The sequence below is a fragment of the Ascaphus truei genome, chromosome 5 (assembly GCF_040206685.1).
Source record: "Ascaphus truei isolate aAscTru1 chromosome 5, aAscTru1.hap1, whole genome shotgun sequence".
Lineage (NCBI taxonomy): Eukaryota > Metazoa > Chordata > Amphibia > Anura > Ascaphidae > Ascaphus > Ascaphus truei.
Genome location: NC_134487.1, coordinates 124,669,997 through 124,742,085, shown reverse-complemented (window position 1 = coordinate 124,742,085; position 72,089 = coordinate 124,669,997). Strand labels below are relative to the sequence as shown.

Here is a 72,089-nt window from a genome sequence, read left to right as displayed (position 1 = left end):
GTTGTGAATGCACATAGCACTTAACTAGAAGGTAACTACTTATACACAAAGAAAAGAAGTACCATGAATTCCAAACCAGTGTAATTTACACACAACTGCATTCTGCCCTTTTTCCAGTCAGTATAATGTGTGAATCCTATGGAAACAAGCCAAAAAATATTATGAATTGAGCCTTTCAGGGTGGATGTGTGTGTCACGTGATGGGGGCATTCTTATGGAAATGACGGAGTGTTCTTGAATGGCAAGATAATTATTCTGGCAAAATCCTGTCTAAAAGCTCTTTGCACAAATTAGCTTTGCCTCATGTTAGCCTTACATGCACTCTTTCACAAAACTTTCACATTTATTCACACCTCTGTCTTGGCTCAAAAACTCAGTGGGACCTTTAACCCAACTCACATTACTGCAAGGTGGTCATTAGTGTGCAAAAGGAAAGATTGAAAAATGTGTGACTTGTATGTAGTTCACGCCAATGATTTGACTATTTCGGTCAGAAAAAATATATACATTTTTTTTTCTATATGTGCCATAGGGATTATCAAACACTGATAATACATAGGAACACTACTGAACATATAGCACCCCATACCTTGTTTTTAAAGCATTACAAGAACAGGTAACTTTATTATCCACCGCCAAAAAAATTACTTATTTTCCTTTTCTCACGTAGTTTATGAAATCTTTCAACAGTTTTCTAAACTGTACAAAATATGATGACCTTTCTAAAGTGACAATTAAAATGGGCCATTGTTGTTAATTTTATAAAACCTCACCCATGACTTAATCAACCCTGGAGTCGCTTACTCTTCCCTGTGTTTAATAGTATCCCAAAAGAGTCCTTAAAGAAAGCAGGGTGCAGCATAAAGTGATTTTCTCTTCATGCTAAATTTGAAAGCATACCTGCAATAATGAAAACAACCATTGCACAATACTCAGCATGATAGGGTATGTCAATTATTTTCAATGAAACGTGAGCATGTAAATGCACATTTATTAACAGGTGCTAGATACAGTATTAGCACACTAAAGACCCATTAACATGAATGGTCCCTGAGATTTGCAAAGGCGTAGCACTTTATAATAAATGTGGGCAATAGTGATTTAGAGGCAATCTTAAAATTGCATACCTCTACGGTAGGGCTGTGCAACTGGCGTCTCGAAGCGCTTTGCTGTGGCCCTTGGACTCTGCTCCTGCTAATTTCATACGAGTTGTTTAGATGGCCAAGTGCAATTCTACACACTGAAACATACTTCTAAGTTGAGGTAATGTAAATATATATGGTATAGAACAAAAACAAAAACAATGAAGTAGCGCCTCTATTATACCCTGAATTAAAGCTAATAATAATAAAGAACTATTAGACTAAAAGTGAATATGCCTAGTGGGGCAGTGTGATGGTCGCTATTACACAATGATAAGAACTTGTAGTCTCAAAAAGGAAACAAATAAATTATATTAAAAAAAAAAAAAAATTATATATATAGTGTGTAGAATTGCACTTGGCCATCTAAACAACTAGTATGAAATTAGCAGGAGCAGAGTATATATATATAATACAAAACCATTTAATTAAAAAAAAAAAATATGAAAAAATGAAAAAATATGAAAAAAGTAAATAAAAACCTTAAAAACCTTTGAAAAAAACGAAGTCCTGTTCCAATGTCAATTGCTCCCAGGTGATTGCAGCCCGTTTCAAAGGGATCCCCAATCCCTGACCAAATCTGTGAAAAAAGAAGAAAGAAAAAAAAACAGGCGCACACCTAGCGCATTAACGTAATAAAATATATATTAAAGGAACATAAAATCAAACAAATGCCCACCACTCACAAGAGTACTGCAAATATAAGCATTTATGAGATTGGCTCTCATGTGGCAGCAACGCGGTCCTCTCGGTCCGGCTCGAGGCAGCAGCGTCCTCCCGTGACACTCCATCGTATAGCCGGAAGTAGAATCCCTCCTATTGAGTGCTCGGCGAAAAGAGTCCCTCCGGGAACCAGCAACTGGAAATCCTCTGTGCCGGTAGCAGGATCGTGGGAGACACAGGAGCTTACGTCTCACATCCAATAGCAGCAATGTTCATGGGCAAATGACTGCCACAATCAGACCACGCCCTACGCGTTTCGTCATCGATGATGACTTCATCAGGGAATACCCACTAGACACCCCTTCACAGTATTTATAGGGAGGCATTTGCATTAATTAATTAAACACATAAATCGAAATTAATACTAATACAATTCATATAGTGTTATGAGGACCCGGCTGAGTTAACTAGAGATCGAGTTTGGAATGGGAAAAAATGTGGCGGTCATCTATCGCCCACCTTCCTCTACTCATCCCCCTTCTGCCTTTCTCTCTCACTTTGAATCCTGGCTCTCTTTCTTTCTCTCCTCAGACTCCCCTGTTCTTCTCCTTGGGGACTTCAACTGCCACATTGATGACCCCTCTCTCCCTTGGGCTTCCCGCTTTCTTTCTCTAACCTCTTCTTTTGGCCTTCAACAGTGGACTGCAGCCAGCACCCACAAGGATGGCCACTACTTAGACCTGGTTTTCACTAAAAACTTCTCTCTCTCTCTGATTTCTCCATTTCCCCTTTTCCTCTCTCTGACCATCACCTCATCTCATTTTCTCTCTCTCGCTTCTCTCCATCTCCATCTCGCCCTCGTTTTTGCAGAAACCTGCGCTCTATTAACCTCCCAGCTCTTGATTCCACTTTACGCTCCTCCCTCTCCTCTCTCAGTTCTGCTTCAGACCCTGACAACCTGGTCAGGAACTACAACTCTGCCTTATCTTCCTCTCTTGATATTCATGCCCCACTTTCTCTCTGCCGTCCTCGCCCTTCTAACCCCTGGCTAAACTCCCACACACGCATGCTGCGTTCCTCCACTCGTTCCTCTGAACGCCTCTGGAGGAAATCTCATACGCTCGCAGACTTCATTCACTACAAATTTATGCTATCCTGTTTCAACTCTGCCCTCTTTCAGGCTAAACAAACCTACTTTTCATCACTAATCAACACACACAAGTCTAACCCACGCCGTCTCTTTTCTGTCTTTGACTCTCTACTCAGACCACCCTCAGCTGCCTCCATCTCACCTCAGGACTTTGCTGACTTTTTTAAGAAAAAGGTGGAGTCCATACGGCAGAACATCCCATCTGTTGCCTCCTCCCATCCCACAATGCTTCCCAACTCTCCTCCTGTCTTTCTTGACTCTTTTTCTGCTATCTCGGAGGAGGATGTATCACTGCTGATCTCCTCTTCTCCCTATACCACTTGCCCTCTTGATCCCATTCCCTCCCATCTCCTAAAACCTCTTGCTCCTTCTATAATCCCTATGCTCACACAGATCTTTAACTCTTCCCTCTACTCTGGTACCTTTCCTTCATCCTTCAAGCATGCAACCGTTATACCATTACTCAAAAACAGCAAGCTTGACCCTACCTGTCCTTCTAACTATCGACCTGTCTCCCTCCTGCCTTTTGCCTCCAAACTCCTTGAACGTCTTGTATTCTCTCGATTGCTACACTTTCTCAACACCTATTCTGTACTAGACCCTCTACAATCTGGCTTCCGCACTGCTCACTCTACTGAAACAGCCCTCACTAAAATAACTGACGACCTCCACGCTGCCAAAGACAGAGGTCATTACACTCTGCTCATATTACTCGACCTCTCTGCAGCATTCGACACCATGGACCACCCTCTTCTCCTTCACATTCTCCATACTCTTGGTATTCGGAACAAAGCTTTATCCTGGATCTCCTCTTACCTCTCCCATCGTACCTCCAGTGTCTCTTTTGCTAACACCTCCTCCTCCTCTATTGATCTCTCTGTGGGGGTACCCCAGGGCTCTGTCCTGGGACCCCTTCTCTTTTCTCTCTACACACTCTCTCTAGGTGACCTAATCACATCTTTTGGGTTTAAATATCACCTCTATGCTGACGACACACAAATTTACCTTTCAACCCCTGACCTTACACCTGCTATACAGACCAAAGTTTCTGAATGCCTCTCTGGAATATCATCCTGGATGGCCATCCGCCGACTGAAACTTAACATGGCAAAAACAGAGCTCCTTATGCTACCTCCCAAACCTGGCCCTACTACATCCTTCCACATTGCTATTGGAAATACGATCATTCACCCAGTAGCCCAAGCACGCTGCCTAGGGGTCACACTTGATTCCTCTCTCTCATTCTCCTCTCATATTCAAAACGTTTCTAAAACTTGTCGCTTTTTCCTCCGCAATATCACAAAGATACGCCCTTTCCTCTGTTACTCAACTGCTAAAACTCAGGCCCTCATTCTCTCACGTCTCGATTACTGCAACCTCCTGCTGTCCGGCCTTCCTACCTCTCACCTGTCTCCCCTACAATCTATCCTAAACACTGCTGCCAGAATCACTCTACTCTTTCCTAAATCTGTCTCAGCGTCTCCCCTGCTGAAATCCCTCTCCTGGCTTCCGATTAAATCGCGTATCTCACACTCAATTCTACTGCTCACTTTTAAAGCTTTACATTCTTCTGCCCCTCATTACATCTCAGCCCTAATTTCTCGCTATGCACCATCACGACTCTTGCGTTCTTCTCAAGGATGTCTTCTTTCTACCCCCTTTGTATCTAAAGCTCTCTCCCGCCTTAAACCTTTCTCACTTTCTGCCCCACACCTCTGGAATGCCCTTCCCCTCAATACCCGACTAGCCCCCTCGCTATCCACCTTTAAGACTCACCTTAAGACACATCTGCTTAAAGAAGCATATGAGTAGCACTGGATAATCATGGACACATGACACAAAGCTTGGCCCCCTGCAGACACACTTACTAGTATTCCCTCCTACTGTTTCTGTATGTTCTCCCTACCTACCAATTAGATTGTAAGCTCCTCGGAGCAGGGACTCCTTCCTTAATGTTACTTTTACAGTATGTCTGAAGTACTTATTCCCATGATCTGTTATTTATATTTGTTATTTATATGACATGTATTACTACTGTGAAGCGCTATGTACATTTTATGGCGCTATACAAATAAAGACATACAATACAATACAATACAGGTCGGGAAACTTACAACGATTTTCTGTAACATGGATCAATTTGCATTACACACTATACAATAAGCCGTTAACAGATAAAAAAAAAGACAGTCAGCATTATTTCTACACCTATTTCTACTAAATATGCTGATGCTGTAATAAAAAAAAGATAACCTGCACTATTTATCACTTTCTAACAAGAGAGATACTGTATACTTCAGACACAGGCCTTGTACAGTTATCACATAGTATGGTGATTAAGTTCTGAGACTTGAACATCATTTTTTTTTTTTTTTAAGTCAGCAACTGAGATGGCAATTATTTTCTATTGAGATGAGAAACAAATACCCATGACCTCGGCCACCTTAGCCAAGCAGGATTTTGCAGCAGCTTCCTCTGTTCAAATAAAATTAAGTCTGTCAGCAGTCAATCCTGCCATCCCACACTGAGCCATCACTGGGTGTTCTGTTATTTACCCCTCCTATTAATCTGTCAGAGTTCTAATCAAACATGGAAAACAATATGGTCAGTGCATATCTCGGTTGGCCATGGTCAGGGAAAGGCAGACAAGCTAAAGATTACCCCGCAATACATATTTAATATAAAAACTCCATTGAACAAAGCAGTAGCGCTAAATATTAAACCTTTTTGAAGAATAGAGTCCCTAATACACAAAGGGAGAGAGAATACAAAGTGGGAAGGTGCTCAGGTAAACATACAATTTAAAAATACACATATATATATAAAAAATGAATAGACAATACCGTTCTGTGGCTAACGAAATGCTTTTATTTGTGCGATCTTTCAAGATACACTGATCTCTTCTTCCGGCGATGTTACACTGAATAAAGCAGGCAAGGGTTTTACTTAAAAACAATGCATCTTGGAATGTTATCTGTGACTGAAACCTATCCCCCCCTCCCCCTGTGTAGTATGCGATTTATGACTTGGTGTTAAATAGTCCCTGAATGTTAGTGATGTAAGAGTGTGTGTGTGTGTGTGTGTGTGTATGTAAATATAAATTTAAGCCCACAGTGTATACAGCGCTTTACAAAAGGTGTGTGTAGAGTGGGAGTGTATATCAATGGTGTGGGTAGGTGTGGAAATGTAAGAGGGTGTTGCTTTACTAAAATTGTGTGTAGATACTATGTGGTGCCTATTGGTATATAGGGATGGAATTACATGGAGTATTTGTAGGTGTAAGAAACAGCTGTGTGTGCATGCAGTATGTATAGACATGGCCTTTAGCACTCATGGGAAGAGAGTTCTCTGGTGTCAGTAGTGACTCATGAAACTGCGGTCTCGGTTTAGGCCACCGCTAAGTGTCCTGAACAATTGCATAAATGTGTATTCATGCAACTGTCTCTCTTTCGGTGTTCTAAGATTACCTTGGAGTATGGCCACCTTCAGATCATTCATATTATGGTCAGTCAGAGAAATGTTCGCTGACAGGACTGTCTCTTATTCCGGGTGTGATGCTGTGGCAATGCAGATTCATTCTCTTGTTTAGCCCCTCACCCGTTTCCCCATTGTAGTAACAGCTCCCTGGGCATTTCATGCACATGATGAGGTACACGACATTGCTGGAGGAACAGGTGAAACTTCCTCTTTTTTTGTACTCCAGACTCCTGTGTGGTATTTGTATTGTGCCTGCTGTGTGGAGCATTGCATATATATATATACACACACACACACACACACACACACACACACACATATATATGTACACATACACACACACATACATATATATATATATATACATATACACACACACACATATATATATACACACACACATATACACACACATATACACACACATATACACACACACACACACATATATATTACAGTGGTTTGAAAAAGAAAGTACACCCTCTTTGAAATCTATGGTTTTACATAAAAGGGACATAATAGCAATCAACTGTTCCTTAGCAGGTCTTAAAATTAGGTAAATACAACCTCAGATGAACAACACATGACATATTACACCGTGTCATGATTTAACACAAATAAAGCCAAAATGGAGAAGCCATGTGTGAAAAACTAAGTATACAGCAGGGCCCCACTTCTCGGCGTTTCGCTTCTCGGCGATCCGCTGATACGGCGGCACCGAGAAGGGAGACGCCATGTTGGTTTGTAAATCGCGCATGCACAGACCGCAGTTTGCGCATGCATACCATAGGTTGCGCGAGCATACAATAGGTTGCACATGCGCAGAATGGCAAAAATGCCGGTTTGCGCATGCGCTGAAGTGAAAATGGCCGGATCCGCTTTACGGCGATTTTCACTATACGGCGGGCCTCTTGAACAGAACCCACCGTATACCCGGGGCCCTGCTGTACCTTATGATTCAATAGCTTGTAGAACCACTTTTAGCAGCAATAACTTGAAGTAATCGTTTTCTGTATGACTATCAGTCTCTCACATCGTTGTGGAGGAATTTTGGCCCACTCTTCTTTACAACGTTGCTTCAGTTCATTGAGGTTTGTCGGCATTTGTATATGCACAGCTCTCTTAAGGTCCTGCCACAGCATTTCAATCGGGTTGAGATCTCGATTTTGACTGGGTGTGACGGTGAAGTAGTAACAGACCAATAATAAAGGTATTATGCTGGCTGGTTGCCCCTAAGCCCAGTTGGGGATGAAGGGGTTAACTGTATGGTCACTGTAATGCCATGTTTTCCCTGTATATCACCTGTGATGTCCCCTGGGTCATAAGGTAGAAATGGAGTGTCAGTTCTGCAGCTCAGAACCTAGTTGCAGTCCTAATATATACTGTATTGTGTAAAATGTACCGCTAAGCAGAGGGGGCCCCATAGCATTGTGGAAAGAGTTAATTGAATAAGCGTGCCTGCGGTGAGCGGCTGCATTGTAGCTCTGAATCACTTCCTAAACCGCAAACCGCTCAGGGAAAGACTTAACCACAAACTCAAGTGGATAAGTGGCCTGCGGTCTAGTTGAAGTGGCGGAGTGCAACAATGTATCCGGCGGTCTCGTTAAGCAATTAAGGTCAATTGGTAAAGTGCTTCTGTGGTTATTGATCCCGACAAGCAATGCTACATTGAGTGCCGGCTTCTTACCGCAGAACGATTATAAGTCAAACCACAGACCACATCACAGAGCCCATTCAATTAAGGGGCTAACTTGCGTTAGGAGTGAGCTGGCACTCTAATTTTTGAAATGCAGATGACTAGGGACTAATCATACACATACATGTTGTCATAATGACCAAAGCAAGGGCTCCAGCACACACTGATTAATAGAGAAAACGAAAGAGTCACAGAATAAGGCAAAAATTTAATAGCGGTAATAATAGAACAATAGGTATCACACAAATATGGAAATGCTACACGACTATAAATGTAGAATATATGGATCTTAACACTAAACACTAAAGGAGAGAGAGAGAGAGAGAGAGAGAGAGAGAGAGAGAGAGAGAGAGAGAGAGAGAGAGAGAGAGAGAGAGAGAGAGAGAGAGAGAGAGAGAGAGAGAGAGAGAGAGAGAGAGAGAGAATAATCCCACTTAAAGGACGGTTTGAGTTTGTATACACTCTTGCATATACTGTGGACTTTTGACCAGGGCTTGATTCTGAGCTATCCTTATTTGGCTACTTTGTGTCTTGTAGGGGGGATAGGGTTAAGGGAAGTACCTTGTGGTTCCGTTGGACCAAAGGCAACGGGTCTGAGGAAAGGGTTGTTACCCTGAAACGTTGCCCCTCTTACCCTCCCCCATTGTCTTATTCTATGTTTATTTGTTTGCAGTTTTTCCTTTAGTGTTTTTCCCCCACTCCCCTTCCCTGTGTCTCTCCCCCCTACTCTTGTGCTTTTTAAGATCCATATATTCTGCATTTATAGTCGTGTAGCATTTCCATATTTGTGTGATACCTATTGTTCTATTATTACCGCTATTACATTTTTGGCTTATTCCGTGACTCCTTCGTTTTCTCTATTAATCAGTGTGTGCTGGAGCCCTTGTTTTGGTTTATATGATCTTCAGTGGGGTTGTTTGGGCCCACTTTGTTCTGTTTGCACCCTGTACGTCATGATTCTTTTATTCATTATTTAGAGTGCTGTCTATTATTGTTCATACAATGTTGTCATAATGCCACCAACTCACATATGAAAATAAGCCTTGTTTTAGGTACTTTAAAATATGAAGACAGGAACCCTTTCCTGTCGGCCCGGCAGTGAATCCATTAACATGCGCATATGTTTGAAATAAATGAGCTGAGGGATTTCCAACTCCGTACTTCAAAGGGCACCCTGCTGGGCTGGTGCCCCGATGTCTAGAGAAGTCCGGAATCAAAATCCTCAGAGACCCTGAAGTGTCAGGGAGGGCGGGATACAGTAAAGTACCCTGTCCCGGTGTAAAATCCTGGCTAGCAACAAATGGTAGCCGAAGCCCAGACTTACTGTCGACAGGTAAGTGTTGGGTCCCGTATGCTAAGCGGCATAGGTGTTACATTAGCGCATGCCCTTAGCAGACTGGGAAGCCACCTCTGCCAGGGTTATGAGCTACTGGCAAGTCTGGAATAGGTGGAAAAAGTTATTCCCACGGGAGGGGGATTGGCCGTACAGGTTAAAGATAGGAGTCTTAAGCCTATAAGAATGCCTGCAGCCCAGTTATGAGGAGATTCACCTAAGATTCAGCTAAGAAACATCTTAAGCTTCAACCAAGGTCCGTTTCAGCGTCAGCGGAGTTCCGGAGTGTGAGGGGTTAAAACATCGTAATCAAGGATTGCACCCCTCTTCCAGAATTCGTTTGAACTAAGGATTGCCGAACGAATTCTATAAGGACACAACGAAAAGTTTTCCTTCGACTGAGATACAGGGGTTGCATTCCGCACCCCTAGCCGAGGACTGTCGCACGGCTCTATTCGCGCACCACCCCACTCCCATGCAGTGGTGCCTAGAGACTTTGTTTTCCAGTTATTCATTCCGTGGACATTATATTTCATTTCTCCATCCCAGTAAGTGTATATTGAGTGTAATTGTGAAGAATTGTGTGTTTGTCTTAAAAGGAAATAAATTACAACTTATTTTACCCTCCTTTTGTGCTCGATCCAGAATCCCGGTATTAAGGTGTTAATAAGACTTGGTCTCCCGTCACACTGGGCCTTTGTAACACCTTGATTATTTTCTTTTTTAGCCATTCTGTTGTAGATTTGCTGGTGTGCTTGGGATCATTGTCCTATTGCATGACTCAATTTCGGCCAAGCTTTAGCTGTCGGACAGATGGCCTCACATTTGACTCTAGAATACTTTGGTATACGGAGGAGTTCATGGTCGACTCAATGACTGCAAGGTTCCCAGGTCCTGTGGCTGCAAAACAAGCCCAATCATCACCTCTCCACCACCATGCTTGACAGTTGGTATAAGGTGTTTGTGCTGATATGCTGTGTTTGGTTTTCGCCAAACGTGGCGCTGTGCATTATGGCCAAATATCTCCACTTTGGTCACGTCTGTCCAAAGGACATTGTTCTAGAAGTCTTGTGGTTTGTTCAGATGCAACTTTGCCATGTTCTTTTTAGAGAGAAGAGGCTTTCTCCTGGCAACCCATCCAAACAAACCATACTTGTTCAGTCTTTTTCTAATTGTACTGTCATGAACTTTAACATTTAACATGCTGAGGCCTGTAGAGTCTGAGATGTAACACTTGGTTTTTTTGCAATTTCTCTGAGCATTGCACGGTCTGACCTTGGGGTGAATTTGTTGGGACGTCCACTCCTGGGAAGATTGGCACCTGTCTTGAATGTTTTCCACTTTTGAATAATATTTCTCACTGTAGAATGATGGACTTTAAATTGTTTGGAAATGGCCTTATAACCCTTCCCAGATTGATGGGCAGCAACAATTGCTTCTCTAAGATCATTGCTGATGCCTTTCCTCCTTGGCATTGTGTTAACACACACCTGAATGCTCCAGACCAGCAAACTGATAAAACTTCAGCTTTTATAGGAGGTGGTCACACTTGCTGATGATCAATTAATCAAGGGCATTTGATTAGCAGCACCTGTCTGCTACTTACTGTAGCATCTTAATTCCTATGGAAGCAGTAAGGGTGTACTTAGTTTTTCACAAATAACTTCTCCATTTTGGCTTTATTTTTGTTAAATAAATCATGACAGTGTAATATGTCATGTGTTGTTCATCTGAGGTTGGATTTACCTAAAGAGTTGTATTAGTATAAATCAATACTTGCCCATATCAACGACGTTTTGATCCCGGAACGGTATCCTTATCAAGGATCGAAACGTCGTTGATATGTGCAAGTATTGATTAATACTAATACAACTCTTTTTTTTAAATTGCTGAGTGCTGTTGTCTCTTTACCACTTCAACACTTGTACTGTACTGTATGTCGTTTATTTATATGGCACTAGCACCAGCTGCTACTACTTTGATCACTGGAGTGCTGGAATAAATATATATATACATACACGTGTGTGTGTGTGTGTGTGTATATATACAGTGTTCGACAAACCTATACATCTGCACGCCCCGGGCGAATGGATTTAACATTGTGGCGAGCTCCTATTGGCCCAAACAGCACACGTTTATTTTTTTTTAAATTTCCCTGCTCGCGCTGAAAGAAAAAAAAAAAAACTCCCCCTACCTGACTGCTGATTGGCGTGTGCTCCCAGGCTTTGTGTGCGTGCGGTCAGGCTCTATATGAGCCCGCCCCTAACGAGCGGCCATTCTTTTTGCCCGGAGATCTGTTGGAGAGTAAGTACTCTCTGTGCCTCCATCCCCCTGCCTCCAGTGCGCGATCCCCCTGGTCCCCACATGGCTCCTGAAATCACCCAAGCGGCCCCTCTGCTCCTTCCTGCTGCCTCCTGCAAGCCCACCTGCGCGATCCCCCTGGTCCCCACATCGCTCCGGTACTCACCCCCGCGGCCCCTCTGCTCCTTCCCGCTGCCGCCTGTACGCCCTCCCACAGGCGCGTTGGCACTCCCCTCCCTCTTCCCCTCGATCGCTGCACGGGGCGGGAGGTCCCCACGGCTGCTGCACAGGAATGGAGGAGCCAGGGACAGAGAAGCTGCAGCAGGAAGAGGAAGCCAACCCCCCCCCCCCCCCCTCGCCTCACTCCGGTGCCTGCTGGAGAGGAAGAGGAAGCTTCCCACCCCCTCAGCTGCAGGGAGAGAGAGAAGCCAGCCGGCTCCAGCTACTGCCGTGAAGGTGAGAGAGACCTCGGCTGCAGGGATCCCCTCCCTCACCACTCCACCCAGGAGCCATAGCCCCCCACAGCCTTCTGAGACCCCCGTCCCTGGCTGCCCACATACCACCACCCCCAGGGTGCCCAGGTACCGATCACCACCCCCTCCCCCCACGGCTGCACAGAGCCTCCCTGCAGCAGCACCCTTTCCCCTCCACTCCTCTGCTGCAGTTCCCCTGCACTTTACGCCCCTCATGCGTGTGTATATGAGAGTGTGTGTGTGTGTGTATGGGAGAGGTGTGTGTATATGAGTGTGTGTATGGGAGAGAAAGTGAGTGTGTGTGTGCAGGACACCAGAAGTACCCCCCCAATCAGTCACCCCCGTCACCCCACCCAGTATCCCCAACCCCCCCGTCACCCCACCCCCCACCAGTATCAGTCTCCCTCTCTCTCACACTCTGTCTCGCTCTCTCTGTCTGTCTCACGCTCTCTCTGTCTCTCGCACGCTGTCTCACTCTCTGGATATCTTATTTACCCTATATATCTTAACTGCCCTATACCTACACCGAAATAACCTATACTGCTTTCTTCCAGATCTGACTCAAGCTTCACATGAGACAGGTGACTGACTGAGAGACATCGGAATCCCCCCTAACCCAGAAAACAGGTAGGGAACACCTCCCCTCCAACTTATAACATTGCGGGAATGAGGGTACCTGGACATTGAGGGACTGCGGATCAGGTATGATCCCAGGTGGGATTGCTGCTTTAGTTATTGTTAAGCGGGGGCATCCAGACACTGGTTAAAGGGTGCAGGAAACTAGTCATTCACATCTGGCTTTGTTTTCTAAATCTGACATTTACACACACACACACACACACACACACACACACACACACACACACACACACACACACACACACACACACACACACACACACACACACACACACGTAACAAGGACTAATTGTAGTATAATGTAATATAATAAATAAAATGATGTCAAAAACGAATGTTATTCAATTTTTTTTAAAGCGGGCCTGGGGGGCGGGACTAGGTGCCGAGTAGATTTTTTTTGTTCGGCGAGTAGATTTTGGGGTTATTTGTCGACCACTGTATATATATATATATATATATAAAAATAATATATAATCCAATGCACAGCCGGCACACCATTTGCAAGTAAATAAGTTTTGGTGCTTATCCCATAAAGCAATAACAGACCATACGATACCGGTTGCAACACGACATCAAGGGACAGCACGCAGGTAAGTAAATCATAAATTTTCTATATTTGATTGAAAACACAAAAAACGACGTTTCGGTCCCCCAGTGGGACCTTTCTCAAGCACCACGACCGAAACGTCGTTTTTTGTGTCTTCTATCAAATATTGAAAATGTATGATTTACTTACCTGTGTGCTGTTGCAGACATATGGACGGTATGCACCCGGAATTAATTCCACCTCTTGTGTAGGGAGTGCTCTGTTTCTGAACTGTGTGTGTGAGATATAGATATAATATATTGAGCAGAACAGATTACTGCTTTAAAGATTAGCTATATGGACATGCCAGAATAGTGACATGCAAAGCCGGCATCTGAAACGTGTCATATTTATTTTGTGTGCAGGGTTGAACTTGTGTCAAAAATGTGGAGACACCAGCCAATGCCTTTTTTGGCTGCTCGAGTCTCAAGTAGGAGGTTCCCAAAATGTCATTAGAAACCTGCTAATGTCACTGAACAGGTGCAGCACAAGGGAAGTACCAAGCACAGGCTTGCTTAAATTAGTTGTGCAGAAAGGGTAATAACATTGCTTAGACCATGCTCTATGTTCAAGAAACACTGGAAATTAATATTCTACTAGTCAGCCCGCTTTCTGTTAAGTTCCCTTAGTTATTTGTTTATCTTTTCATAGTAAATATTTTTTTATAAATACTGCAATGCCAACCATGACTAAAATTATGTATGATGTTGACATGCGACAGTCGTCTTTAGTAGGCTATATACAACCGAAAAATACATTGCTGTAAACAAAAAACATTTTCTTTACAACAAAGCTACAAAGTGAAATAAAATATTGATAACATTGTGAACAATAAAGCACATGCTGCATCATTTATTAACTAAAGTAGAATCATCATTTACCAAGCAACCCATTTTCACACAATGGCTTTATCAGGATGTTGATATATTATGGACTACAGCAGATAACACCATGTTACTCAAACTCACCCTGTGTTTAGGATTGTTTTTCAAAAATGTTGTACAGCATGCTCTACTCTAATTTAAATGGAAATGGAAACGTATTGTTTGACAAACATATATCGCCTCGTACTGTATGCACAGATCATTTCCTATGGTCTTTACAATCCCGAAGAACAATAAAGCGAACTTAATCTTCAAAAGTTGTCAACTACACTTGCTGTTGAAATGTAAGCAAATACACAAACTGAAAAAAGCTCCTATGGTTATTATTTACAGTTTACCTAAAACTTGGAATTAAAGCCTTCCTGATTTATCACTTCAGTTTACAGCAGATGTTCAATTACCTAATGTTTAAAATGTGATTATATAGCAAAAAAAAGACACTGCAAATATACATCAAAGACCAGCTAGAAAGTTCTTCACTTTGTTGCTGAGACTCTTATTTCCAACAGGATTGTTTTCAAAATCATCATTGACATCCAACACCAAAACTGGAATGTTCTTGAGATTCTCAAAATGGATATCTGTTGTCTTCTTTACCAGCCAATTTTCATGTTGATCATGCAGCTTCTCTAGATATTTTAGCTGAACCGTCAACTCCTCCAACCTGGCCCTTCGTTGAAGTCTTTCAAAGCATTTCTCCGGAGTTGCCTGCAGATATATTATTCCATCCAAAGCAACTTTTTCGGCAAACTCATAAAGAAGAAAAGAGTGCCATTCTTGATACATCGTCCATTCCATTTCATTCAAATGACCAAGTTCAAAAAGTGTTTGAGCAAACACATACCTGTCACTATAAACAGATCTCTCAAATATCTGCACAGGCTCTCGGAGATTCAGGAACTGCTCTGAAAATGGCTCTATCTGGGTTTTTAGTCGACCCATACATGAAAATGTCTGAAATGTGTAAGACCATCGAGAAGGATCCTCATAGATCAACTGTAGTAGATTTCCCATATCCTGATGGGAAGAATGCTGTGTTTGAGTTGTGGAGGCATGGACATTTTGCCATTTATTCAAAGGTTCTGTGACAAAGTTCCATTCCTTGTATGCGTTGGATAACAGTCTCAGAAACGTGGATTTCCCTACTGCAATATTTCCTTCAATTGATAATCTTTTAACTTGCCATGTTTTGCTAGAATTTGAATCTGTAGTTTGAGATTTGTCCAAGATGGTTTTATTTGCCATGAGGGTCATATATTCCTTTCCTTGTCTACGAGGAAATGTACAAAATAGTTTTAATGTTGTCCTCTGTGAAGAACGCATTCCCGACGTATTCAAAAGCATCCACATTTTATGAAAAAATATCTGTTGGCACAAAATTGTATTATGTGACAAGTACTGAGCTATACATCATGTATACATACTGATGTATACATCAAAACATTCAGCATTGACCGATGGCAGGTTATCTATCAATATACATGACTTAAACACAAACTAACAGCTACTCTAACCAATGGTAATCAACTCATAATTATTTCACAATAAACAGGACTAGACTGTAACTGATAGCACTTGAAATGACAGACAATAATAGTCCTGTACTTTAAATATTTATATACTGTAGCTGCTCTATTAACTATTTTAATGTTTGTAATACTTTGTAATGGTAATCTAAATTGGCAAAACGCCCAAGTTCTTTGACAAGAAGCATCTGACGTAATACATTTGTTACAGTACTGTAGTCAATTCTGTCTGCAACAATATTTTCCAATAACAAAATGGAGCTGAAAATTAATATACAACTCTCAATTTAAAAAAATGAATGAGGATTTAGAACAATATATTAAGGATGGGGTATCACAGAGTGTTCATATGTGTCATATTTCAATGACTGTAAAACACTCGTGTTTAAAGTGCATTTGTCTCTGATGCATTTAATCTGGCATAATAAATGCTGGTATGAAGACTGTATCAGTGATGTGTGTTGCAACCATGATTACATCATGAACGCGCTTGGATGCTGGGCCTGCATATTGACCTACCATCTTCAGCAGCTCTGTACTGTATGTCGTGAGAAGCCGAATATCACGAGGCACTTTTTTCCTTTACTTGGGATATGCCTCACTTTGCAGCATTTTGTTATTCTTCTGGGTGTTGGAGAAAAATACTTTTGGTTATGTTTTTTCTCTTATTTACATAATTGGTTATATTCCTTTTTTTGTGGTTGCTGCTCTTCATTGGGAGTGATATGTTGTATAGCAGTCTTATTATATACCATTTGATAACCGGGTTACCAGATTCTGTATAGGGGAATCTGTGCCTCCCTTTCTTCTGGGTATATTACACATATTCTTGCATTTTATACCAGTGGAGGGGGTTATTTACATCATGCTTTTAGTCACTAGCTCACAGTTTGCTATTTTAATTTGCATGAGACTTGAATTTTTTAATACATTTTTTTTAAATAAATCAGGTGTGCATATAACCCCCTCCTGTGGGTCTTCTTTTGAAATATACTTTACTACATCTTCCCATGTTTATTGAGCATGTTAAAAAAACGACCAATAAACCCTACATCATACTCCTCTTATTGCAACAGTATTATACCACTGGTATGCCGCACATTTTGGTTACATTATTTAGAATTCACTGTAACTGTGATGTATTTGTTATTATATTCCTTTTCGTTTTTGATAGGCACAATCAATCATTTGAAATAACTTGCTGTTTATTGCCCTTCATATGTTCACATTCGTACTTGACCTCAATTACACGTGTACAAGTTCTCATATACACATCCATGCACTCAAGCACTCCCTAACACATACACAGTCTTAGATTAAAAAGGGATACCTTTAAACCTACGCGGGAAGAGGGGTGTGACTGCCGTGCTATGTAGAGAATGCCAAGGATTCAGCTGCGACATGAAAGGCGTGGGATAGGTATAACCGGAAGATATGACTGCCCATTCAAAGCAAAGCACACTGGGAGTTGTAGTTTTATAATCCCCCAGCGTGCACATAGTAGCTACCGAAGAGTCAGACTGTCAGCTAACAAGGTGAAAAGTGAAAGTAGAGCACCCACTGGATTTTAGTCGTTGCTGCGCACCCCTTCCTGTATTAGACACCAGTATAATTTGCAGTCCTCTCAATATCCCGGTAGCTGTGTGCATTGCTGGGAGAGTATAAAAACTACAACTCCCATCATGCTTTGCTTCGAGCAACGCGTCATCATGCTTTGCTTCGAGCAACGCGTCATCAGAACTGCTTTTCCTGTTTCTGAAGTATGGCATTGGGTTTGTAGCTTCCCGTACCAACCCAGTGATACGTTTTAATCCAGAATAGCACAGAGTTTCCACATGATTCAATGGCTGTGGTAACGCAGAATATCACAACATATCCCACCATAATGTAACAGGTTACTATAACCCCGGCTACATCTGTATGTAGACTGAAGCTCCAGCTCTCAAAAATAATAAGCTGACATTGCAACCAAAATCTAGACAATAATACAAATATTTATTGTGCAGGTCAAAAATAAATGGAATGAAGAAAAAAAATCATGTTTAGAGCAGTGGTCGAAGTGTGATGCTGATTCTAGGATGTATGGAGTACCACTACTTATTTTAATTGGTTAACATCTGGTTACATGTACTATTTAAAATTGATGAAGCCTATTTTGACCATTTTTTAGAAAGATTTATACAACATTTGTGAATAGAAAGCAGAAATGGAGAGAGGCTTCCTAAACTAAATAACTTATTTTTTTAGTTTAGGAAGCCTCTCTCCATTTCTGCTTTCTATTCACAAATGTTGTATAAATCTTTCTAAAATATGGTCAAAATATCCCTGACTCAATTTTAAGTTAAGTTTAGTATCTTTTGAAGTCATGACACGGTGCTACTAATTTCACTGAACCTTTTAGTCAATTCTGAACCATACAAATATATTGAGTCCATTTCTAGTAAAACTGGCATCATAATGTTCCAGTTGGGGGGGGCGATGTTTCGGAACATGAAGAAAGCTGGACAGCTCTTATTTTGATCCGTACAATAAATACCGGTAGTTGTAATTATTTAACATTTTGTTGCATTACCACTTATTTTGGAGCAGTCTACCTCCAATCTTTTGATGTAAACGCAACCGTGTGTTTTTCTTTAGCCAGTGGCCTCTTATTTATGGTTCAAGTGCAATAGCAAATGAGTGCTGATCACTGTTTAACTTGTTTTTTTTCAAGTGAGTACATATGTGAATGAGTGCGCCCATATATTTATTCTTGTGTCCATGTTAATGTGTGAGTTACTGCATGTAAGTATATATGCATGTAGTGAAGATAGTGTCATCAGGCTCTGTGTCCAATCACAGTGACAAAGGGGTGGTGCTTATTGGAATTACTTACTGCATAGCACTTCCTGAATTTAGGCAGTTGTCTCTACGCTTGAGAGAGACTGGTCCACCCTATCTAGACTGCAGGGCTCTGCCAATCTGAGGCCCTCCCTTAGGGGTGTGGGGGGGGGGGATCGTTCCTCTTATCTCGCTAGGAGCTAAGGGAAGAACTAGGACAGCTTCTAGGACCCTGACTAGGAGTGATTGTCCAGGGACTTCCTTCGGATGACAAGCTACTGATGTGCGGCTGAAGCAACCTGCTGTGAGATGGGCAGTCTGCCATGCATTGGTCAAATAAAGTATATCCTTGAATCAACATACTTCTTGCCTGAGCCTGGAATCATTCAGGGAGAAGCTGAAGAGAGAAGTTTTCCTGCAGAGATTCCCCTCTACCAGTCTGGGGATCTGTTGGAGATGGAGGCGATGTACCAGTGAGTATTATTCAGCTCTACCTCAAAAGCCTGTCCTGATATCCCCTATACTATCACGGGAGACTCAGGGCCCCCTGTTGCCAGCAGCTTTGCACCAACTTAGACACCGTAACCAGTACACCATTTCCCCTAGAGTACACAATATGAGATGGGGGGGGGCGGGGGAAGGGTTACATAAGAATATGATTGTAATGAATATATCATATCATGTGTTAGATTATAGTTATCCATCAGTCTATCATCTTAGTTTTAGATGCTACTGTATTTATCAGATTAAGACATTCGATATATATATATTTAATATTTTTGTGTTAGTTTCTAGGTGATGTAATTCAGGAGGTTTTTAGTCAGAAATAGTTGTTACCCATAGACATATATGTATGTATGGCTACATGGGAGATCTTAAATGAAGGATGTGAACAAAAAACGTTAATTTATTCCATTTGGTGATAAAGTATGGAGTTTATCTATCCATCTGGTTGTCTTTGCAGTAGACTTTTGTTCCAACTCCCTCATCTTATACTCATAGGGATATGGTCAATACCTTTTAAATTAAGGCAGTTGATATTGCCATCATGTTTTTCTCTAACATTACGTGATAGGAGTATGTCCAGTTCATTGAGGACACATCCCACATGTTAATAAAATGTTGTAAATTTAATTATTTTGACCCATCATAGATAGTGAATTTCTGACTGGGTTTGATATATTGACACACCTTACAATTATAGCATTTCTAGCATCCTATTGTTTGTTTTTGTAGCCATGTTTTCACTTTTGTTTTTTCGAAGAAGCAGTCTTGGACATGGAGAAGTATGTGCCAATATATTTTTACGATTACTATCATGTCTTTGTATTGTTTATTGTAAGTTGATATACATTTTATTTGATTTTTTGGGGAGTATTTCACTTTTTGTCTTGTAGGAGAGATGGCCTTTTTGTTCTAAGTGCCCTATTGTAGGCTTTCTTTAGTGATTTAGAGCTGTAGCCTCTTTCCAGGAATTTCTTTTTCATAGCTTTGGCTTGTACGTAAAATCCTCAATGTCAGAGCAGATTCTCCTAATTCTCAGAAACTTCCCTGTAGGTATCCCTTGTATAAGTGTTTGTGGATGATGGCTACTAGCTATAAGGTAATTATTCGTGGCTGTAGGTTTACTTTATGTGGAAGTGGTTAGAAGATGTTCAGAAGTTTTGGAGATTGATAAGTCTAGGAAATTGATTGAATTTAGATTGACTTCAATGGTTAATTTAAAATGATTATTTGTGCTTAGGACCGTTGTAAATTTTTGGAGCAGTTGTTTACTAACTTTCCATAGCAGAAGTATGTCATCTATATAACGAATCCAGACTTCAGTGTGTGAGTGGTTTACTTGTTAGATTGATCACTGTGGTATCAAATTCCTGGATCATTTTCTTTAATGTCTCCCTGTCCTGCCCTTGTGCTGATGGTATCCCCAGATTCTTCTATCTTTGAGTCCTCCTCCCATGTCCCCTTCTGGGCTTTTGTTTTCTTTGTATGTTGTATTTTTCAGTAGTCTGTCCTCTACAAATTAGAGGATGATGGTAGGAGGGGGTCTCTGGACATGTATGCGCTATGTACATTAATGGCGCTATATAAATAAAGACACAATACAATACAATACAATGTATGATGCGGTATATGTTCTACCTTCAGATTTTTGTTTTTATTTCTGTCTACTGTTATGCTCAGTATCAGAGTTTTTACCATTTGGTGTATGAGTTTTCCCATTTGGTGTATGAGTTTTCCCATTTGGCGGAGGATTCACTTAGGTTGTAAGTTCTTGGTATTTTAGTGTTGAAGTGATGTCTATATATTTTTTCAGCTTTCTAATCTTTTAAATCCGTGGCACTTGTTTTGCTTTCTTTCTTATAGTTCATCTGCAGATTTGTTTATGTTAACTTGTAGTTTTTGTTCATAGTCATGCAACTCACCTAGTTAGTTCCATTTGTGTATATTAGCTTTCTATTTCTCAATTTCCCCATTTACCTCTTATTAGTTTAATTAGTACATGATCAATGAGAAGTTTCATCAGATCATGTGAGCATTTGGACAAAATGTTGTCCCATGCTTTAATAAATTCTTCTTCCTAGATATGGTACCTGGCCCTAGGATTATCATTAACCCTCTAGGAATCAGAATAGATTGACTATATTTCTGTAAACTTTTGACTTCCCACCAGAGTCTGGATTGCTCTTTATTTAGTTTGTCCAGACTCTGAAAAAATACTCTAATGTCTTTAAGTGGTGTTTTAGTTTGTGTATTTGATTCTAAAGCAAAAATTGATTCAGAATGTTTTTCCCATTCATTCAAATGTATTATTTTAGAAAGAAAACCAGCCATAGTGTTCTCTACAAAGCATACAAAGTTCAAATAATTCCCCGAAACATACTTATTAGATTTTAGATTTGATATACAAAATTTGTACAGTGTTTAGGTTACAGAAAAAGATTATTTCAAGAACATACAGTACAATACAATAGATGTTTATCTGAGCTTCTAGAGTAGATGAGTTCCAGTTGGTTAAGGTTGAATCCTGATAAGACAGAAGTGCTCATGGTGGATGCTCACCATCGGAAGACAACAAGACTGCAGCTAGGTCAACAGACTGGCCGTAACCTTGGGTGATCCCAGCTGCTAAACTCTCTGCATTTGCAGAATATTGGTGTTGTCCTTGAGTGTGACTTGACCCTTAAACATCAGGTGTCAGTCGTCATCAAATCTTCATTCTTCCACCTTAAGAACATATCCTCTGGGGCGATCAAGTGCTTAATCTTGGCTCTTACTACACTGGTCCATGCCTTTGTGTCTTCACGCCTGGGCTACTGCAATGCAGTTTACCTGGGTCTTCTGTAAAAAGAGCTGCTCCACCTGCAGCTGGTGCAGAATGCTGCAGCCAGGTTAACTAACGAGTCCCATTCTTGCCACATAACATCTCTCTTCCGTTCTCTGCACTGGCTGCCTGTAAAATGGCAAATTTATTTCAAGATTGGCTTGTTGACATTCAAAGCACTACATGACACGGGTCACAGCTATCTGAAAGAGCTTCTAGTTCCCTACACCCCCATTCGCTCACTTTGATCTGCAGATGAAGGACTCCTTATAGTTCCCAGAATCTCCTTAACTTCTTTTGAATCCCAAGCTTTTAGCCACGCTGCTCCCACTCTTTTAAACAATCTTCCTTGTACAGTTCAAGAGGCCCCCTCTCTGGAAACCTATAAAAATAGACTCAAGACCTACCGGTTTACCCAAGGATTTAATTAATGAACCACAACCTATGTGGCATTTAATACCTACTGTACCATCCTGTATTGTACATTTCCTTGTGTTTGGTCTTGTTTATAACCTTAAATATTTTCTTCTTTTACCCTTTTCGTAACTGAGGTGCTTGGAGTCCATTTGGGAGAAAATTGCTAGATAAATAAAGTTATTATTATTATGTCAATCCAATACAGACAGTTTCTTAAAATTAAAAGGAGCCAAATAGATGATCTAATTATGTTACCGCATAACATCATCAAATTTCTTCCAAAGAGGTCGTTTGAGCATGAAAGATGAAAATTCACGTGTCTGACATCAGAGCACACTTCTGGTTAAATTCTAATTTCATATTCCAAGTGTAGGGTTTATATCCTAAATCCTATTTATTGCAACACAGCATAAGCGTGTATCCTTAACCGCCTCCCGTCAAACTCCAGTGAAATTTTTATGGCTAAAGGAGAAAAAAGGCTTTCCTTTTCATTTAAAAAGTGCCTGAATATATATAAAATGCCCCATATCTTTATCCCCGTGGGTCCTACAATCACGCTACCTTCGCTCTTGCATTTGTATAATTAATATACAATATAATTAATATACACATGTAGACACCACTTTTTCCAATGCACTTTTGCATGAGAAAACAGATATCAGAGATATAATATAGGTCAACCCGTCATTCTTGGTATTAATTTAATCAACTGAGTTTCCTAGGGAATGGAGAAGAAAATACAAAATGTACTTTGTCACCTTTTTGCATCTGGTTGGGGGATATTTCAACAATGTGAGGTCTCCTTTGAGGCTGACCCCCCTTACCCCCCCCCCCCCCCCCAGGACTCTGGTAACTGTGTATTGTCACCAGACTTCCATGATATACACATATAATTCTATTGGGCCATCAATGATCATACCAAGTTAAGCTCACTTCTAGATAAACACAAGAAAACTGGCCAGGTCTTGACCTGCCATAAAAATAATTCTTTGTATTTTTAAGAGGTACAACTAAAATTAACCATTTATGTGCCAGTTTATTAAAATTCTGAATATCTTCTGGCCTTATCATTACAATACCATTTACATTTGTATGCCCAGCACAGTATGTGTGTCCGAATGAATACATTTTTGACGCTGGTGGCACAGAATGAGAAATTAGGGTAGGACATAGGCGCACGCAAGTGCGATTTCTTTGCACCAGTTTTGCACTAAAATAGCTGTTTCTAATGCTTAGGTACACTGGCACAGACAGTGAAACAGTACTTTGTGTTTGTAATTAAATCTGCATATATGCTCTTCTTGCTTTTAAAAATAGCCTAATTTCATCTACTTTATTGACGTGATTTTAACAAACAAAGGAAAGAAAATAATCTTGGAGTCTTAAATGATGTATTTATGTATCTGTAAGCAGATGCAAAAAAGTATCTAACTTTAAAGTTTACATGAATTGACTCTACTCAACATAAATTTCCCACAGTAATGCATAGTTTAAGTGGAATACATTATTGTTGATTGTTACGAGTACTCAACGGAAGCTTCCTCCATTGGCCAATGCACAGTCACATAAGAATATATTCACTACACAACAGCTGTTATTGCTCCTTAACGATCATCAAGTTGCTTTGCTGCTAATAGACAATAGTGGCTATGGTCTTTCGTAAATGACTCATAGAGTACATTAAGGCTGAGTCCATGGTCAGCGCTTGGGCGCTGACCCGTGCTGAGGCGCGCTGACGCTTTTCAGTGAGCCCCTGCAGCCGCAATGAGAGTGGCTTTAGCAGGGGCTCGCGCACATGTGCGGAGGCGTAGCTCTTAAATTTTTTTTAGTTTCGGCGCTCATGGGAGCGCAGGGCCGGTCACGTGAGCGGTTCGCCCAATGAGGGCGAACCAGCTCCGTGACGTCACTGGCCCAGCCCCCGACAAGCCCCCTGACGGCGCGCGAACTAAGGCCAGGGAACCTTCAGCGCGGCTCCGCACGGCTGCAGTTACCATGGACTCAGCCTAATACAAGTACTGTACATCAATGCACATCATGAATTACAGAGCTTTTACATTCTTCCATGTAGCAAGTGTCATTCTTTTGTTTGCAGCTCATGAAAGTTGCATTTGCTCAACTCTTAATAAACTAAAATGAGATGTCCTATTACGTCCCTGAGGCATTGCTGATGCTAACATCTGGATTGCGTGTTATTGGAGAGAGGAGCTCTAGAGCGATTATTTGTGTGTAGTGACATGAGACCTATCCATTAAGCTGGTGACGTGCCCAGAGTTGTAAATGTTTGTGTATGTTAAAGGTAAAGCTACTTACATTGTGACGACATAACATTTTTTTTCAGATGGCCGAATTAAACATGCCATGCTTCATCATGCTCCACATCGCAAAAATCAATATGTTAACTTGACCAGCCCAGACATTGCAGGTAAATGAGTGGATAGTGGTTATGGTTGTTAACAGAAGTCAACACAACATCTGACACAGTTGTGTACTATCTTTGTACTTTTTTTCACAGGACACCCAACCATCTTGTTAAAAAAAAAAGTAGCTACTGAATCTCGCATAGGGTTTGTACTGTGCCTCCAGTACAATTAAACAACTTTCAATTAGCTAGCTTACTTTGCATTTTCTTGTATTTAGAGGTCTGAAAGAACTGCCTAGTCTAACTCAATCAACCATATTAAAATAGCCATTGTGTATGTTTACTGCATGTGGTGTATCTTAAAAACAATTGCATGCGTTGGTTCCTTTTATTTTGTTCTTAGCATCCCTTCTTTGTAAATCACAGGTGTTTGAGCACTGTATGCATAAGAAAGGAGTGGACTGAAAAGAGTTCTTTCTCTGCCACTTGTAAACCTGTTCTAAAAGTGCTACATGTTTCAGACCGATCTCCATCAAAATCAGGGAACAAGACATCCTCTGTACGCCTGCAGAGCAGCTCAACTATGACATTAGTTACGACAGCTTTGTGACCCCATATTGTCTAGGCCTTTTCACATGCTTCTTTTTCATCCACGAAAGAAAAGGGGGGAAAAAAGAACACTTCATAGCTATTTTATCTACTGTAGTTAAAAGCAGATAATAAAACCTGAACCTTTATTTGAGAATTAAATAAAAAATGAAAAAAACTTTGCCGGGTTACTGCACTTGTGTACTGATACTAAGTCAAATTTGTCACAAGGGTTTTTATTTATCTTTCTCCATTGCCATTCAAGCTCTGCATTTGTCCATAACTTTATGTGACAACTATGAAGTTACTATTAAAACAGAGAATAGTCTAACAATGTTGGTGGTTGCAAATGCTTGGCAGCTCCACAAATTTGCTATCAATGATAAATAGTGAACAGACTGACTAAAACATCTCTACACATTTTTTTTAGATGTTTAATGTTTTTTTCTGTGCGCGATGAGAAAAGAGAGGTTGGTGTTTTGAAACCCACCCCCATCGTACATGAATAATTGAGCAGTAGGGGTAACGTAGTAGAAGACAGCAGCGTGTCAAGAGACATTGTATAGGAACACAGGGAGAGAGTTAGGGGTGGGTACAACTAGTGAAAAAACTCAAGAATAAAGTTGAGGGGGAAAAAGGAGCAATATGATCAATATGGTTTCATTGTTCGACCTTGCTTACCTCCGCGGGAGACCATCTGCTCCCTGTCAATGGATCACCTGCTTGTCTAGCTTGTTGTTATGACAACAAGTGGGCGGAGGGATTAAGAAGTGTGCGTCTCTGCTGATGTGAGGCTGCGTTAAGGGCAGCTCAGGGAGAAGGATGGAAGTTGGGATGCAGTGAAAAGAGCATTGGATCCTCTTCACTTTCCTAAAACTAAGCGGTGTCTCCTGTTATACAGAAGGGAAGCACATCTCACAAAGTCGTACGGTGGCAGAAGACGTGCTATTATAACTCTCATAGCATGCAGAGGCTTGCATCATTTTCTGTGATGGACTGCATTAGTTGTCTTATCATGATATTAGGCTGACTGAGTAGCTCAGTGGTAATGTCACTGCCTATGAATCTGAAACCCACTGTCAGCTCTACTTGTGACCTCGAGGCAGTCACTTTATCTCCCTGTGCTTCAGGTACCAAAATTAAACTCCAGGACAGGGATTCGTGCCTGCCAATGTCTACATACTGAACTGCATACACTATCCGCGCTGTATGAGATGAGAACATATTATATCTCACCAGATGTTGGTGATCTCTGCATTAGCTTCTGGAATGTCAGATGTATGCTTGGATTGCTGAGTATAACTGCATGATTTGAAATTGTGTAACTGTTTTGAAGCTATCAAAATATTTATGCTTTCACTGCAAAAAAATAAAAAACACAGGAGAAAAGTGTCCTTCAACATAAAAACTGAGGAACATGAACTGCCTTAAAGGTGACAAAAGAACACAAGTAACACATATTTACAATGGTGCTTGGCATCAACCTGCTAAATACTATAGAGAATAAACCGTAGGATGTCTGTATGATCTCCGTGGAAAAGAGAAAGGAAGAAGGGATATGATGCAGACATTCCCATACATGACTAAGACGCAGGGTGGAATCATCTTTTATGAGAAAGGAAACATCAGGTCATGCTTTGAAGCTGGATCGTGTCAGACTCGACTGAAATGCGAGGGAGTACTTTTATTTACTAAAAATGTGATGAATGCATGGATGAGCCTTCCAGCACAAGGGGCAGATACAATGAAGCAACTCAAAAACACCTGGGAAAGACAGGAAAAACTACAATATAAATTACTCAATTAAGGTTTTAGGTCCGGTAAAGTCTAATATTTTTTAGCAAGTACTGTAGTGAAAATGGGCAGTCTATAAAGGCCATGTAAGGGAGGTATAAACATGATAGAAATAGAATAAGAATACTTTCTCTTCCGCTTGTGATTGTGTGCTACATAGTTGATAAAAGTAGGCTGAGATACCCTAACAAAGGAGGCTCCATGGTTACTGATGGAATATATATATACAAATAAATATATATACAATATATATACAAATAAATACTTTGCAACCAGAATTAACCCCCCCCTCCCCCCCCCCCAAAAAAATACAATGTGCACTGTGTGTAGCTCTTGAATAAACCTAAGCATTTAGTATACAACAGATTATATTTTGGACAAAGAATTAGGGTGAATTCACCTTTAGAGGTGTGGATCAACTCTGGAAATAGTTTTGAAGTAACAATAAACTGAAAACACTCAACAATGAAATAGTTTGTGTTTTGTTAACAGATGCAGGAGTTGCTTACCTTTAAGGCAATGTAAATATCGATCGGCGAAGATCCTGCCTCCCTGTGATCCCAATATGGCGGCATATCTCAAAAGAGGAAGTGCTGCGGCTTCCTAAATGGGCGCTATAGAAACCCAAGGAAGCTTAAAACATTCAAACTCATTTAAAAGGGCACGTAAGTATTATCTAATACTACACACCTGATTTATTTAGGATTTTGAAGGTAATGCTGCTTTAACATGTGTTTTATAGTTCAAAATATGTATATTCCCTTTTTCTTTAATTAGTGGACAAACAACTCATTGCCAAACAGGAAGGGGCATAATAGCTTTTCAAAATGTAAGCATAAAAGAAGATGAAAGCATAAAAGCCTAACACTGAAAAGTACAACAACCAACAATATGCTTCTTCTTAGGCTGATTATTTTTCCCTCAATGAGGTGAAAATGCAAAATGAATTCCATAGGTGTAGTGATTATGACGTTCTTCTTAGAATATTTACAATTGATGCAATATAAATATTATGTAGCACATGTACCCCCACCTTCTAGGAGATACAAGTTGCGGCTACTAGCTGTTGTAGTGCGGCATACCTGTGAGGGTTCAGGAGAGCTGAGTGGTCTGCGATGGGGTGGGGACCAGGACAGGCTTTTGGTGTCGTCTTGGGTTCTGGGTTCGGTATCAGCGCCTCCAGCTTCTTTGGGCTCCAAGCAGATTGGAGGCAGTCCCTTCTGAAGCACATCTCCCTTACACCACATGCACTGACTTAATCCAGGCAGGTGTAAAAGAGTAACTAAGGGGCTTTATTGCAGTCACTGCATAGATGGTATTACAGCGGTGCAGGGTCTCAGATGATCCCAGGCATCTGGATGGTGCTTGTTCATGAGTCTGGAGCCTTGATGATTCAGGCCAGTCAGCCATGAGGCCTGACTGGCCCCTCCCACTCCCAGGAGGGAGGGGAACAGACTGATTAAATTTGGCTCTTCCCTTCTGAAGAACCAGAAGGGGCGGGCTCAGGGTCTGTACCTATACAAGATAGGCTGTTACCAGGCCATGAGTCACCACCACACTTTTGTCACACAGAAGGGAACATAAGGGGGGGTCGAAAACCCACAGGATTGCCTGTCACAGCCTTGACTGCTAGGGACTTATGTGACAGGGGAAGAGACAGGCAGAAAATACTAACCATGTTACAATTAATTCTAAAATATTTTTGGAATGAGTAAATGAGAGAGTCCATCTGATAAAGCACCTATATCGTGTACAATTTGGAGCACCTTTCTCAGACCTTTCTCAGACAATTAGAAGAATTCAAGAATGCAACACATTAATGGTGGGACATCTACAACCTCAACAAACCCAGGCCTTCTGTCTTAAGCAACTATCTAATTCCAGTGTTTACTGTTGCGCTGGTGGGCTTCATAGAAACATAGAATTTAATGTTACAAAACAACCATTTGGTCCATGTACTTGGCCCATTTTCCTATCTGTTCTAAAACCTCAGACCCCATTTCGTCCTTGGCTTTCTTTCATAAAATAGATATTTCTATCCAAAGCATTTTAAATTAATTTTAATTCCTTCACTGTATTAGCATCTGTCACTTCTGTTTGCAGACTATTTGTCACGATGTGCAGCCCGCAGACCAGGCCAGTCCCCTGTACTGAGGTGGGATGTTGAATATACACACCGACAGCAGAGGGAGCGGGTCCGGGATGTGGTTGTAGCGTGGCCAGGCCTGGATTAAGATTTAGAATAGTCGTTGTACTTGCCGAGTTCAGGAGTATAGAGAGTTCCGTAGTCAAATCCGTTTAAGTGTCCAAGGGTCTGAGAGGTAAGAATCGTGATGGGTAAGCCGAAGTCGGGAGCCAGAGAGGTAAGACACACAAGCCGGTTCAAGTCTGTAGGGGTAAAGACAAACAGGAGCATGACACAGTTTCCAGGCTACACAGGAAGCAAGGAGCTATGCAGAGCAAGGAGGAAGTGACAAAGCAGGGTATTTCAAGCGGTATCCACCAATCTGGACGGGGACGTGATGAGGAGCAACTCCTGTGAGGCTGGGAGTAACAGGGCTCAGCTGAGAGTGCTGAAGGCGTGGCAAGAACTCTCGGGCTGAGCGGGGGGCGGAGGCAGGCATGGTGCGCGTGTTACAAGTGCCAGGGATAGATGCGCGCTCTGTAACGCCGACGCGAGAATCCAAGACAGCGGCCGCGGCGTGAGTAGCAGGAAGTGCCGCGCGCCGGCAGGGGTAGCGATGAGGGGCAGAGGCAGCAGCAGCTGCAGTACTGGTAGTGGGTAAGGAGGGGTCACGTCGCAGGGGACCTGGCCCCCGAATCCTTACACTATTCAACAATTCCTCACCCCTTTCAGTGAAGTAGTACTTCCTTAAATTTCTTAGTCTATCACCTTCCAGCTTCAGATCATGACCTCTTTTTTAGCATTCGTCTGAAATATGCTTCCCTCCTGTACTTTGTATAAACCATGCATGATTTGAAAGGTTCAATCATATCCCGCTCCCCTTTATATCCTCTAATCTGTATACATTGAGGTCCTTTAGTCTTTCCTGAAAAGTCTTATGCTTTAGATCATGCACCATCTTAGTCGACCTTCTTGCACAATCTCCAATTTATGTGTAACCTCTCTTTATTTTACCTCAGATTATTTGGCCTATCACTGAGGTGGGGGCCTGAGTCCTATGGGTTACTGTTTAATTCTTATAGAGTGTGGTACATGTTGTGTGAGACTGTAGTGACTAGACACAACACAGTGGTAATGTTTATTATTAATTATAACAAGCTTTATATACTCATATAGCTATAATTTGTGGTGTTACATATCTCATATGAATCAGTACGGTGACTCTTAATCTCAGAATCACTACATACACATACAGTATATACTTAAAAAACTATACCAACAGTGTGAACGCTGCACAAACAAATGTGGCCAGGTCTCCCTCTGGGTTCCTCTTGGCTCCTTGCCCACCCTGGGGCTGGGGAGAGTTATGGGCAGTTCGGGTGGCGAGCAGGCCGCCGAAGGTCCCTGGCAGCTCCCTTTGCCATCTTGCTATAGCCGCGCATGCACAGTGATGCCTCACGCATGCGCAGAAGGGTCCCGACAGCCCGGCGCCATTAAGGAGCTCATGCGCAGTGCAGGCACAATAGCGGCGGCAATCTTCTGTATAGCTCTGCAGAGGAACTACAACCCCCAGCAGCCACTGGGACTGTAACATCACATGCTGACGGAGAGCCAATAGGGCTGCAGGGATTATGGCCAGAGCAAAAGATAGATTTGGCACGCTTGTGAGACCACGCCAGTTGGAAGGGGAGCCGAGCAAGAACAGGTAGTGTCCAGGGAGCTGTGACTAGGCCTAGTTTACCCCCCTTAGGCCCCAGGTAGGCCTTGAGACCCCCATAAGCTAGAGGGTGCTACAAGGACAGGCCCATCAGATAGGGACATTGCCCCTTTAGTTGTATAGTTTCAGGGACACAGCAAGATGCCCCGCAGCATTTGCGCCCTGTGGTCTGGGACAGACCACTGCCGTGAAATACAGAGACCCTTTTCACGGTGGGACACTCCAGCGGGAGTCCACCCGAAGTAGAGGAGGACCCCATCACTGATGGTGACAGCGTGGGACCAGATGGGCCCCTTTCATTGGTTGGTGTTACCGGGTGCCGGAGCACCTGGCAGGTATCACTCCTGAGGAGGCTGTGGTGAACACAGCGAAACGCGTAGAGCTATCTTTGAGCCATGTTTAGTCTGCACAGCTGCTGAGAAACTGAAGGTGCCGAGTCTGCTGCGTCTCCCTGCTGCCCACTTCCGTGTGTGCCATACCGGAAGTCGTCATCCCTTTACCAGTTGTGACGTCACACGCCATCCACCGCGATCCGACGAGGGTCACTTGGAAGTGTAACATCGAGAGTCCCATCTTCCAGCACTCTACTGCCTCAAGAAAACGCTATGTGTACATGTATTATGTACTTATTGTGAGTACATTTCTTATATGCTTTTAACTTATAAAGTTGAATTTTTGATCTACACCATGGTCTCCCCTTGTTTTCCATGAAATCCCTACTCGAGTGGGATCTCTCCTGCATTACCAGCTGTCCGGGTTCCTGCAACTGCGGTGTATTACTTACCTGCTGACCTGCTAAATGCTGATATAACCACTTACTTGGTGTAAGTAGGCACTTAATAGAGCAAAGATTTTTTCTAACTATATGTTATTATACTGCACCATTATTTTTGTATCTTCTATTTTTGGGGTGTTCCTGATACCATCGCTCCCTTCCAACACCTGTATCTACAGGTATCACATCCCAACAAGTGCACCCACTATAACACACACCTCCTGTGGGTAGCACTACCGCACACTTTTGGGTGGGTTGGCTCCTGTGGACACCACGGTCGTTAGGTGCCATGGGCACCTCTGTACTATGAGGGGACTGCACCAAGGTGTATAGGGTGGTGATTGGACAGTGGGTGATGATGTGGGATGGCCCTGTGTGGTCAGCATAATATATGTTATTGTGTTATAAGTATTTATAACTTCTTTTTTAACCCAGGCTTTGCTATTAAATCCGTGTAAAACAGGGAGCATAAGGGGTGCCCCAGATACACTAAAGGGTGCTAAGCTTTAGTACGGCTTAAATCCTATACAAATGAATGTGAGTAAAGTCGTGCTGCAGTCTAGCACCGTTTAGTGCATATGGACCTATGAGCGTTCATGTGCATGTCAATCCCTGGCTGCAGTGGAAGCACTGTATGCTGTGCAATCATAATGGAAAGCAAGTGTGCGTATCTGTCTGAGAAATGTGAATAAATGATTTTTTTTATCATTGCATTCCAACATGAAATGCCAAGTTATTCCCTTATTTTTTACTATTAATTATTTTGTTAGGCAACATTTTATACAATGCCATTTAAAATTGGTGAATTAGAGCTATATTAAGAATTAGTTACATTTGCAAAGCATAGCAGCATAAATTAACATCTTACATGGCAATAAAAAGAAAGGATCTCTCACATTTAAGTTTATAAGCCACTTTAAAAAAAAGCAATCAAGAGCAAGGTAATGCTAGCTCCTGTCACATTAAGCTTGGGGTAAAATGTGCATTGAGGTTTTGTTACCTTATATGAACCTTCTGGTCCGCTACTTTCTTTGTGCCCTGCTTGCATCAGTTAGCAATACAAAGGCTATATGGACCAATAGGCGGAGTTGTGAGGGTCATATTTAATGCGCATGTGGAAATGGGATGTATACATTTCTGTATTTGTTGGCATCACCTTTCTTGTGCATAAATTAAATAAGACACAAGATGACATTTACAATCTTAGATGAACAGGTTTCTTACATTTGATGCAGACATATATGCATATCATGACGCTCTCCTACTGGCACCAGAAATGTTGGATCTGTGCAGCAGGGCATTCATTGACGACCTTTTCATTGGTTCTGGACTTTAAGTGCTTCATTTGGGGAAAGATTGGACTCCTATTTTTGATAGATGGGTATGTTTGCACCTCCATATTAACAGATAATTACTATATTTATATTACACCTCTACTTCTCTTATCATATACTGTACTGTAGACCTTATTTCAGTGATCATAACTGTTTTGAGGGGGACTGTGGCCTCCTATTCTTAGAAGTTCTAAGGCTGCAATGCCTTAGATATATTTCACTGGTTGACACAGGGAATTAGCCCCTCCCTGGTTTACCGTTCTATAGTAGAGCATGCTGTCATTGGCTGTGGAATATTGCCTTCCTTCATATAGTGAAGTGTTGACAATAATGATTTTTTCCTAGTGATGAGTATATACAGGTACTATGAGTGTAGTTGGGTGACTGGATAATCATGCAGGTGCCTCGTGATGGATTGGCTTTTAGATAGGGTCAGTGACGAGTTCACACAATAGTTTCTCAACAAAATTAAGGACTTTATTTCCGGGACTGGGAAAAACAACTTATCAGAGTACTTAGATACAAAGTGCAGCACAACATGCATCATGCTGTCCCCTCCTCCATGTCATTCATAAAATCATCTATGTTCGGCTCAGCATCATTGTACTCCAGCACCTTACTTTGGGTGCAGTTCTCACCAACCCTAACTGTAACCACGGGGCAACAGTCTTCTGCAGTCAGCAGATTTTTTTTATCTCGAGCGTCTACTTCTTCATGCATCAATTTATTCACACACACACGAAAGAACCACTGGACAAACAGTGACGCCTCGCTTAGCGTGCGATAATAGATACATTTCTGTTTCATCCTGATCACAGACTGAATCTTTATGGTAGCTGCTTTCATGTATGTGTGTCTTTATTTATATAGCACAGAAGGGAAGCTGAGCACACCAAAAGAAATGCAATAATTTATAAAAAGTTCATTTAATTGACTGATTACAGTCACAAACCATCCAACTTCTCGGTGTACAAACACCTTCTTCAGGGATGCAGATAAAGTGACACACAAACCCTTATAAAGCTACCAAGTGACCCCACACAACATCCACCCACCTCCCTCCCTCCAGCTAGTCCAATCCAAAAGGCTCCATCAAATACCGCCCGTCAAACAGGTAATGTCATGACATCATAACACAGCGCCGTCAAACCCAGGAGTACACTGCTTATTTCTTCAGAGAGAACTCCATTCTCATCAGGGAAGCATTATAGCTCCATGGAAACTGCTAGCCAATCAGGACGCTCCAGGGAGAGAAAAACACAGGCAGCTGCTGGAATGGAAATGCAAACCGGAAGTAGAGGGAGAGGCGTGGCTACACCAAGTGACACTGCCAATGAGAGCGCAGCTCAGCGCTCAATAACAAGGAACAGCACAACACTGTGAAAGAAAACAGGCAATAAACAAAATACATAATGATGTTAGGCAACAAACCATCTTGTGGTCCAGCAAAAGGACATAGAAACCTCACAATAAACTAATATGTTACCCACTAAAGCATAACAGATTACAATATAAAATACAGATGAAAAGCCAGTGAACATCATAGTACTGACTACTTTGTAAGTACATCATCATGCACAAAAATGCTGAAAATGTAGGGCATCAACACTAATAGCAGAGGTATATAGATAAGCCAAACAATCACAGAAAAAAATGAATTGTATAGTGATAAGGAAAATAAAAATGAAAATAAAATGTGTGAAAAAATATGTAAAAATAGAAATAGACATGGTGCCAAAGATGCTGAAAATGCAGGGTAACAACGCTAATAGCAGAGGTATATAGATAAGCCAAAAAATCACAGAAAAAAATGAATTGTATAGTGAAAAGGAAAATAAAAAATGAAAATAAAATGTGTGAAAAAATATGTAAAAATAGAAATAGACATGGTGCCAAAGATGCTGAAAATGCAGGGTAACAACGCTAATAGCAGAGGTATATAGATAAGCCAAAAAATCACAGAAAAAAATGAATTGTATAGTGAAAAGGAAAATAAAAAATGAAAATAAAATGTGTGAAAAAATATGTAAAAATAGAAATAGACAAAGTGCCAAAGAGTTAGATCAGCATAAAAAATGTATTAATGTAGTTTAAAGAAAACATGATAACTCAAAGTCATCATTTAGACCTGTAGGTTAAAGACTTTTTCAACAAAAAGTCCAAAAAGCCTCACGTTGCAAAAGAAGTCTGTCAATATCCCCCCCCCCCCCCTCTGCCTATTGGAGATAAATGTTCAATGCCCATGAACCTTAAGCAAGGTAGTATTATCTTCTCCCCTTTTGATATTGCTACGATGTTCTATGAATCTGGTTTTCAGTGGTCGTGTGGTCTTTCCTAAATACAGAAGGCCACACGGACACTTCAAATAATAAATAATGTGTGTTGTTTCACAGGTAATACGTTGGTTAACCTTGAGTTTTTTGCCACTAATTGGGTGGTAAAAGGTATCCCCAATGATCATAGAGTTGCAGACTGAGCAGCCCCTACATTTATAACATCCTGTTTTTTTGTGGCTTGGGAAGTGCTCAATTGTATATTTCTCTTGATCATCCGTTTTAACAAGTGAGTCACCTAAATTCCTTCCTCTCTTATAAGCCAGAATGGGGTTGTTGGTACATATACCACCTATTATAGGATCAGCTTGAAGTATTCGCCAATGCTTCATTATGGTGTATTTGATCCCTTTAGAAAGTGAATTAAATTCAAAGGGAAAAATTAAGCATTGCTCAGTTGTTTCCTTATCAGTGTGTCAAGTGTATCCTTCCGCACGTAGTGCACACTCATCAAGGAGGGTTTGGCCTTACCCACGTTCACTGAAACGATCCTTCATAGCCTGTATGGCTAATTTGGCGTCAGCTGGATCCTTCACTATTCTTTTGGCTCTTAGAAACTGAGAAAACGGCAAGTTGTTAATGAGGTTAGGGGGATGGTGGCTTTTGGCATGTAGTATTGTATTTTTATCAGTTGATTTCCGAAAAATATTAGTTGTCAAATCATTACCATTTCTATTAATGGACACATCCAAAAATGTGATATTCATCCTACTCCAAGAAGATGTAAAGCGAATCGGAGTAGTGTAGTATTAAGGTAATCAATCAATTGAGCCAATGCCTCAATACCTCCTTTCCAAACCATGAAGACATCATCAATGTAGTGCCACCATACCCGAACCTGCTCATGGTAGATGGAATGATAGTCAAAAAGTGTCTCACAATTTTCCATAAACAGGTTAGTATATGATGGTGCCACATTGCTGCCCATGGCAGTCCCCTGCAGTTGAAGATAGAAATAATTTTCAAATTTAAAATAGTTTTTGTGAAGAATAAAATCTAACAGGAGCATTACGAAGTCAGTGGGGTTTTTTCCTTTGTGCACACTCTCACGTTTTTGAGAGTATCACCTCCAGTCCCATGTCATGTGGTATACTCGTATATAACGAGTTAACAGCCAGAGATACCAGGAGATCATCTTCCTCAAGTTGGATTGGTGTTGCTCTTGTTCCCATAGAGTTGGGGCATCCCAAGTTGCATATATCTTGACTCTTATGTGTTTAGCTTTTATTTATATAGCGCCATTAATATACATAGCGCTTCACAGTAGTAATATACGTGAAAATCATATAAATAACAAATACAAATAACAGAACATGGGAATAAGTATTTCAGACATAAAAATTAACATTTAGGAAGAGGAGTCCCTGCTCATAAGAGCTTACAATCTAATTGGTAGGTGGGAAGAACGTACAGAGACAGTAGGAGAGCATTCTGGCAAGTACATCTGCAAGAGGCCAAGCTTTATGTATCAGGTCTATAGTATTAGCCACAGAGCTACTCAGATGCTTCGTTAAGCAGGTGTGTTTTAAGGTGGGTCTTAAAGGTGGATAGAGAGGGTGCTAGTCGGGTATTGAGGGGAAGGGCAGTCAGTGAGAAAGGTTTAAGGCAGGAGAGGGCTTTAGCTACAAAGGGGGTAGAGAGAAGATATCCGTGAGTGGAACACAAGAGTCGGGATGGTGCATAACGAGAAATTAGGGATGAGATGTAAGGAGGGGCAGAAAAGTTTAAAGCTTTAAAAGTGTAGAGGAGAATTGAGTGTGAGATGCGGGATTTGATAGGAAGCCAGAGAGTGATTTCAGCAGGGGAGACACAGACAGATTTAGGAAAAAGTAGAGTGATTCTGGCAGCAGTGTTTAGGATAGATTATAGGGGAGACAGATGAGAGGCAGGAAGGCCGGACAGCAGGAGGTTACAGTAATCGAGACGGGAGAGAATGAGGGCCTGTCAGAGTTTTAGCAGCCAAGCAACAGAGGAAAGGGCGTATCTTTGTAATTTTGCGGAGGAAAAAGCGACAGGTTTTAGATATGTTTTGAATGTGAGAGGAGAATGTGAGAGAGGAGTCGAGTGTAACCCATAGGCTGTGTGCTTGCACTTCTGGGTGTATGACAGAACGTCCAACAGTAATGTGGAAAGAGGTAGTGGGGACAGGTTTGGGAGGAAATATGAGGAGCTCTGTTTTTGACATGTTAAGTTTCAGTCGGCAGAGGGCCATCCAGGATGATATCACAGAGAGACATTCAGAAATGTTGGTCTGTACAGCAGGTGTAAGGTCAGGGGTTGAGAAGTAAATTTGTGTGTCGTCAGCATAGAGGTGATATATGAACCCAAGAGATGTGATTAAGGGCCTCATGCAGTAAGCGCCGATAAGGCTTTTATCGGCATTTTCCCACCAAAATTGGATTTGAGATTCAGTAAGCGCCGATAAGTGCTCAAAATCAGCAGTTTTTCTTGCCGAAATTTTTTTATCAGCATGTGGCTGCCGATAACCCACTTATCTGCACTTTTCACCACTTTTTGAAATCGGCTGTATTCAAGTAGCCCCGATCAGCTTATCGGTGCTGATCGGCACTCAGAAATGGAGATTTCATCGGCAATTGGTCCCGCCAACTAAAGTTGGCAAGTTGGAGGGGAGAACGATCGGCAAGGTTGCCGGGACGGCACTTAGAAAAAAAACCTCATCTCTACATCAATGGAGTCAATGGAGCGGGGACTTATAACATTATAGTAGTGTTTACGTTCTATTGCTCATAATACAAACGTGCTTGGCATTACAGTGTCGAGGTCATTCACTTCATCGTGTCACCCCTTACGTTTATTATTTGCATAACATTGTACTTTTCAATGTTATGATGATTTGCGTGTCACATTAGTCTTAATGTTATGATGTGTCAAGGGAAAATCCTATACTCAACTCTTAAAGGAACAGGTCACATCATATCAAACATGTTACTTAAGTGTGCTTCAATTTATTATATGATGTAACACATTTCACACATCTAACACATCCAGCGTATAGTAATGTTGCTATACATTATACAATGCTTGTAATGTGTAACGCATGATCAAACGTAAATGTAGCTGTTTGTTTTCATATTTACATGTACTTTGTGACCTCCCTCTTTTGATGACGTCCGCAATTGGACACTCAATAACATTGCATGTTTACATTGTACACGATGCATTACAATCACTTCATGCTAACTTATACACACATCTATAATAGTTACTCATTTTTACACGATTGAAACTGAATCAATAGCAACTATCCTGATTGCATTAAATTATGCATATGCATTTTACAATAACTTCATGTGATCAGGTGATAATAACATGCAAATTACACATGTTGCAACGTAGTTTCTCAGTGTCAATGTCATGGTTGTTTCCTAATTAGATGACTGAGTGTTGCGTTCAGAAGTGGTACATGCATTACACATTCCAGAAATACTTGACAATAAATGCTTGTACAAAGCTTAACGTTACATCGTTCTCAAATATCATGATTGCCTGGTGAACACACCTAAATAATTATTTTAATTGCTAATGGATACACGTTGGGAGTGAACTACTTGGATATGTTAATGTAACACCTTGCACTTCAGCAAGTCACCTGACATCCTCACATAGGTATTTAAAGGAGGGCAATTACCTGCGCATTCACAGCTACAGACCTGAAAATGATGCGAATGTTTATGAGACGGAGGAACATTCTATTGGACGAGAGGCTTGCTGATGGAGAGGATGTCACAGGCCAAGGAAGGGACAGGGACAGTGGCAGGGACAGTGACATGGACAGGCATGCGGACAGGAGAGGGAGAGGTTGAGGGAGAGGGCAAGGAGATGAGAGGAGAAGAGAGAGGAGAGAAGTTGTGCCTTGTCCTCCTTTGTACAGGGAGAGAACCCTGTTAGATGGGATGAGTGAGGAGGAGATTGTAAGTCGCTATCGTTTGAGTTCAGCAGCAATCTTAGCTCTTTATGAAGAGATACGGGGAGATTTAGATTTTGTGACAGCCAGAAGTCGTGCAGTCCCTGGGCTTGTTAAAATGCTGTGCTCATTACATTATCTTGCTTCCGCGTCATTCCAGACAACTGTGGGCATAGTGGGCGGGGTCTCGCAATCTACATTCTCACGGGCCTTTACCCAGTTTCTATGTGCACTCAATAGACGCGCTAGGAATTATATTCATTTTCCTACAGAGCACACAGAATGGCTGGAAGTCAGGAATGGCTTTTATACCATAGCCAGGATACCATGTGTGATGGGTGCAATCGATTGCACCCATGTTGCTTTGATCCCGCCTAGTCAGAGTGAGCATGCTTACCGCAACCGTAAGCACTACCATTCCCTGAATGTACAGGTGGTATGCGATGCCACGATGAAGATTATGCATGTGGTAGCCAAATTCCCTGGTTCCAGTCACGATTCCTCTATCCTGAGAAACTCATCAGTCTTCCATGCTTTCGAACAAGGCTATTTTGGACCTGGTTGGCTGGTGGGTGAGTACATATTATGATGTGTTAACAAACAACTCTTGGTTTTCTAGGAAATGTTGTATGTAATAATGTTAACACTAATTGTTTCATATTTGTGCACGATGAATTATAGGTGATTCAGGAAACGGAATTAGGCCATGGCTGTTGACCCCTGTGGCAAACCCTCAAACTGAAGCAGAGGAGAGGTACAATGTTGCCCATATATCGATGCGATCCGTCATAGAGAGGACATTTGGGCTTCTCAAGACAAGATTTAGGTGTCTCGATAGAACTGGTGGGGCACTTCAATATAAGACTGCTAAAGTGTCTGATATTATAATTGCATGTTGCATTTTGCACAATGTGGCACTCCGCAATAATGTACAAACAGACATACGTCAGGATTTGGAGGAGGAGCATCCCGTCAATGTACACTGGCGACACACTTTATTCGAGCTCGGCTAGTCCCACGAATTCGGGTATACCCGGGTGTATTGAGGTTTGTGACTGTTTTCTGCCCGAGTGCATTGAGGTATTTTCAAGGCAGGGATTGAAGCATTTTATTCCCGCTGGCTGCAATACTGCACAGTATATATATATATACTGCATTACAATTCATGAATTTATGCCATCTGGTAGACACGCGAAGCATTGCAGCCTATTAAATCCTAATCATTATCATTTAACAGATCAGCCGCCCGTCAGCCAGGCATGAACCCAGGCTGGGAAGGCAAACGCAACAGGGCTTGTCAGAGGTGAGGAGCGGCGCATTCCAGGTATCTGCCAGGTACATACTGGGTATTTGCTCGAATAAAGTGTGTCGGTGCAGTACCAGCTGACAATGACCAAACAGCCAGTGGTGTTGAGACACGTCTGAATGTCATAAACACCTATTTTTCATGTAAGCAAATACATATATGTTCATAGTAGAAAAAACAAATAGGTAGCGCTATATCCCACAGTGAGCTGGCAGCCGGTGATATAACCCTGACCCCTAGTCAGGCTATAGAAGTGGAAAAGAAGTTATATCAGTGGCGCTCAACACTGTAATGATCAAAGCAATTCTAATAGATATTATAAAATATATATTATAAAATATACAACCAGAGCCACGGAAATCGCCCGTCCGATTGGATGCTCCACGTGGTAAGGGTAAACATGTAAATATACAAAGAAATCAAATCATAGCATAATACTGTAAAACATACACATACATAAACAAACAACACTTAACAAACGCTGAGAACAACAGGTAACTACTCACAATGGCATTTAATATGGCATATCATTAATATCTTAAAATACTGTGACAAACGGCTTACTCCGGGGCTCCGCCGTCTGTCCGGGACTGTTAGAACACGGTCTTTTAGGGTAGGTTAAATGATGAGACGTCACGTACTGTTCCTTTAAACAGGCTATGCCTGGTTTATTCAGTCCCAGGCACTGGGACTGCCACAGTTTAAACAGAAAACAAAGCCAAACAAAAAGCTGCTCGTCTGAGCGATAACTTAAACTTAGATGTCCCTGACTCAGAGTTGGAAGTGGCTTGTCCACTTCCACCAACAAAATAAGTACCTTTGCAGTCTTTAGACAAACTAACAGAATGAATGAAGCGATTTGGGAAAGAGGCTTTCTCACCCCTCTGCAGTTCAGCAGCCTTCCAGGCTCTTGGGCGGGGCCCAGAGGAAACAGGAAACAGGTCTTATATACCTGAACTCTAATCAGCATGACAGGTGACAGAAAACAGGCAGCAGACAAACTGTGGAATGGAGTGCCTGTACCACGAGGCTGCCCTGTTCAGCTTAGACAGGACAGAAACTGTTCAGTATCCTGGGAGCCCTGTATATGGAGTTTATTACCAACCCCTGGTTTCTGTCACATATCCTCCCCCCCAGCTCAGACCTCGAGGGGTGAGCGACCATGGATATTAGGGAGTACATCCTTGACAACCCGTCGGCATTGCCATGTTTGTGCCCCGACCTGTGTTCCACAGAAAATTTAAAGGGCTGTAGGCTTAGGAACCACCTGGTCACCCTAGCGTTCTTCTCCCTATTTTGACACATCCAGGTAAGGGGTGCATGATCTGTGACCAATCGGAACTTTCTCCCCAACAGATAATACTTGAGTGTCTCTACAGCCCACTTTATTGCGAGACACTCTTTCTCGACTATGGAGTAATTTTTCTCCTGGGGATTTAGTTTCCTACTTAAATAAAGGATGGGGTGCTCCTCCCCTTGAGACTCCTGGGAGAGTACCGCCCCCAGCCCTACCTCAGATGCGTCGGTTTGGACTACGAACTCTTTGGAGAAGTCAGGTGTGACCAACACTGGTTGGGCACAGAGAGCTTCTTTCAGGCTTCTAAAGGCCTGTTCGGCTTCGGGGGACCACTTTACCATTAGCGGTCCTCTTGCTTTTGTGAGGTCGGTTAGTGGGGTTGCCTTAGTTGCAAAATTGGGAATAAACCTCCTATAGTAGCCAATTAACCCCAAAAAGGTCCTTACTTGTTTTTTTGTGACTGGCCTTGGCCAATTTTGTATCGCCTCTACTTTGAGTGTTTGTGGTTTGAGTAACCCTCTACCAATAGAATACCCCAGATACTTGGCCTCCTCCAGACCAATAGTGCATTTAGCGGGGTTAGCAGTTAGTCCAGCAGACCGAACTGCGTCGAGCACAGCTTGGACCTTTGGAAGGTGGGACTGCCAATCTTCACTATGGATTACCACATCATCCAGGTAGGCGGCAGCGTACCGAACATGTGGTTTTAAAATTTTATCCATCATTCTTTGGAATGTGGCGGGAGCTCCATGTAAGCCAAAAGGCAGCACCTTATATTGAAAGAGGCCGTCTGGGGTTGAGAAGGCTGTTTTTTCTTTTGCCCTTTCTGTGAGGGGAACCTGCCAGTACCCTTTTGTTAGGTCTAGGGTTGTGAGATATCGGGCTTTGCCCAGTCTCTCTACAAGTTCATCCACCCTGGGCATAGGATAAGTATCAAATTTTGACACCGCGTTTAGTTTCCGGTAGTCATTACAAAACCTTGTTGTACCGTCTGGCTTTGGGACTAAAACTATAGGGCTGTTCCACCCACTTTGGGATTCCTCAATTACGCCTAGTTTTAGCATTTTTTTAACCTCTAAACTTATAGCCTCTCTCTTGGCCTCTGGGATTCGGTACGGTTTAAGGTTAACTCGGACCCCCGGTTCAGAGACTATGTCATGTTTAATTACGTTAGTTTTACCTGGCTGTGTAGAGAAGATTTCTTTGTTCCTTCTCACTAAACTCTGGACCTCTCGTTTCTGATGCACGGACAGTGTTTCAGCTATGCTAACCTCTGGGTCAGTTTCTTGATTCTCTGACGGACCTGGGGGTACTAGGGTTAACAAGACCTCTCTATCTTTCCAGGGCTTGAGTAGGTTTATATGGTAAATTTGCTCAGGTTTCCTCCTACCTGGCTGACTTACCCTATAATTTACTTCTCCCACTCTTTCCAAGACCTCATATGGCCCATGCCATTTAGCAAGGAATTTACTCTCCACGGTGGGAACCAGAACTAGTACCCTATCACCTGGAAAAAAAATTCTGACCCTAGCACCCTTATTATACGTATTCCTTTGTGCTTCTTGAGCTTTCTCCATGTGTTCCCTCACTATGGGTAGGACTGCAGCAATGCGGTCCTGCATTTGGGCAACATGCTCTATTACACTTCTGTAAGGGGTAACCTCGTGTTCCCAAGTTTCTTTGGCTATATCCAGTAAGCCCCTTGGATGTCGGCCATACAATAGTTCAAACGGGGAGAAGCCTGTGGATGACTGGGGAACTTCCCTAATGGCAAATAACAGGTATGGTAACAAACAGTCCCAGTTTTTCCCATCCTTATCGACCGCCCGGCGTAACATGCTCTTTAAGGTTTTATTGAACCTTTCCACTAAACCATCTGTTTGTGGATGATAGACTGAGGTTCTGAGATGCTTGATTTTTAGGAGTTTACATAGCTCTTTTGTTACTTGGGACATAAATGGTGTTCCCTGGTCAGATAAGATCTCTTTAGGAATTCCGACCCGGGAAAACAGAAGTACTAACTCTTTTGCTATGTTTTTAGCAGAGGTGCTACGTAGGGGAACTGCCTCCGGATATCGGGTAGCATAATCTAATATTACCAATATATGCTGATGTCCCCTAGCAGACTTTATTAGGGGTCCTACTAGATCCATAGCAATCCGGTCAAATGGTACCTCTATTATGGGAAGGGGTACCAATGGGCTGCGGTATGCTTTGAACGGGGCGGTGATCTGACATTCTGGGCATGAGGAACAATAGTTTGTAATTTCTGCCAGAACCCCAGGCCAATAAAAGCTTCGGAGAACCTTTTCTTTTGTCTTTTCCACCCCTAGGTGTCCCCCCAATGGATGACTATGTGCGAGGTGTAATACTACGTTACGGAATGTCCGTGGTACCAACAATTGTTTAGTTGTAACTGATTTTCTTTTATCAACCCGATATACTAGGTCGTTCTCTACCTCGAAGTAGGGGTAAGCAAGTGACCTATCTGGTTGGCCATGAGTACTATTCTGGTCCCGTATATTTCCCCTTGCTACCGCTAATGTGGGGTCCTCCCACTGGGCCTTCTTAAAACTCCCATGACTGACCTCTAGGTCAGCGAGGGTCTTATCCTGTACTGGGGTGGTAAGTGCCTGATCAACATCTTGATTTGGGGTATTCCCTACCAAAGTAGTGATGGGGAAGGGAATTTCACAGCACTCCTCCTTTTCCCCCTTCTTATTTGGGCCCTCGTCAACCTCCATTTCTGAAAAAGGGAAAGGATTTGTTTCTTCTAACACTTCGTTATGGTCTGCTATTGAACTCTGGGCGCTATTCTGAGCTGGGGACCACATTTTTAGAAAATGGGGAAAGTCGGTCCCTATTAACACATCATGTGCCAGTTTGGGTACAACACCCACCTTGAAATCTAAAGAACCAAATTCTGTTTCAAAAAAAACATCAACAGTGGAATATTCATGATTATCCCCATGTATACAACAAATTGCCACTCTTTGTGAACTGTTTACCTGTTTCTTCTTAATGGGCAATAGGTATTCGGACACTAGTGTGACCATACTCCCAGAGTCAAGAAGTGCCCGAACCCTCTTACCATTAACCTTTACAAATGCCCACAGATGGTTATTCAAGGGGTCCTCTGGGCTAGGGCCCATACATTGGGACAACAGCGAATAAGGTTCCACGCTGTTGCATTGCATGGGCTCATCATTTAGTGGGCAGATTTTTGCTGTGTGGCCCCTCTCATGACAATTTACACATTTAGGTACATAGTCTGTGTCCCACTTAGAGCCTTTTCCCGGCTCCCCATGTTGGCTATTGCCCTTAGTGTGCGAACCACTGTTGCTGGAGCGGCGTGAAGGTGGTCGCCGCTCTTCAGCGCCCCTTAACCCCGGTACCCTTTTACCGTCTCTGGAAGAGTCCTGGAACCTCGGATAGTGGGGTTGCTCCACGACTGTGGGTTGCGGGTGCTCTTCTGCTGCACTGTACCTTTCTACAAGGGCCACAAGCTCATCCGCATTGTGGGGGTCACTCCGACTGACCCAACGGCGTAAGGCAGAGGGAAGTTTCCTCAAGAACTGGTCCATGACCAACCGTTCCACGATGTGGCTTGCTGAGTTGATCTCGGGTTGTAGCCACTTCCGGGCGAGGTGGATGAGGTCATACATCTGGCTTCGGGTGGCTTTATCCATCGTGAAGGACCATGCGTGAAACCTTTGGGCACGAACAGCCGTGGTTACGCCGAGGCGGGCGAGGATCTCGAACTTCAATTTTGCATAGACGTTAGCTTCGGCTGGCTCTAGATCAAAGTAAGCCTTCTGGGGTTCGCCGCTTAGGAAGGGTGCGATTAGACCAGCCCACTCAGCTTCTGGCCATCCCTCTCTCTGTGCCGTGCGTTCAAACGTGAGAAGATAGGCTTCCACATCATCCGAGGGTCCCATCTTCTGAAGGTAGTGGCTTGCCCTGGTCATTTTCGGAACTGGGGCTGCCTCTGCCAGTGGAAGGTTACTGATAGTCCCCCTCAGGATCTCGAGTTCCTGCTGTAAGCCCTGAGCGAACCGCTTTTGCTCCTCTCTCAGCAGGCGGTTTGTCTCTTGCTGGTTTGCATTAGTCTCTTGCTGGGCTATTAACAGCTGTCGCTGGGTTTCACTCGCCTGTTGCTGGGCTTCATTCGCGTCTTTCTGGACAGCGACATTGCGTACCAGCGCACTCACCACGTCTTCCATCTTGTTTGGAGAGAGAGAAAAAAAACCTTCTTCTTTTTTTTTTTTTTTTTTTTTTTTTTTTTTTTTTAAAGTTCTTTAACCCCCAGACCTTTCAGTGTTCTGCCCGCATTCTCCACCATATGTGACAAACGGCTTACTCCGGGGCTCCGCCGTCTGTCCGGGACTGTTAGAACACGGTCTTTTAGGGTAGGTTAAATGATGAGACGTCACGTACTGTTCCTTTAAACAGGCTATGCCTGGTTTATTCAGTCCCAGGCACTGGGACTGCCACAGTTTAAACAGAAAACAAAGCCAAACAAAAAGCTGCTCGTCTGAGCGATAACTTAAACTTAGATGTCCCTGACTCAGAGTTGGAAGTGGCTTGTCCACTTCCACCAACAAAATAAGTACCTTTGCAGTCTTTAGACAAACTAACAGAATGAATGAAGCGATTTGGGAAAGAGGCTTTCTCACCCCTCTGCAGTTCAGCAGCCTTCCAGGCTCTTGGGCGGGGCCCAGAGGAAACAGGAAACAGGTCTTATATACCTGAACTCTAATCAGCATGACAGGTGACAGAAAACAGGCAGCAGACAAACTGTGGAATGGAGTGCCTGTACCACGAGGCTGCCCTGTTCAGCTTAGACAGGACAGAAACTGTTCAGTATCCTGGGAGCCCTGTATATGGAGTTTATTACCAACCCCTGGTTTCTGTCACAATACACTTATTACACATAAAATAGTACATAAAAACATATATTAGGTTCAGGCAAGATTCTCCAACTCGGGTGGGGGTACCTGCTTACCGAAAACAGGATGTAATCAGGCAATGGATAATTCAAAGAGTATCCCCTCTTATGGATAGCTGCTGCTGCTGCTGCTGCTGCTGTTGTTAACACCTGGGCTCAGACGAGGAGTCTATTATTGGCAGGGACAGGTTTTTCCAGCTAGCTGCGTCTGCCTCAGTCCTCTCCCAGCACTGCAGAAGCTCCAGGACCACACACAGAGATACTTCCTGGTCTGCCCGCACCACGTGCACCAAACACAGCAATGCTGAAATGTTGGATATTCCTACGCCAGCATGTGCTTTCCCACAGCTCCCAGCTTCGGAAGGGTACAGCACTCACACCCGAGTAGTGGGGACCTCACAGAACCACCCTACGCGTTTCGAAAGTCTTGCTTTCTTCCTCAGGGGTTAAAAGTAATGAAAAGTAGTCCCTGTAAGTCCCGAAATATATAGTCCCGGTTTAAAGAGACAGTGCATCCTTGTGATCTTGATCATGCGCAGATGAAAGGACTGGGACACTCAGCGTGTGGACACTCATGGACATGACATACAACAGAGAAAAAACATATATAAAGGAAATAAAAGAATATAACAATTAGTGCAATACATAAAATACAGATGTGTATCTGATACCTATATATCCTCATGGATAGGAAAAGAAATTTAATAGTATACATATGAATAAAACAAAATGCTTAACAAAAAATATGATTAACAAAAAATATATAAAAAAAAAAAAAAAAAAGATTATTAACCCTATTATTCGTATCTCAAATTGCTAAGACCCGGCCAAGCCAGGGATATGTAGAAGTATGCTGAGCAGAACTTGACCTTCTAGGGGATAGTATATACCACAAATATGATCCCTAAAGTGAACTAATACTGTGTATATATCTATACTTTGAAGTTTATAAGTGAGTGTATATTGAAAATAGGAATAATAAATAATTGAAAGTGAAAGTTATTAGTGATGGTGAAAATGTACCTTTCTGATGGAAATAAGAGTGATACGTATTGGAAGTGGAAATTAATAGTGTTAAAGGAAATATAACCATCTAAGAATGGTGTTGGGTGAAAATAAGTAATTAAAATATGTTGTATAGTATTATAATAAAATTATGATAAATATTATAATATAATAATAATAGAAAGGTGATGGTGATTACTACCTACTTATTGAACCATCCTCATCATGAATGCCCGGACCTTACCATAAAATGGAATGAACCACAGGTTACAGTACATTGCAGCGATTACATTGTCAGCCCAGGAGACTGGTTATCTCATCTGTCAAGAAGGAACGGCTTCAGGTCAAATTCTATATTGAGTCCAGACGGTGCTAAAGTTTGTAGTTCGTAAATCCAAAAGGATTCTCTCTTACCTAACATGCTTGTCTTATCCCCTCCACGCCAGTTAGGTATAACAGCCTCTATGGCTACACATATTAGACCTTTAGTATCTTTACCGTGCACATGAAGGAAATGGCTCGACACACTATGGGACTCTAGACCTTTTTTGATATTGTAGATATGTTCATAGAACCGTCGTTTGATAGGTCTGGTGGTCATACCCACATACTGCAGACCACAGGGACATTCAAGGAGGTAAATAATATTAGTGCTATTACATGTGATGTGCTGTTGGATAGTATACTTCTTCCGTGTTTTTGTTGAAGTAAAGCATAATTGTTTGGAGCTGAATTTACATGCTGTGCATGTATTACATGTGTAGTAACCCTTAATGGCATTTTTGTTTTTGATTTTATTTTGCTGACCATTGGATTTAAGTGGACAGCTTGGGGCCAACCTTTGGCCTATGTTGGCTGCCTTTGTGAATATGATTTTTGGTTTTGAAGGCAGTATTTGTGCCAAATCTGTATCTTTTCTCAAGATTGGCCAATATTTCCGAATGGTTTTCTTTATCCCAGGTGCCATCTGATTGAATTGAGTAATGAATGTTATTTGCATTTGTGTATTGGATGGTTTAGGTTTATACTCTAAAAGTGTTGATCTTTCCAAAACCTCAACCTCTGATATAATATTGTCAAGGTGATTAGGTGAATATTTCCTGTCAATGAATCTGTTCCTAAGATCCTGTGCCTGATTTTGGAATGCGTCTAAAGTGGAGCTATTTCGTTTTAGTCTGATGAATTGTCCTTTAGGAATGTTATCGATCCATGCAGGGTTGTGATGGCTATCGGCATGTAGATAATTGTTCGCTTGAACCTTCTTAAAGTGAGTTTTGGTATGTAAAGTGTTGTTAGAGATATATATAACTAAATCCAAAAATTCTATAGAAACATTACTTGAAACAAACGAAAATTTTAAATTATACGAATTGTTGTTCATGTATTCTTGGAATAGGTGTAATTGCTGTAGTGACCCTGACCAAATAAAAATAATATCATCGATGTAGCGCCGCCATAGTACCAGGTCTGCTCCGTAAGGGCAGCCGGACCAGATGGATTCGTTCTCCCAGCTGCCCATAAATAAATTAGCATAACTAGGAGCAAACCTGGTACCCATGGCGGTGCCACATACCTGTAAATAATATAAATTATTAAAATTAAAATAATTGTGTGAAAGTATAAATTGAATGCCAGAAATAAGAAATGTTTTAAGTGATGGTGTCATAGAAGGATCATTATCCAAAAAATGGCCGACAGCCTCACAACCCTGGACATGGTCGATAACAGTATATAGTGATGTGACGTCAGCTGTAACTAAATAATAATGTGGCTTCCATTGAATGTCCTTTAGGGTCTGCAGCATGTGGGTGGTATCCCTAAGGAATGAGGGAAGTTTAACAACGTACGGTTGCAAATGATGATCTATGAACTGTGATAGATGTGATGTGAGGGACCGGATGCCCGATACGATAGGACGGCCCGGCGGCTGCTGTAAATTTTTATGAATTTTAGGTATTATATAGAAAATGGGAATGATTGGAAATTGATTATATAAAAATTCAAATTCTTGTTTGGTAATTGCATTTTGGTCAAGGCCCATATTTAGAAAATCCAATAATTGTTGTTGGTAAGTGACAGTGGGATTAAGGGCGAGGGGTTGGTAAGTAGAGACATCTCCAAGGATACGCATTGTCTCCTGGAGATAATAGGATTTGTCCATAATCACCAACCCCCCTCCCTTGTCAGCCGGTTTCATAACAATTGAGCCATTTTCTCCAAGTGCCCGTAGCAAATGTTTCTCCTCCATACTAAGATTATGCCTTTTTATTTTGTAATTTCGACTTTGCTGTTCCAAGTCATCGGTGACCATTTGCGCAAATGCATTAACAAATGGTCCACCAGCAAACCTGGGAAAGAAAGTGGAGGGTTTTTTAAATTTGCTTGTGATTGTGGATGCAGAATTAATAGGGAGATTGGTATTACTGTCCAAATGGGACACTGCGTCTCTGACAAAGTATTTCTTGAGGCACAGCTTCCTCACAAATCGCTGCACATCGACGTACAGTTGAAAGCTATTGGGGCCTACAACTGGTGCAAACGACAGCCCTTTAGAGAGTACTTCTTTTTCTTTAAGGGATATGGGTTGTTGACTGATGTTAAATATATTGGTGTATGTAGAAGTTACCGTCTGAGTTGTTTCCCTATTCTTTCTGCCTCCTCTCTTTCCTCTAGTGTGTTCTTTCTTTTTCTGTCTCTTGACGTCCCTTCTTTCCCTAGCAGATCTTTTATTGCTTCTCTGGCGTTCTGTTGCTCTCGTGTCTTCCTCCAGTCTAAAAAAGAAAATGTAGGTTTATCTTCCCTAGTCTGGGTGGAACTATTTTGTTCTTGCTCGAACTCGACTAGTGGTTGGTACCTGTTACTCTGATGGTACTGTTCAAAGATACAGTCAATCTCTTTATCCAATTGGACAACTGGAGTGTCAGGTTTGTTAGATTGATTAGCCTTAATCCGTCTGTCTCCTCTTTTGGGTTTGGGTGACATGAACTGGACAGGTTTAGGGGTATACTCTTTATTACTAGGAATCACTTTTCTATAGTGATTCGGGATCTTATGAGAATAATCTTTCGGAGTATTTGCTTTTGGATGTCTATATTTAGCATTATCCTTAGATGTTTTCTTCCAGTTTCTATAGCACCCCGTCTTATAGTCTATTCTATCCCTTTGGAATTTGACCTGTTTGCGGCTTATGGTTTCCTTCTGGAAAGTATCCATTCTAGTCTTGATTTTATTCTCCAGGGCTGGCAATTCGCTGTGGTTTTTAAACACTTCAAACTGCCCCTTAAGCTCATTGATCTCTTCATCCAATGATTGCAACAGTATTTTACGTTTGGATATGAGTAATCGAATGAGCTCAAAGGAGCAGTTATCAAGGATTCTATTCCACTCTAAAAGAAACTCATCACTCTGGAAATCAGTAGTAGATGGTTTAAAAATTCTTAGGCCTCAAGGTATTCTCTTCTGCTCAACATACTTCTCTAAAGTGATAACGTCCCACATTTGTTTGATTTCACTCATAAGTAATTTTTCTAACCTTTCGACAAGGTCATACATATTGTCTGGGACTTCCTCTATTTCTATTGGTGAATCATCTTCTGAAAAGATTTTATCAATATCAATATTCCTGTTGGCCCTTAAGGCAAACAACTGTGACATAATGGTATATGGGGATTAAGCTGCTAACCTGATAGGGAAGGGTACAGTAGAAAAAACAAATAGGTAGCGCTATATCCCCAGCTGACAATGACCAAACAGCCAGTGGTGTTGAGACACGTCTGAATATCATAAACACCTATTTTTCATGTAAGCAAATACATATATGTTCATAGTACTACATAGATGTATTCATTCTTTGTTATGATAAATATATTTGTCCAAATACCATTCACTTAGGAAACAGATGAATATGGTTCGTACACCTTTCTCTTCTCTGCTGTGTGGACAGTTGCATGTGGCACCGTGTAACAGGGGACTTATCCCTGTTCAGTAATGTGCCTTTAATCTAGCAGTGTGGTGGTTAATTTCTGGTAGTTAATTACTAAACACCACCTGCCTGATTGAGATGGCTTACAAAAGCCTGTCTGTTCAAACAGGAAGGGAGAACTCTTTAGCTGACACCTGAGCTGAACTTGGAGACACACTTGTTTTGAGCTCTGCCAAAGTTAGCAGAGCTGCTTTCAAGACACAAGGCCCAAATAAGACTTCTAAACCTGGATGCTGATTTTCTGTGCACGCTCAGTGCGGTTCCAGGAGAGCAGAGAAGCTTACTCTACAGCTGATAAACAGATAAGACTTTCATTATTAAGAGACTGCTTATACTGTATCTGCTTATTTTCATGCAATGTTTGGGGCTGGGGAGAAATGCTTGACTAGGGAGATGTGAATTGGTTGCATAGTGTTTTCACTAGAATTACTCCCAAGTGAATGGAAGCTTTGTTCCCCCCCCCCCCCCTGTGTTTGGATAATTTTCCTGATGAAAAGGAACAGGCACAATAAAGCCTATTATAATTTCACGTTATAAAGCCTCCTAATTGCGTACCTCTGTGAACGTCCGTCCACACACCGGTATGTCATTCATCAACAGGTTGTATTATACTTCTTACCAATAAAAAGTGTTTTGTGTACGTGAAGAAATAATGTGTACTAAATCTATAATTTATGTACATGCTCTTTTTGGTTATGCATATACAATAAACCTACTATGTCCATAGTCAATAGCTAGTGCAGTATGGTTACATACAATGTTTCTTTTGCAGTGTGACATGTGAGTCACAATGATGTGTACACTATTGTGTATTTCAGATCATATTTGACGTATTCTAGATGTTGTTTCATATCACACACAAAATGGTCGATTTTGTGTGTTGCTTACCTTAATGAACATGTCGTGACAATGATTTATATTCATTCATGTTTTGTTTTTCAATGTATATCACTCCAATGACTGCTCATGGTATGTATTTCAATTCACATCTGTCATAAGATGTGCAAACCTCGATACAGGTATAGTTACAGGATGTATAAACAGAACGTAATGAAAAAGATGTGACAATTGAAACATGTCGTTTCTGTATTGTGTACGTGCGTTTAGCTACACTTGGTGGTTATTGTGCAGTGTCTTTTAAAATCATTAGGGACATTACATAACATGTAATTGAGCAAACGTAACAACATCCATTCATGGAGTATAGGGGTGGGGGGAGAGAAGGGGATAAACCCTGCTCAGCTATTGATTATGGGAGGAGAACATCCATGGATGCACATGAGCGATCTTAACACTCAATGCATGTTTGTATGAAAAGACACCAATGTTTTAAACATCATTAACATTGCAATGTATGTGATTAGTTGTTGTATCACTACATCTTCATGTTGATTACTACATTGTCCCATGTGTATGTATAAGTCAAAGATGTGTGTTGATTTGACGTACATGTAACATGTGTCAAAATGTTAACACCATTCCAAAGTATAGTTTTTTGGATTCTCAACTTTTCCTAATTCATTCAACACAATGACAATGTTGTTAATATAATTTTTATTTCATTCACGTTAGTTATTCATAATGATCATGATCCTTTATAACTAATGTCAACATATGAACATAAATGAAGTGGACATTTGCATACGCACACATTTCAGCAACAGTGTGTGTGTGTGTGTGTGTGTGTGTGTTGTAGTTTTTGTGTGATGCATGTATTTCTACGTGAAATAATATAAACAAGCATAATAATGTTGCTTTTATCATCGGCCTCACTTAGCTATGTATGTGTTGAACGTTTAATAATAACAATAAACTATAGTTAGTCGTGTGAATTAAATTGACACACAAATGTTTATGGTTTCATGATCTTTAACTAAAATTCATTAGCTCATGCATGTTAGGTTAGCACTACAACTTAGGTGAAAATATAAAATGCACACGACTAAACAGTTTCTATCACCTCCCTATTGTTATTGTGTACGTTCAGATACAATGTCTACGAGTTGTTATGTAGCATTTACATTCTTTGACAAGTCACACCTGAGATTATAATATATAGTAGATTAATGTGTTTGCTGAGTGATAATGTTGGTTGCATATATCACATGGCAATACATATAATGTTAGTAGAAAAGAACAAAAAAACAATATAAGTTCTAACTTCAGTGCTTAGCAACATCATTATGTTAAATAAGTGCATAGTAAATATTTGCATAAGAGGATAACATTATGTAGTGATTGTTAATCTGCGCACCAATCATTGAAAGCATTGTTACATATTTATTATAATAGTTGTTCGCTCGTCGTCACAATCATCTAATATAACGATTGGCTCATCTGAAATCATACATTGGTCCCATGTATTCATCCGCGACATCTGTGAAATACAGCAAACACATGATATTCAAGGATGGCACATTTATATATGTCTCAGCATGACAACGCTTAACACATCTCTATATGATTGTGGATATTCACGCATAAGTAACGTATATGTTTAAACTGCAAGGATAAAACTACAGATACAGAACTGTGTCATTTTTCAAATGGCGTTGCTGGCATTACTACTGATATGATTTTTCCGGTGCCTGTATACATAATAATGTGCGCACACAACGTCTGTTGCGCGTGCCCGTCACGAATGTGTGGACTAAGTCTTAGCGCATGCGCAAAACGATGTTTACGCTGTGCGTTCAATACATGTCCCTCCATGGTGCTGCTAGCAGTATGCATATCATGGCTGGAAGTTATGATATGGAAGCGAAACAAATTCACTTCTACACACGTACATATCTAAACTTTGTAAACGGACGTGTGCCCACGGAAAAAACGGACGATCAGCCAATGAGGGAACAAAAGACGCGTGACGTCATGTTAAGGAACCATGAAATGCGCGCAAACACCCCTCTCACTGAATTAACATTGGCCTCCCGCGCTGTGCACGCACCGCCCCACCGACGCGCGCGCATGACACACTGCACTGACCGTAACAATAAGCTACGGGCACAGCCAATACGGTTTCACGCGCACGTCGGTTGGGGATGGGGCTTGCATCGGTAAACCTTTTTAAGGACGCCTTGGGACATGACCACAGTCCCACGTCATATGTGGGCGACACTTTGTTTTTCTATGTTGAATGCTAAACAATGAGGTGTGTGTGTGTTACAGTTAGTGTAACATGTTGAAATGATACTTTAAAAGCGATAATAATCTAGGATTTAGGACTCCGTCACCAATGTGTACTAATGATTCGTCATGTAGTATATTGTTATAGGAAATAATGTCTTTGTGCATGCTACATGTAAGCCTGTCTGCAATGTTAAGCTGTATCCACTCATTTGGCTAACAAATGGTGTATATTATTAATGTAGACATATATAATTTGAGTAAAGGCATAACGAAATTTGTATTTACCATTCTTGTAGAAGTCAAAACTGATTTGGCTGCAACTGCTCGCTGCAGGAAGGTACAACAGTATCATCCATGGTTGAGGCAACCTTTGAATCCTGAATCACACACATCTCCATGAGGGCGTCATATGGATCTGCAGTGGCTTCTTCAAACAAGACGTCCGGAGGTACGTACAGTTGTTGGTTGTTTTCCCATCCACATTGGTATTGCCCATATAAGTTTGGATACATATCATAGTAGTTATGTCCATCTTGCATCTGGTCTGGCTGAATAAAGGGTGCAGGTAGATCAGCAGACGCGACAGTCGGTGCGGCTTCAGTGTCACTGGTATTAGGCAAAAATATGCTATTTAACAGAAGATATGTTCCATGTTCCATGGTATGTTTAAATGATGGCGCAACATGCCAGCATCCATATCGTTGATCTAGCTGATCATGGACATGCTCAAAACATTCATTTGCGGATAAAGTGAATCGTACAGAAGTTTAAAAATTTCGTTGTATGTCAGGTCGTTGGTAGTATGGATATTTCTTTTGGATGAAGTCATACATTTTGGCCACTTTTCTGTGGCATTGATTCGATTGCTTCATAAATCATAAATTTGTATGATTTACGTGGATGGCTGTGCAATGTGGAAGCTTCTGCCATTTCTTCTCTCTTCAAGTGTACGTTGTGTGAAGTTGAACGCATACGGATGTCTGCTGAATGTGTGAATAGTTACATGTTATCTTCGCGGTTTCTTCCAAGGTTATAATACAACGTAGCAGTTATAGCCTAGGTTTTCTCCCACAAGAAATTTGTTACAATAATTGGCTGAAATTCTTTGGGTAAGATACTCTTTTCACAGGAATCGAAACTTTACTTTCGGCTTAGACAATCAACATGTGCAAAACAAGTAGACTCTTTGAATTACAATAACAATGTGTGTGAAATCATCTACAGTGCTATGCTGAACAGATTTCTGGTTACACTTAGCTAGATGTAACCATACACACACATCTGTATGTTTGTCTCTTTTTCTGTTTTTCTCTCTGTCTGTTTATCTCTCTTTCTCTCTCTTTCTCTCTTTGTTTCTCTCTCTCCTTGACTCTCTCTGTTAGTCTCTCTTGATATATACATAGATATAGATATATATATAATTATATTTATATATTTATCTATATATAATTAACTATATATTGTGTGTAGATATATATATGTATATAGATATGTAGATATATATATATAGAGATAGATATATAGATATATATCTAGATATATCTATATATATATATAGATCTATATCTAGATATATATCTATATATCTATCTCTATATATATATATCTACATATCTATATACATACATATATATATATATATATATCTGTACATTGAAGGCCTTGTGTGCTAACAGGCCTTGTTGTAATTCTATTAACACTTCATTACAGTTTATAACATTACTGGGTGAGTATGTTTGAGGGCCTATTTTAGTCAGCTGTGTATAAGTAGTAGTTAACAGCAAACAAGGCCTCTTTTGAGCCATGAAGGCCTGTACTGTTAATTCTGATTATATATATATATATATATATATATATATATATATATATATATATATATTATATATAAAGTGCTAAACTAAAGCCATTCATGTGTGTAAGTAGGCCTTGTTGTAATCATATTCAAAGTTAAATACAGGTGAGTGAATTATGGGCTGAATCATACTGATCCCATAATTTTAGCAAGTGTCCTAACATTTATATCTCATTAACACAAGGCCTGTTTGCTGACAACAGTGGCAGATAAATATATATATATATATATATATATATATATATATATATATATATATATATATATATCAGTTAATATATATATATACACACACACACACACACACACACACACTCACACACTGTGTGTGTGTGTGTGTGTGTGTGTATACATATATCCATAGAGATACAGAGAGACTACAGATATATTCATACACACTAACAGATCTGTTATTGTAACCAAAAATCATACATGATCACATGCCAACATTATGAACTATGAAAGAAGATTAAGGTAAGTAATGTGTTCCAGAGTTAAGACACCAGAAAGCACAACATCAAAATGTATGTTGTTATATCGATAGTTACTTAAAGTTGTATGTCAATAATATTAGCATGCAATGACAATCTACATTACCAAACTAACCCACATACATCTCATCTTGCACAAGAGCTAAGTGAATGTCAGCTTCTATAAACATGGCAAGTGTGTAATGTTGTACCATTAATCAACTGATGATTAATACATATTCATATATTATTAAATATGCCTTAATTCAGTCAGTGAACATTTCTAAACATTCATGTGTACAAGGACATACTTGAATGTTAGCAAGCATCTGTACATGATCATACATACACTATGAATGAAATAGTCTGCAGTAAACACCACCAGGACACCAACACATTTAGTGAATGTGATTATTTATTTTTGTTTATCCTTTTGAGAGCGAGTCACAGGCCTGCTTGTTGGCTGTTGTGTTTGCCTTTTCCCTTTGCCAAGTACTTTGGCCTTAACTGTACGACTTGTACTGGCCTGTGCCAGTTCTGTGGCACTGGGTGTGGGCTGTTGCACTTCCGGGGCACTGGGTGTGGGCTATGGCACTTCAGGGGCACTGGGTGTGGGCTGTGGTACTTCAGTGGCACTGGGTGTGGGCTGTGGCACTTCAATGGCACTGGGTGTGGGCTGTGGCACTTCAGTGGCACTGGGTGTGGGCTGTAGCACTTCAGTGGCACTGGGTGTGGGCTGTTGCACTTCAGGGGCACTGGGTGTGGGCTGTGGCAGTTGTGAACCAGTTGCTAAACATTGCACGACTGAGGTTGGAGCAGTTTCTTGTTTTGGTGTTTTAATCTTTTTCCAAAAGCTGGTTAGTAGTAATTGTTGCCCTAACTTTTTCGTGTCTCATTTGTAGGTGTCCGTTCCTGATTTTGAACAGATGTAAGCGGTTGGATGTTGACAGGGACCTGCACAGAACTTGCACCTACTGTACTGGTATCATCCACAACTGGGGAATGAAGAACTGATGACTCTGGAGAAAAAGTAGCAGCATGTAAAGATCCATCCTCAGATGGGGTAAAGTGGAATTGTTGTTCTCTTGCAGTAATGCTTGGCTTAGATTCACAACTATTGCTTGTAATGTCCTGTTTACATTTTGTATTTCTTTAGGAACTTGGATGATGACTCTTTCAATTTGTGACATTTGTGATATTGTCTTTTCCTGCAGTGATATCATCCTTTCAAGCACTGACATCATTTCTGAATGGCGACGATTTTCTTCACCCAAGATTCTTTCTTCAGAAGCTGCAATAGCTGAGTAGGTGTCACGAGCAGGAGGACTTGAATGCTGGGTTAATCCACGAGTGGGAACATCTTCATGGTCACTTGAGTGAATTTGTCCTTGAGTGGCAACATCTGCTTCTACAAATAAAGACAGACATTATGAACTGCGATGGAACTTTCACTTGTTTATCAATATAATGAGAGTTGTTCTCACAGTGTAACACATAACATGTTTCCATAATTTTTCATTTGTGCCAAATTAAAAGTTTATGCTTAAAGTAACAATTATGTTTCGACTCAGTGTGAAAGAAGAATGAATGAAAGGTTGTTGTAACCTCACAACTCCTAGCTGATAGTTTACAACACACACAATACATGTTGTCATGAAAAACTACATCTTCTGTGACAATAACTGATGTGAAGTTAATTACATGTGAAAGGCATTTATTTAGCATGGCAAATTAACATCTAGAAATGTACACATTAGATGTCCTGCACCTCATACACTCACCTTCCATGCTTGATGATGAGCTGGATGAGCCAGGTGATGAGACATGTTCAGTGTCAGGTGACACATGAGCTTCAGGAGCAACTATATAGATGAATAACATAAGAATTTTATTGACATGTGTACATAATTAACATAAAGTTTGTGTAGTGGGAGTATTTATGGCTAAATATCAGCATCACATAAGGAAATGACAATATGTTTCTGCCAAGCTGTACATTATCCATCTTAACATCAATGTACATGTGAACCTAATTGGCACATTTTTTGTAAAAACCATACAACATACAATTTTCATGCAGGAATGCGTTGTAAAATTAAGTGTTCTGTTGTACACTGCATATGTTGTGTAGTAATCTAACAATAATAATGTACATCACTACCATGACAGCAAAGTTGACTCAACTTATAATTCAGTACCTAATTGTGGAAATGTGAATGAATGTTTTTAGTGATCTGTCTGAACATTTAAGAGAAGCAGGTGTAGCGCTCAATGTGGCTGACACTCATCAACACATGCAGTGTGTCGCTCACAGATGCTACTGGTGTGATAATGTGGCGTTTCTAAAAGGTTAAAAGAAGATATGAGTGAACGAATGACTAACATACGTTTTCATACTGTCGCGGCCGAGTTTATTCGAGCATTTGCCCGGTCTCGGCCGCGACAGTAACCTGGCGCGCGCCGGGATGTCCCGGGCGCGCGCCGAAGCCTCGGAGGAGAGGCCCGCCGATCAGGGCTTCCCCCTCTCCTCTCCGGGTCCGCCGGGTCCCCCGGAATCCCCTGCCGCCGTCCCCCACATCGCGGGACACCAGGGCTCCCTCGGGGAGCCCTGGACGCGCGTGCAGGGGGCGCAGGCACCCGATGACGCGTGGCCGCGCATCGGTGACGCGCGGCACGCCGAGGGGATGCCACTAGCAAGCCGGGAAATCTCCCGGCTTGTGGAACTGGCCGCACTCTAATAAAGTGTGCCGCCAGTGTATATAGTGGCCTGGTGGGTGAAAGTCTTCATAGAATTACCATTTCAAATGAATGTGATGAACTTCTGTTCACCTTGTCAGCTTCTATCAACTGTAGTCCCTCACCCAAGACGTGACAGCACCCTGACCTTTTATTTGTTTCTACCACCTGTAAGGCATCCCACAAGACTTGACCGTAACATGACCCTGTGATCTGGCTCGGTGCCCAACCCCACCCCCTGTGTTCTCCTCTATGCTGTGATTACATATTAATTGCAGCTGGTTTCACACACTGGTACATGAGCGAAAGACAATTCTGAAGTGAGCTACATATGAACACAATTAAATACCATATGGTACATGTTCCTATTTATGCTCACAGTATACTACATGAAGCAAAAAAATAGCTTTAATTAAACATAACGAAATATGTTTGTGCAAATTATGAATGTTCGCCTTTGAATGCACTATCTTCCATGCAAGACTTGATGAGGCAGTAATGGCCTGTTTATAGGTGTAACATAGATTATCACTAATTTATGTATATATATATGACAGCAGCTCCGCTTGTTATTTATTTATTTACGGCGGTTCGCGCATGCACAATGGCCACAGTATTGGTTTTCATGACCAACTCTCTCCCTGAATTAGACATGGATATATGCCTTCCCTTTGTAGACACAGTCTTGCTGCACACAGTTTATTAACTGTCCATGGGCTCTCACATCAGTTAGCCATTGTCATGATGCATATTTAGACTCTCAGTGTTGCAGAGCGCGGATGCCTTCACTGACAGCAGCTCCGCTTATTATTTATTTATTTGCGGCGGTTCGCGCATGCGCAATGGCCACAGTATTGGTTTTCATGACCAACTCTCTCCCTGCATTAGCGCACGGCTCGCGCATGCGCAGACATATGCTTTTTGTTACATGCGCCCTCCACTGGCTCTAACACGCGACGGAAGTCTATGGACTCATAGACATTTACTTTTGACACACACATGCGCAGTCTGACAGTCTGACAGTCTGGTTTCAATGGGAGGGTCCTGCATTCAGCATGTAAGTGATTATTGTATTAAATTATGTGTTGCACCTGTTTGTCTTGGTTGAATAGGGTATTTATATGTGTTCTACTGCACTCTGTTTGTACATCACCTTGAGAAAGGTCCCGTGTGGAGGACCGAAACGTTGGTTATTATGTCTCACTAAATACAAAACTTTTTGACAACCTCGTGGAGTGCTGCCTCTGATATTCGCTCAAACGGTATCGTATCACCTATTTGATTCATATAGGATTTGCACCCACCTTTATCTACCTGACGGAGTGCCTTGTATCTATTCACTATATATATATATATATATATATATATATATATATATATAGCAACTGTAAATATTACTGGATGCTCATTTGCATGTCTTAGACAGGTCTGCAACCCTGTCTTTCCCCATCATCGCCCAGCATACAGCGCTTCCACTGCAGCAAGGGATTCTGGGAAATGACATGCAAATGAGCATTCAGTGCCACCTTTTGCCACCATATATATTAATTGTTACTTTTTGTAGGACCACTAGATATAAATATATATAGATAGATAGATAGATATATAGATATAGAGAGAGAGACATATATACAGATATATATGTTGGTATGCTTATATTGGGAAGAAAGTATAAGTTGCAGCGGAAATATAGATAAGAACTGTAACCTACGACACGCCTAGTACAGTAACATTTGTCACCTGGTGGAAATGGAGCAGAATAAATTCCGATATCTCTGTCCCCGGGCAAACCCTCCATGACGACAGGAAGACATTTTTCCCGCATCTGCTCCTCCAATGGTGTTAAGATTAGAGATTGTGCTGGCGGCCCACCTCCAGTGCCAGAAGCATGCATCCGTTGTGCTTGTATTTTTTTCTTTAAGTTTGCCCTGATATCATCGAATCTCTTCCGATAATTCGCCCGGTCCCTGACATGATTCCCACACGCAGACACAGCCAAGGTTATTTGATCCCACATTTCTTTTTTTGATGCTGAACTTGTCCGCCCTTGAAATACATACAAAATATATGACGTTAATTATTATTATAAAAACGATCAGTTTCCTAAACTGCTACCTGTTCCAAGAGATACCAAACATGCTGGTTTAGGTGTAATATGTGTACCACATGAGCATTTACGTGTAAACATACAAATGTAAGGAAGCTTACATGAATATTGTATGAACTTGCGAACAACTATATACTCTTACTACTGGGTCTCATCGTTGCACCAGAGGGGTTAACACCCTGACTCTTAGCATCCCCTGTCTTTTGTAACCCACTAATATTAAGTGGACATCTGGGACAGCACGACTCAATAATCAAAGACATGGATGCCAGATATTTCTGATTTAATATATTTTTAATTCACATTACACATTACTTTGGTAATATATGTTTTAAGGAATTTATTAAAAGTTAATTTTTACACTAGTTTGGTGTGCATATAAGTGAATTCTTTTAGGGTGCACATTCATTTTGTGTTTCCCTTCCCCCTTTTTCTGATTCACTTTTCAGTTCACAGTTTGCACCCATCTTTTTTGATTACCTCACTTATATATTTGACTACATTATTCAATTGGTATGGTCCTGTGATCACTCCCTATCCCTTTGTTGTTTCTACTTGTATGAACCTTGGCAACATTTTTAGACTGATTGTTATGGTCGTTCTAAAGCATGAAGGAATATGTGTGTAACAATTAAGTTTAATTGATAGATATTAGATAATAATATTTTGATATTAAGACATCTCACATGACCTAGGATAACATGTCTTTTAAGAATCTATGCAAAGATAGACTTACCTAGTAAATGCCCATACAGACAGTCATAGTGCTCCAGAATCCCTGTGACAAGAACTGTGTTTTCCTCTTCATTGAACCGAGGATTACGTGGCCACTCCAGACGTTTCTTCCGAATACGTGCAGGCCCAGAGCTTGGCTGCTGCTGACTGGACTCTCCTTCTTCCAATGGAAGAGACTCCAAAAGCGGGCCACCAGCAACCACCCCACCACCAGACACCCCAGCAACACCAGCAACAGAGCCACCAGCAGCACTCGCACTCACAGCAACACCACTCGCACTCCCAGCAACACCATTTGCACTCGCAGCAACAGCACTCCCCTGAATCCTACGTTCACTCGGACGTGTACTCACATGACTACCAGTACCACTCACACCAGCATCACTCTTCCCACGCCTTGCGGCCATACCTCTAGCACTCACAAAGAACAGAAAAGAAATTTAAAGACAATCGCACTGAACACTTACAAAGTGAAAACAAGACAAAGATGTAAACAAAACAACACAGGACAAACCTCTCACAATACACCACAACTGTCTCAGTCAATATGAAATATGTAAATCGGCCAGCTCTGTGTGTGTGTCTCTCTCACTCCCAACAACACAGAGAATGAATAAAAATACACGCTGCCTTTAAATGGGCCACTCAATCCAAAACATGCTTGCTTCGGCAGATTCAGCAAGAAGTTTCATTGGGGAACCTAACACCACCTTGCCATGCACGCCGATACACCTGTGTGTGATCGGCAAATCATCGGCAGAATGGGAGCAAATGTTTTCGGCTTGATTCGGAAGGGATTCGGCACTTATTGCATACGGAGAGGGAAAATTGCCAGAATCATGCCGATAAGGTACCCTTGGCGATTGCACTTTTTCGGCGCTTACTGCATAGAGTCCTAAGTCACCTAGAGAGAATGTGTACAGAGAAAAGAGGAAAGGTCCCAGGACAGAGCCCTGGGTACCCCCACAGAGAGATCGATGATGAGGAGGAGGTGTTAGCAGAAGAGACACTGAAAGTACAATGGGAGAGGTAAGAGGAGATCCAGGATAGAGCGTTGTTATGAATACCAAGAGTATGGAGAATGTGAAGGAGAAGAGAGTGGTCCACGGTATCAAATTCTGCAGAGAGATCGAGTAATATGAGCAAAGAGTAATGACCTCTGTGTTTGACAGCATGGAGGTCATTAGTTATTTTAGTGAGGGATGTTTCAGTGGAGTGAGCAGAGCAGAAGCCAGATTGTAGAGGGTCTAAGAGAGAATAGGTGGTGAGAAAATGGAACAGACGAGAGACTACAAGATGTTCAAGGAGTTTAGAGGCAAAAGGCAGGAGGGAGACAGGTCGATATAAAGACAGGTAGGGTCAAGCTTGCTGTTTTTGAGTAATGGTATGACTGTTGCATGTTTGAAGGAAGAGGGAAAGGTATCCGAGAAGAGGGAGGACTTAAAAATCTGTGTGAACGTAGGGATTATAGTAGGAGCAAGAGGTTTTAGGAGATGGGAGGGAATGGGGTCAGGAGGGCAAGTGGTAGAGGGAGAAGAGGAGATCAACAGTGACACCTCCTCCTCTGTGATAGCGGAAAAAGAGTCAGGGAAGGTAGGAGGAGAGTTAGGAAGTGGTGAAGGGTGGAAAGAGGAGACAGAGGGGATGTTCTGACGTATGGGTTCCACCTTTTCCTTAAAATAGTCAGCAAAGTCCTGAGGTGAGATGGAGGAAGAAGAAGAGGCAGCTGAGGGTAGTCTGAGTAGGGAGTCAAAAACAAAGAAGAGTCGTCGTGGGTTAGTCTTGTGCGTGTTGATTAGTGAAGAAAAGTAGGTTTGTTTAGCCTGAGGGCAGAATTGAAATAGGATAGCATAAATTTGTAGTGAAGGAAGTCTGCGAGAGTGTGAGATTTCCTACAGAGGTGTTCAGAGGAATGAGTGCAGGAACGCAGCATGCGCATGTGGGAATTTAGCCAGGGTCTGGGGTTAGAAGGGTGAGAACAGCTGAGAGAAAGCGGCACATGTAGATCAAGAGAGGAGGACAGGGCAGAGTTGTAGTTCCTGACCAGGTTGTCAGGATCTGGAGCAGGGCTGAGAGAGGAGAGGGAGGCGGGTAAAGTGGACTCAAAAGCTGGTAGGTTAACAGAGCGCAGGTCCCTGCAGAAACGAGGGGTAGATGGTGATGGAGAAGGGGAGAAGAGAGAGAAAATGAGATGAGGTGGTGGTCAGAGAGAAGAAAGGGGGAAATGGAGAAATCGGAGAGAGAGACGTTTTTAATGAAAGCCAGGTCTAGGTAGTGGCCATCCTTGTGGGTGCTGGCTGCAGTCCACTGTTGAAGGCCAAATGAAGAGGTTAGAGAGAGAAAGCGGGAAGCCCAAGGGAGAGAGTGGTCATTAATGTGGTAGTTGAAGTCCCCAAGGAGAAGAACAGGGGAGTCTGAGGACAGAAAGAAAGAGAGCCAGGATTCAAAGTGAGATAGAAAGGCAGAAGGGGGACGAGTAGAGGTAGGTGGGCGATAGATTACCACCACATGGACAGGGAGAGAATATATGGACAGTGTGAGCCTCAAAGGAGGGAAAATCAAGAGAGGGAGGAATAGGAATGGTACGGTAACAGCAGAGTGTCAGGAAATTGCCCTGACATATATTTTCCTTGTTCTCCCTCTCTCCCAGTTCCTTTCTCTGTCCACCGGGTGTGCTGCTGTTTTCTGTGTGCTCTGGGGTTCCTCTGTCTGTCTGCCTCCTTGTTGCTCCTGTTCCTGTCCTTATAGTTCCTGTCTCCTGTTACTCCCTTGCCTTTGTTTTGTATCAGTCCTTATGCCCGTGCTTCTGCCGCAGCTTCTGTTCTTGTTCCTGTACCTGTTCTGTGTTTGGAGTCCTGTACCTGTTCTGTGTTTTGAGTCCTCTATCTTTATTAAAGGCCCTTGCTGGTAATCTGGCTTGTCCCTGTTTGTTCCCTGTTCTCAGTCCCTGCTTCATAGTCTCAGTCCCTGCTCCCCTGTTCTGCTCCTGCCCTCCTATTGCCGAACCATACTTGTGACCTGCTTGCTGCTTGTTTGCTGCCTGCCTCCAACCTCTGTGTGTGACCCCAACGTTCCTGCTAGCCACCTGCCACCGACCTCAGCCTGTGACCCCAACTCTCCTTGCCTGCTCCTCGCTGTTCCGGCCACAGAGGTCCTACCTGCTCCAGGAGTCTCCCCTGTGACAGAAAACAAAGGCCTCTTCTGGACCTCGTTGGAACAGATCCTTTTCCTGCCTGCTTCAGCAGACCCCATCCACTTGGAGGAAGATAAGTACTTTAGTTTTCAAAATTCCAGTTGGGATCCTAAAGGTTTTTGTTGCCGCAAAGGGTTCTGCAGGGTTTTTTGTGCCATTTTCTCCCTGAGAAGAATTCCCTTTAAAAAACAAAAAAAGCCTTCCCTGCAGTACCTGTTATCGCCATTTCAGACTCCGACTTTCATTCCCTAGACAAGGCTTATCCCTTTTTGAGTGGACCACTGCAGATTTTCAGACTCACATTTCTATATCAGACTTATGTTATCTTGATTTATTGCTTGCTTGGGTATACCACTGCTGTTTTTACAGGTGTCCATTTCCAAAAGACAAAAGTGCTCAAATTATTTTTTTGCTGCAGGTTCTGATTCCCCTCAATCTGAGATATTCCTATGCTTGATTCTAAAAGTTTCACATGGTCCTACAACTTTCTCTGTTTTAGTTTCTCGCAATCTGTGATATTCCTATGCCTAATTCTAAGGTTTCAGATCTAACTGCAAGTTTCCTTGTATTCAAGATTGAGAAAGAGACCACTGAGTCTCCACTAGTGCTCAAACCACAGCACCCAAAAGTCAATGCAATTCAAATAATCTTAAAAGAGAAAAAGAGCTATGTGGTCACAATCAGTAAGTGAGTATATACTGGTCATCCAATAAACTTGATGGTGGTAGCAGTAGCTTCTGTACCCCTATTGTACAAGTGGACAACTAATTGCAGTCAGTAATCATATAATCCTTTCATCCAAGGACATGCCACAATAATGAATATATCTTGATAATAAAGGTTGTACTCACATTATGTAACCATCTGCCAGCTCTATGTAGCGTGCATCTCCTGTGGCAGAAAGTGTTGATAAAGAGTTCCTTGTTGATCCGGATGGACGCAAGGAACCAGGAAAGCACAGGAACAAAAAGCGGGGACCAAATGATAATATGCCATAGACAAGGTTTTTAATCCATGAATGTGGCACACATGAACATACAGGTGAGGACAAAGTGTTCCTCTAACATGTTTTGCGCACTTACAGCGCTTTGTCAAAGAGTCCAGAGCCTTGCTGGAGGAGGAGCATAGAGGCCAGGTAACCCTGTATGAGAGGGAGCACGAGGTAGTTCAGAAACTGAAGCAAGAGGTAGAGGAGCAGAGAAATTGCTCCATCCCCAACAGTCAGTACACCAAGGAGAAAGAAACCTGGAAAAGCAAGCTGCTGGGACCCTAGTGAAGGAATTGGCAGAGCTCCAAAATGTAATGAAGAATGTGTGGAAGCAAGCTCAGAGTGAACACAGTGAAGAGATGAAGGCCCTGAGAGGAGAATTGCAGGATGAGCTCAAACAGGGGTCTCTCGCTGAGGAGTGGAACTTGCGGCAAACCCTGGAAGTGGAAGAGCTAAAGCTGGAAGCTGAACACACATCCCAGCAACTCACAGCACTGCAGTCGCAGATGGCTGAGCTCAAAATACAGCTCACCAAAAAGGAGGAGAGAAGAGGTGTCCGTCATGTGGCCGGCCTGACACTGCGCTATGAGGTAAAATGGCCGATGCCTGCAAATTGCTGGGCCACAAAGCCCTTGAGAAGCCGGGGCTGCAGCTGGAGCTGGACAAGGTCCAGGAGGAGTACCGGCAGCTGCAGGTCAGAAATAAAGAAAAGGAGACAGAGTTAAGAATTACTTTGATTCAGCTGGGAGATGTTGAATCGTGATTCAATTCCAAAGAAGCTGAACTGGCAACTGCATTAAGTGGGAAAAGAAATGCAGAAGGACAGCTTTAAGAGCTGAAAACTCAAATAGCTGGTCTTAAATTCCCATTATGTGATACTATGAAACAGCAGTCACAAAAAGAGACCACGGGGGGTTAACTCAATGTCTTCACTGAACCTGCTGCTGGTTCCTGTGCCGTCACTGCGGGGTCGAATGCCTTGCCCATCGGTAGACCACCGGAGGAGGGCCACCTCGAGTTGGCTTTCCATGGAGGACATCCTGCTGATCCGGAAAGGTCGTCCAGAGGATCTCCCTGGGGAAGGGGGTGTAATGTCAGGAAATTGCTCTGCCATATATTTTCCTATTTCTCCCTCTCTCCCAGTTCCTTTCTCTGTCCACCGGGTGTGCAGCTGTTTTCTGTGTGCTCTGGGGTTCCGTGGTCTGTCTGTCTCCTTGTTGCTCCTGTTCTCTGTCCTAATAGTTCCTGTTTCCTGTTCCTCCATTGCCTTTGTTTTGTGTCAGTCCTTATGCCCATGCTTCTGCCGGAGCTTCTGTTCTTGTTCCTGTACCTGTTCTGTGTTTGGAGTCCTGTACCTTTTATTAAAGGCCCTTGCTGGTAATCTGGCTTGTCCCTGTTTGTTCCCTGCTCTCAGTCCCTGTTCCCTAGTCTAAATCCCGGCTCCATAGTCTCAGTTCCTGCTCCCCTGTTATTTTCCTGCCCTCCTGTTGCCGAACCCTGTTTGTGACCCTGATGTTCCAGCTTGCTGCCTGCCTTCGACCTCTGCCTGTGACCCCGACGTTCCTGCTAGCCACCTGCCACCGACCTCAGCCCGTGACCCCAACTCTCCTTGCCTGCTCCCCACTGTTCCAGCCACGAGGTCCTACCCGCTCCAGGAGTCTGCCCCGTGACACAGAGAGAGGAGAGCAGGAGCCCAACACCTCCACCCGCCATCAGGGCGCGAAGTGTGTGGGAGAAAGAAACGCCACTATAAGAGAGGGCAGCTTCCAGAGCAGAGTCAGACTGAGTGAGACAAGTCTCAGTTATAACAAAGAGGAGCAGAGAGTGAGAGAAAAAGAAGTCATGCACAGAGAGGAACTTGTTAGAGAGGGAGCGAACATTGCAAAGGGCACAGGAGAAAGGGAGAGTCACTTGACTGAATTAAGTTCATCCCAGCCAGCTTAATTAGCACGTGAGGCACCTTAAAACAAATGGTATTTCTAAACAGGCTGTTGTCCTGCCGACAGTAAGTGTTACAAGCTGAATTTAATTAAGAGACAAATCAAGGGGTGATTGGAGACAGGATTCAAATATGAGGTTTTACCTGAGCAGTAACTGAGAAGAAGACGATAATATCTGTTAGGGTAAGAGATGAGTCCAGTAATCCAATGGTCCTCCCTTTTAAACTCCACTTTGCAAGCTACTTAAAATGGGCTACTTGAAACATGGACTGCTTTAAAATCAGGCTGCATGTCAAGAAATCTGTCTCGGACAGTGCTGGGTGTGGCAGCAGAACTGGATTTGTATTACACTTTTCAGTTGTAACTTGATTCTTATATTCTGTATTTTGTGGAAAGCAGATTGGAGCACTGCAACGGCATCAACGTAGGATCTTTATTGGGATTGAATCACACAAGTAGCTTTCTTCACGTCCCTGTACTGTCTTTGTTGCTGATACCTTATAACATTGGACTAAAGTACAATCACACATTGCCTCAAGTGTTCATACTTCTTTCTTTGTATTTGCATTCTCCAAACTGACTAAACCACGCAAGCTGCTTTAAACTGGCGATAAAGCTGATGAGCTTTGATTCCATTATAGGCAGCCTGTATGACGACAGTTGCAGAGTGTTTAGGCAAATAGGTTTCTTGCTGTACAGTATTTGTCGTCCTTAAATATAAGCTCTGTAGTATATCTGGTGTCAGAACGCTTCTCTTCTTTCTTTCAGAGTCAGCTCTGATCTGAGAAAGTTCTATTTGAAGACATGGGATTTGCTCTTTTCATGCTCTATAGCAGGGGTGGGGAACGTCCGGCCCGCGGGCCGTGTAAGGCCCGCGAAGTCATTTGGTCTGGCCCGCGGGAAGCCTGCAAGAATGGTTTAAAAAAAAAAAGAAAATTTAAACCTCCCCCTTTCCTGATTGGCTGCCCGTGCTGTCACTCTGCCAATTTTTTTTTTGGCCCGCCTCTTCCCTGAGCACTGCTCCCCTCCCTTCTCTCCTCCAGTAATGCCGGTCTCCTTAGGCTCCGCCCCTATGTCCCTCCCTTTAGGCTCCGCGGGCCTGCCAGTCTCTCAGCAGCACTGGCTACCTATGCAGCTCCAGCAGCCCATACACGGGCCCCAGGTAACCCACATGCCCCCTTATACCCCTCCCAGGTACCTTACCCACCCCAAGGGGGAGAGGCCTTATTTTTGTGTGTTTGCAGAGGTGGGATTATTGTGTGTGCGTGTGGGTGTGTGTGTCACTGTGTGTGTGTGTGTGTGTGTGTGTGTGTGTGTGTGTGTGTGTGTGTGTGTGTGTGTGTCACTGCCTCTGTGTGTGTGTGTGTGTGTGTGTGTCATTGTCTCTGTGTGTGTGTGTGTGTGTGTGTGTGTGTGTGTGTGTGTGTGTGTGTGTGGTGTGTGTGTGTCACTGTCTCTCTGTGTGTGTGTGTCACTGTCTCTGTGTGTGTGTGTGTGTGTGTGTGTGTGTGTGTGTGTCACTGTCTCTGTGTGTGTGTCACTGTCTGTGTGTGTGTGTGTGTGTGTGTGTGTGTGTGTGTGTGTGTGTGTGTGTGTGTGTGTGTGTGTGTGTGTGTGTGTGTGTGTGTGTGTGTGTGTGTGTGTGTGTGTGTGACACTGTCTCTGTGTGTGTGTGTGTGTGTGTCACTGTGTGTGTGTGTGTGTCACTGTGTGTGTGTGTGTGTGTGTGTGTGTGTGTGTGTGTGTGTGTGTGTGTGTGTGTGTGTGTGTGTGTGTGTGTGTGTGTGTGTGTGTCACTGTCTCTGTGTGTGTCTCTGTGTGTGTCACTGTCTCTGTGTGTGTCACTGTCTCTGTGTGTGTCACTGTCTCTGTGTGTTTCACTGTCTCTGTGTGTCTCACTGTCTCTGTGTGTCTCACTGTCTCTGTCTCTGTGTCTGTGTGTATCTCACTGTCACTGTCTGTGTGTGTGTGTGTCTCTGTGTGTGTGTGTCACTGTCTGTGTCACGGTCACTGTGTTTGTGTGTCACTGTCTGTGTGTGGCAGCAGCCGCCTGAGGTGATTACGGACCTGAGTATCACCAGGGCGGCGCGGGTAAGCAGCGCTCCGGGGGGGAGAGGGTATAAGAGGAGTGGGGGATGGGGGGGAGGGGGTATAAGAGGCTTGGGGGATAGAAGAACAAGTCTGCGGTGGGAGTGACACCTCACTACCACCTCTCCTCCTCCTCCCCACACCAGGCAGCAGTTGTGGAGGGTACCTGATCCGATCCCCCCCTGCTCCGCCCCCCCCCCCCCCCCGTGCACTTACACGGCCCTCCTCCCCACACCGAGCAGCAGTTGTGGAGGGTACCTGCTCCGATCCGCCCCCGTGCACTTACACGGCCCTCCTCCCCACACCGGGTAGCAGTTGTGGAGGAGGGCACCTGCTCCGATCCCCCCTGCTCAGATTCCCCCCCCTTGCGCACTTACACGGTCCTCCTCCCCACACCGAGCCGCAGTTGCGGAGGGCACCTGCTCCGATCCCCCCCCCGATCAGATTTCCCTCCCCCTGTGTGTGTCTGAGAGAGAGTGTGTGTGTGTGTTTGTGTCTGAGAGTGTGTGTGTCTGAGAGTGTGTGTGTGTGTCAGAGAGTGTGTGAGAGTGTGTGTCAGAGCGTGTGTGAGTGTGTGTCAGAGAGAGTGAGAGTGTGTGTCAGAGAGAGTGAGAGTGTGTGTCAGAGAGAGTGAGAGTGAGTGTCTGAGAGAGAGTGAGTGTCAGAGAGAGTGAGTGTCTGAGAGAGAGTGTGTGTCTGAGAGAGAGAGAGAGAGCGTGTGTGTGTCTGAGAGTCTGAGAGAGAGTGGGTCTGAGAGAGAGAGAGTGTGTGGGTCTGAGAGTCTGAGAGAGAGAGTGTGTGGGTCTGAGAGTCTGATAGAGAGAGAGAGTGGGTCTGAGAGTCTGAGAGAGAGAGAGAGTGGGTCTGAGAGTCTGAGAGAGAGAGAGAGTGGGTCTGAGAGTCTGAGAGAGAGAGAGTGGGTCTGAGAGTC

At 42.3% G+C, this 72,089-nt stretch overlaps 2 protein-coding genes and 1 long non-coding RNA gene across 8 annotated transcripts; 1 reads left to right on the top strand and 2 right to left on the bottom strand.

Annotated features, from left to right (window-relative positions):
* Nucleotides 1-13,075: 13,075 nt before the first annotated feature.
* Nucleotides 13,076-17,344, bottom strand: LOC142495316 (deoxyguanosine kinase, mitochondrial-like). 6 transcript variants are annotated; one of them, XM_075600605.1, is made up of 3 exons: nt 17,201-17,344; nt 16,390-16,494; nt 13,076-15,709 (listed from the first exon to the last, which is right to left on the bottom strand). In XM_075600605.1, the coding sequence occupies exons 2-3, from the start codon at nt 16,390-16,392 to the stop codon at nt 14,798-14,800; spliced, it is 915 nt and encodes a 304-aa protein (XP_075456720.1). In that variant the 5' UTR covers nt 16,393-16,494; nt 17,201-17,344; the 3' UTR covers nt 13,076-14,797. The 6 variants fall into 6 exon arrangements, with proteins under 6 accessions (XP_075456720.1, XP_075456724.1, XP_075456725.1 ...); XM_075600609.1 differs by having other exon boundaries at nt 13,076-15,614; XM_075600610.1 differs by having other exon boundaries at nt 13,076-15,614; nt 17,213-17,305.
* Nucleotides 17,345-18,163: 819 nt separating this feature from the next.
* Nucleotides 18,164-58,890, top strand: LOC142495315 (uncharacterized). The gene is made up of 6 exons (XR_012801715.1): nt 18,164-19,163; nt 24,771-24,854; nt 27,666-27,838; nt 55,346-55,497; nt 58,274-58,434; nt 58,586-58,890. It is a non-coding gene; the product is annotated as an uncharacterized LOC142495315 (long non-coding RNA).
* Nucleotides 47,667-51,592, bottom strand: LOC142494317 (uncharacterized). Its single transcript, XM_075598875.1, has 3 exons — nt 51,471-51,592; nt 50,565-51,374; nt 47,667-48,258 (listed from the first exon to the last, which is right to left on the bottom strand). Exons 1-3 carry the CDS (start codon nt 51,590-51,592, stop codon nt 48,255-48,257), a joined length of 936 nt encoding a protein of 311 aa, XP_075454990.1. The 3' UTR covers nt 47,667-48,254.
* Nucleotides 58,891-72,089: the final 13,199 nt, after the last annotated feature.

Excerpts from the sequence above, each read along its gene's own strand:
- LOC142494317 (XM_075598875.1), bottom strand. The coding sequence starts at position 51,592 with ATGTCACAGTTGTTTGCCTTAAGGGCCAACAGGAATATTGATATTGAT. Across the intron at positions 51,375-51,470 it reads ATGTATGACCTTGTCGAAAG|AATTTTTAAACCATCTACTA; the intron begins GTTAGAAAAATT and ends TTGAGGCCTAAG.